At 42.0% G+C, this 72,089-nt stretch overlaps 4 protein-coding genes, 1 long non-coding RNA gene and 1 pseudogene across 7 annotated transcripts; 2 read left to right on the top strand and 4 right to left on the bottom strand.

Annotated features, from left to right (window-relative positions):
• Positions 1 to 9,268: 9,268 nt before the first annotated feature.
• Positions 9,269 to 12,668, bottom strand: LOC133893107 (peptide chain release factor PrfB1, chloroplastic). Its single transcript, XM_062334070.1, has 7 exons — positions 12,418 to 12,668; positions 12,125 to 12,202; positions 11,792 to 12,012; positions 11,311 to 11,514; positions 10,528 to 10,743; positions 10,217 to 10,403; positions 9,269 to 9,831 (listed from the first exon to the last, which is right to left on the bottom strand). Exons 1-7 carry the CDS (start codon positions 12,572 to 12,574, stop codon positions 9,536 to 9,538), a joined length of 1,359 nt encoding a protein of 452 aa, XP_062190054.1. The 5' UTR covers positions 12,575 to 12,668; the 3' UTR covers positions 9,269 to 9,535.
• Positions 12,669 to 13,884: 1,216 nt separating this feature from the next.
• LOC133891874 (large ribosomal subunit protein eL38z/eL38y-like) lies at positions 13,885 to 15,430 on the bottom strand. The gene is made up of 3 exons (XM_062332578.1): positions 15,277 to 15,430; positions 14,998 to 15,184; positions 13,885 to 14,136 (listed from the first exon to the last, which is right to left on the bottom strand). The coding sequence occupies exons 1-3, from the start codon at positions 15,277 to 15,279 to the stop codon at positions 14,114 to 14,116; spliced, it is 213 nt and encodes a 70-aa protein (XP_062188562.1). The 5' UTR covers positions 15,280 to 15,430; the 3' UTR covers positions 13,885 to 14,113.
• Positions 15,431 to 27,612: 12,182 nt separating this feature from the next.
• On the bottom strand, positions 27,613 to 33,476 carry LOC133892099 (uncharacterized; annotated as a pseudogene).
• LOC133892101 (uncharacterized) lies at positions 27,712 to 29,076 on the bottom strand. The gene has a single exon (XM_062332840.1). The coding sequence runs from the start codon at positions 29,074 to 29,076 to the stop codon at positions 27,712 to 27,714; it is 1,365 nt and encodes a 454-aa protein (XP_062188824.1).
• Positions 33,477 to 35,993: 2,517 nt separating the features above from the next.
• On the top strand, positions 35,994 to 43,167 carry LOC133893033 (uncharacterized). Of its 2 annotated transcripts, none has more exons than XR_009904429.1 (4): positions 35,994 to 36,215; positions 38,260 to 38,343; positions 42,765 to 42,818; positions 42,989 to 43,167. It is a non-coding gene; the product is annotated as an uncharacterized LOC133893033 (long non-coding RNA). The 2 variants fall into 2 exon arrangements; XR_009904428.1 differs by having other exon boundaries at positions 38,260 to 38,373.
• An 8,508-nt stretch (positions 43,168 to 51,675) lies between these two features.
• On the top strand, positions 51,676 to 54,514 carry LOC133893576 (uncharacterized). 2 transcript variants are annotated; one of them, XR_009904534.1, is made up of 5 exons: positions 51,676 to 51,785; positions 52,180 to 52,254; positions 52,456 to 52,809; positions 52,893 to 53,556; positions 54,295 to 54,514. XR_009904534.1 is itself a non-coding variant. In XM_062334632.1 (4 exons), exons 3-4 carry the CDS (start codon positions 52,474 to 52,476, stop codon positions 53,424 to 53,426), a joined length of 870 nt encoding a protein of 289 aa, XP_062190616.1. In that variant the 5' UTR covers positions 51,676 to 51,785; positions 52,180 to 52,254; positions 52,456 to 52,473; the 3' UTR covers positions 53,427 to 53,575. The 2 variants fall into 2 exon arrangements, 1 of the variants encoding a protein (XP_062190616.1); XM_062334632.1 differs by lacking the exon at positions 54,295 to 54,514 and having other exon boundaries at positions 52,893 to 53,575.
• Positions 54,515 to 72,089: the final 17,575 nt, after the last annotated feature.

The following is a 72,089-nucleotide window of genomic DNA, read 5'->3' as shown; positions in this document are numbered from 1 at the left end:
ATATAGATAACGACAGGTAATTCTAGGGTGATATGTATTTTGGATGATAATATTCAAGACATGGCATGTGTTTGATAGGACTAACTATTGCAAGTAGTTTTGTAAAAGCGTAATACAGAGCACACGCGATAATAAGTTCGGTTTTAGTTGATCACGTATATTATTTGAAAACATAGGTTCAATATGATCAAAGAAGATAGGACTTGCCTTCTCCGGAATTTTCTTCGAAGCCTTGATTGTAATCGGGATCCTCCTCACTCCTGATGTTTCCTGCGCAGTACTCGCAGAACTTTGGTTGCCTTGAAATCACGACTACGATCAATAACGGTGATACTAAAGAAGAATCAATTAACACTAAATGGAAAGCCAATTGAGCTCTAATGGACACCACAACATAATAGACGAGTAGATCTCGATTTTAGATGAATTTCGGTGAAAGAATAGCCGAAATCGGAGCCAGAACGGAGAATTTATGGCTCCCGAAAGATTTAATCAGAATTTAAATCAAGAAAATAAGAAATGGCACTGTTCATGGGTGGGACCCACGGGTGGGGCCCACTGAACAGTAATCTGGCCCTACATGAACAGTGACCGGTGGGACCCACATGAACAGTACGGGTTTGGGCCGAATGGTCTTAGATGGGTTGGATCCGGGTCTAAATGGGCCCGGATGGGCCGATTTTGGGTTTGGACGGGCTGGGTTGCACAATGCTGGGCCCGCACTGTGCAGGCTTGCTCGGGTTTTGGGCTGGCCGGCTAATGGGCCACGGAGGCAGTCCGGCCTACCAAGGGGCCTGTTTGGCGGCTGGGTCGGCGAGGCCGGCCACAGGCTGAGCCACGACTCGAGGCCGATTTCCATGCGCGTGCGGGTGACGGCCCAGCTGCACGCTCGCACAAGCGCGCGGCGGAGAAGGGGGGGATCGGTCGGCAGCGAGTGATTTCAGCGAGGCGTCGACGAAAGGTCGCCGGGGTTTGGTTTTCGCCGTAGCTTCACGACGACTAGCGGACACCAGCCTTTTACGTGATACAGCGGACTCGGCAGGGAGCATCTCGACGGCGGTCGGCAATGAGAACGATGCCAGATCACCGCCGGAGAAGAGACAGCGGCGCGGCGTAATTGGACAGCACCTCCCTTGCACGGGGAGGGGCCAATCCTACAAAGAAAAGAGGTCGCGATGCCTCTAAGCATCACGGCATGATGGCCGGACCACAATACCAAGTAGAATTATGCCAGCGGTAAGTGCAAGCATGGCGGAGGAAGCTATGCACGGTGTCGCGCGGCAAACAGCTATGGGAGAGCACGGGGAGCCCAAACCATGTTGGGTCCTTTAAGGTTAGTCACAGGAGATTTAAGCACCCAAATGGCCTTTGTACTAGCAAATGATGAACTAATCACTTTAGTAGCATAAGTTCCATTTTTCGCCTTCCTAAGCGATAAATCATTGTCGATTGAAGAGTTAGGCTTAGGAATGTTACCAATAGGACAATTTTTTTACCAATATGTCCCTTGGCCCGGCAAGTATAGTAAATGCGGTGCATATCCTTGTAAGATGCCTTCTCATCTTGCTTCTTGCTTGCTTCCTTGCTGGTGAGCCTCTTCTTTGATGACATAAGGCCTTCATTCTTCATGTAAAGGCATGATGCATTTTATGTCCCTTCTCATTGCATCCATAACACTTCCTCTTGCTTCTTCTTGTTTTCTTCTTTGGAAGTGTGGTCTTGTTATCAACCTTGTTGGAATACATAAAAGGTATAGTATCCCATGCTTGAGCACTTGAAGCACTTGACATGAGACATCTTCTTATCTTGGCTCTTGCTCATATCCTTCTCTTCTTTCTTCAAGGAGCAATCTCTCACATGGTGACTCTCCTTACACTTGAACCAAGTGATGTGAGCCATTTTCTTCTTTTGTTCTTGCCCCTTGATTTTGGCTTGTTAGACTTGTTCTTCTTGTTGGATTTTGCTTCAAGTCCATGATCCTTGTGATTCTCATTTTTACCTACATAATCCAAGTCACATGTAGTGCTCGGGGAAATATTTGCTTGAGAGCAACAAGGGTTAGTAGGCAATTCATCCTTGGATATAGAATTGACATAAAAAGAATTGCTAGAACTAGCACATGTCAAATTTACATTAGACAAAGAAAATGTGCTAATGTTCACATGAGGTTCATATGATTTTACCGTTGTGATAATTACCTCATGAGCTATTTCTAGCATGGCATGTGAGTCCACAAGATTTTCATGAGAGCACACAAACTCATCATGATTTTCTTGCAAAGTCACATGCTTGCTAGTAAGCTTTTCAACTTGAGCCCTTAGCTCAATATTTTGTTTCTCCAAAGATGCTACATAAGAATTAGAGTTAGTAGCATAAGCATCATCAATAGGAGAAATAGTGAATTTTTCCTTGGATAAAATATTGCAATTAGGACATGATATTTCTAAATCCACTAGAGGCATGTCATCTAATTTATCAAGCAAAGAGATATGATTAACTTTAAGATCCCCATAAAGATTGGATAAATAACTATTTTTAAGTTCCTCAATTTTCTCAATGAGGAATTCCTCTTGCCTCTCAAGGCTTTCTTCTAAGCCTTCCATGGTGGTCATGAACTTGATCATTTTAGACATATCCTTTTTGCTAAAAAGATCAAACCCGAGCTTATCACTATCACTAGCACTAGAACTAGCTTTAGCTTTATTAATCTCACTTATCGATTTTCTTTTACCTTTTGCCATAAGACACAATAGAGAATCGATGTGAGGGGATGAGCACCTTGGAGAAGTAGATGCTTCACTTCCAAGTTGAGGACAATACATGCTATAATGTCCGTGTTGGTGACAAATTTAGCAAGCTTGACTTGTCCTTGATCTTCTCCTAGATGAAGCTTTCTTGTTGATTTTTGTTGTAGCTTCCCCACCTAGGTTTTGTCTCTCATAGACTTCTATTTCCTTCAAAATGTTAGTCTCATAAGTACTAGTGGAAATAGATGCATCGCTATGAGGATAAAGAACCATATCATCATGATAAATATGTATTTTTACACTAGATGATATGCAGGAGTTATCAACACTAGTAGATATTGAAGTTTCATCGCAAGTGTTGTTAAAGTCCAAAGGAAGAATTGGACAAATGCTAACCTCACTCACCATTTTATTACCTTGCTCGGAGTAGTATGTTGGTGAGGCGGTTTGCGCAGCAAGACCACTTTGGTCGATGGAGGAAATTATTTGAGGCTCTTCATGATGTGTTGATGAAGTTGAACAATCCTCAAATGATGCCTCCAAAATAAGTTCTTCTTCATCACATTTGGACTTGTCATATCTTTGTTTGAGAGTAGTTCAAATGAGATGAGCGTCCTCAAGCGGCAAGATCGATTCAACAACATCTATGCTCAAATCATCAAATAAGACATTAGTAGCTTGAGCATTGAGATGTATGTATTTCTCTTCCTCTTCGGGTGATATGAGTTTATCATTAGGAGGAGAAATGCTTACATCTACAACTCTTTCTATTTAAGGACCCATGACCCTAAAGATATTAAGCATGCGAGTACTCCACTCAAAGTAATTAGAACCATCTAATAGGAGTGGCTCTATGTGCACTAATCCGCTAGTCAACTTCTTTACTCTCTAGGTGGTAAAGCTCGAAAAGAGAGACTTGGCTCTGATACCAATTGTCGCCTAGAGAGGGGGTGAATAGACGTTTTTGCAAAAATTCATTCCCTTTTACTGTTGGCCTAAACTTGTAGCGAAATATAAACTAATGTATTTTTCACAAGTGAAAAACCTAAATATGCTAGGCTCAACTAGTGCACAATCACCCTAAATAAGTGTAAAAGTTACAATCCTAGGGTGACAAGAATTACTCTAATCTAGCGAGAGATATGCAACAGAACTTAAATTGAAAAATGCTGAAAACACTGTTCACACGCCTGAAAACACTGTTCGTATAGAGTATCCGGGGTAGTCTGGATACTCCGGGTTGTACAAGTTCGGAGTCTTCGGGAAAATCCGGAATCTTCGGATTCTGTACAGAACAGAGGTCAAAACTGAAATAAAAGGATGTTTAAAGAGTTTTAGCTCAAACCAAGTGATGTCGTGTGTTCCAAGAGATGATTCCAAGTAGATCCACGGAGAACCTACACTCAAATACACACAAACAAGTAGATCGAGCAATATGCACAAAGCTCCAACGAGCCGGGTCTCTTTCAACTGCTTTCCTCGATCAACTCTTGATTTCTTCCTTTGCGGAGACGAAATCAAAGTCTTCACAAACTTCTGCGGCACACCACAACCTTGGGTGCTCGCCAGTAACACCTAGCCGGCTAGGAGGCTTCACCTCCAAGAGTAACAAACGCAATCGAACTTCTTGCCGATGAACTCGAGTGCTCAAGATTGGATTTAGCTCACTTGCACTCAATCTTCTAATCTTACAATCCAACTCACTTTTCTTCTCAAATCACACACTACATTGGAGTGGAAGGGAGTTCTTTTGGCTCTAAAATATGTTTCTTTCGTGCCCTTGCAACAGCCCCAAAGGATGGGGTTGAGGGGATATAAATACCCACCTCCAAAAAACTAGCCGTTGGAGACTTTTCTGGCCTGACTCAGAGTATCCGGGTCAACTAAAACAGCTCAACTCGAGACTCTCTGGCGAAGCCTAACCCAGAGACTCCAGACAACCCGAAGTATCTGGCCTACCCCAGAGTATCCGGGTTCAGCACAGCTGACCTCTGAAAAACGGCGATAACTTTTGATCTCGGAGTTCGATTTTAACAATTTTGGACTCTAGGAAAGCTTATTCAGAGGGCTACACATCCCAACTGAATTCATGACCTAAAATATATAGAATAAAATTAAGAACACTCCGAAACCCAATTCAGACACTTCCACACTTTCCACACCAGGATTTCTAAAAAGAAAATCTCACATGGGTTTGGTTAAAAACTCTTGAGCACTGAGACACGACAATTAGCTCACGTTGCATCCCTCTTAATTGTGCGGCATACTTATACTCAAATTCAAATATAAAACTCGTTTGAACCACTTTGAGCATTTGAAAACTTTCAAGTACCGCTTCTTTCTTTCAAACCTTAAGGGTTGCCAACTTCCATATATTCTTCACTCCATCTCTTTTTGATTCTTCATATGATTGATGTGAATCATCATAGCTTTCCATGGTCTCGCACGGTCCATCGGCGCAAAGCCTTCACTCGCTCTTCACCACCGCCTTAGTCCTTCGGCGCCAAGCCATTTGCTTGCCCTTCACCACCGGATGGTCCATCACAGCCGAGTCTTGCTTACCCTTCACCGTCTTGCTATAGAAAATCACTTTGTATTCGACATTTTCGAGGAATTCATTTTATCAAATATGGAGTCCACTCTTGTTTTTCACTCTTAGCATATATGATTTTAATTCAACTTATGCCTTCTTATGAATCCTAATCCCAACTCACTCTTAAGCACAAAGCACATGAGTTAGTCCATAAAACCTAAATGATAACTTTTATACCTTAAATTACTTGATATCCACAAGTAACTTATTAGGCTTCATGCATATTATCAATCTTCATATAGAACCTAACCCCACTCATTCTTAAACACATAGCACACGAGTTAGTCCATAAAACTCTATTAACAAGTCATACCTTTAGTTACTTTATCTCCACAAGTAACTTAACCTTCAAGCTTATTGCTAATCTTATTTAGCTTCTTCTTCTTATGAGCATTACTAAAATCTCAATAACTTTTGATGCAATTCTTTGAACTCATGGCATTTCTCAAAGAATCCATGCTTCATCATTTATGCATCTCATATGAAATAACCTAATAGCAATTCTCAATATGATTGTTAGTCCATAGGTATTATCATCACTTACCCGAGCATCACCTAGAGCTCATTCATCTTGATGCATTTTCATTCTCCCCATTCACCTAGAGCTCATGCATATCTCTCATCCATGCATCACCTATGGAACAACCTACTAACAAACTCAACACCATTGTTAGTCCATAGGTATTGTCATTAATTACCAAAATCACACATAGGAGCTAGATGCACTTTCAAAGGCACCTGCTAGTTTTGGGGTATCCAATGAGCAGTTCAAACATTGGGAGTCAATGTTAGTAAAATTTACTGTGTCTATGTCGTGTTCTATGTTTTTGGTACTTTGTTTTACGTAGATCTTGTAAAATTTAATTTGATCTGTACCATTATTTATGTTGAATGTCGAGTTCATCCTACCCTCCTAATTTTTATGTAAAAAGTTCACCCCCGACAACTAAAATTCCTGGATCTACCATTGTGGATAGGTAAGCTTATGTGTGAAGAAGTTTGCTTTAAAAAAGGACGTTGATGGCACTGGCGACAGTGTTGGTTGATACAGATTAACCATATGGAATTGCACTTCTATGTTTTGATTCCTTTGTTGCAGCTGACAAAGCAACAAGGAATATGATGATGGGTTGTTTGATTTCTTAGCATCGGCCAGGATTGATCAAAAAAAGATAGTACACGTTCTTGGATGATGTTGACTACCTTGTAGAAGAACGCAGTAGATGATGCGAGCTTATCTTCTGAGCTGGATATGGAACCTTTGCAAGCTCACATTTGAGGATAATTTCAAAGAGAGAGATATTAAGAAGGCGGCTCATGGGAAAATGGCACAACAATGAACTCGAGTTGGGAACAAAATGCAAGTGCTGGGGATAATTCTGGTGATTGGGGGAGGCTGGAGTAAAGGAGCTGCAGCAGCTGCAATTGTGGAAAACAATTCCATTGATTGGGGAGAATGGGGCACCGAAAAGTCAAAGACGAGAATATTATATCTGTTGAACAGGCTGAACGATACTTGGTCTGATAAGGGTACTAACATGGAATCAGATAGAGGTGATAGTAATCGAGGAGGAAAACAAATGAATCTTCCGCGAAGCATGGTAAATTAGTTTGTAGTTATTTGTTAATTTTGTGTGCTTCATAGTTTACAATCAGCTTTTAATGTTTCTTTAAACAATGAAAAGTGGTGTGGATGCATGGTGTTTTACATGAAAGAATGCCATGTGCAACGGCTATCTGGTTCTATGCTTAAATCTTATCTGTCTTAAATTTCTCAGTGATGATGTTAGACATCCGCGAGAAGATGAAAAGTTTATCCAAGAGAATGTTCTTAAGCACCACCCTGAAAAGCAATCAAAGGTGTCCAGTGAAATCGACCATAATGGTATGGTTTCTTATGCTATTATTGGGCTCTGTATTTACTATGCGATCATGTAATGTGCCATGAAGGAAATATCAATGTCTTGATTTGGATCATGGTTTATAATTGAATCATTTTGATTAGGTAGGTCAACAAGCACCAAAATTTTCAGGATGCTCGCTGCTATTTTTTTTAGTCTCAGCAAATGGATCCCGCATAGATTTCTCCTACCTAAAGTACATGGAGAACTTTACAGGTATGGATCACACACTTGGTGCTGGAGTCGATAAAATTGAATGACAATAAAAATCAGCACTATGTAATAACTACATTGAGATGGTCTCTACAACATTTGAGTTTTTTTTTGTATTTACTTATAATACTTATATTACCTATTGCTTACCATTAGAATCTTATCATAAGAAATCTTCATGATAATATAAGAGAAAAGTGTTAATGTTTATTATCAAAGTACAATGTATAGTTTTACACCAAAAAAATACGAAGGGATGAATTGAAACATCTCTGCACATCTTGTATTTGTAAATAACAAGTTTGTTTCACTTTAATGCTTACAATTTCCTTTCTCTTTTCTTGCTGCTCTATCTAGTTTAACTCCATGGCTAGGGATAGGGATAAATCCCGTTCCGTTCCGATCCGTTTTCTATATTTTCTTGTCCGTTTTCGATTCCGTTTTCGAAAGAAAATGTGAAAATGAAAACGGTTATGGGGTTTTTCCGACCGTTTTCGGATTTCCCGTTTTTAATCTAGAATTTTCCGTTTTTCTAATTGAGATCAAACTTCACAAATCACAATGTAGCCCACATACCAAGCCTTGTCGGCCAGTCCAAACATAACCTCTATCCCAAAGTTCAACCAGATCCCAGTGGTCCAGTCTCAGTCGGCTGCTGACCTACCGATGTTATTCAAGCTCTTGCACCACCTACAATCCTAGTCTTTGTATGATTGTATGTTATGCCGAGTACTCGAGTTACGACATGATAGTTGTTTTTCAGTTGATACTTATGTCATTATGTGGTTTATCTGTGTATGATATAAATTACTTTTGTTGGTGTGAATTAATTATGTGTCGCGCCGATGCTTGAAATCATTATTCTACGGATCAGTGTTCTCATTTTAAATTATCGGTTCCTGACTGATACCCGTATATTTATGTTCGGATTGGTTCGTTTTTGATATCCCGACATTCCTGAGTTCGTACCCGTTTCCGGCTTTCCCATTTTCGATTCCGTTTTCGAGAGAAAAATGTGAAAATGAAAACGGTTAGGGGGTTTTCCCGACCGTTCCCGTTCGTTTTCATCCCTAGCTAGGGACGTGTACAAAAGTGAGAGTTGAAGCATTTGATGCCCTTGGTAAAATGCAACGAGTTTTTGAGAGTGTTTTGCTTTGCTTCAGTCACTGTCTAAGGTCATAAAAACTGACACTTAGAGTGGTTCTATCGTTGAAGGGAAAAACTTCCTCCGAAACTAAAAATTCCATGTTATACCGGCATTTTTGTGCATGTAATTGGAGACAAGTTTTACCAGGTTCTGTCATTTGTCTAAAAGCTATGATTTCCCCTAACATTGCAGTAGTTTTATTCTATTTTATTGTTGTTTCCACATTATAGGTGCGAGCAGCTGCTTGTAAATCATTGGGAGCACTAGCAAATTTTTCATTTCATTATGCACTCTAGTCCTTGGACTTGTTAATAGACATGATAAACGATGATACACCAGCAGTTAGACTGCAGACTCTGCAAGCACTATTTCATATGACAGCATATAGATATTTGATTGTGCAGAAGAAGCTCATGCACATAGAATTGAAGCAGCAGTAACAGTACTCTCGAAGATCATCAGCGCTACTGTGAAGGGGGGTCATCAGGCACGCCAAGTGATGCACTATATTTCTAGTACATGCTAAATAGCATCCTTGCAAGATGATACTTATGTCATGTTTGGATAGAGAAGATTTGAGTCCAAATCCCTAAGATTCAGTTTAAGTTTGAACAAAATCCTGAGAAATTTAGAACAATCCACTCATCCACATACGGAGTTAGTAGTGTAGGTGAACAGCTATTCATTTCAAAAATTTAGAGAACTGGCACACAGGCTTCACCAAGTCACACGATTCGATTAGACATCTATGGTAAAACTCAAGGCACAACTCATGGCCCCATTTCGATTTTGATCTGTTATGATTCCTAAATCAAGAAATGAGATGCTAGTACTATGAAAGTCCACTAAATCAAGAAAAGAAAAAAAAAGGACTTTGCATAAAAAATTCATACTACTACGGACTTGATGTAAGTATCACTTGTCGCTTTGCTCCTCATGAGCTGGCAGCTGCTGTAGTGAGCTTGTACTTGAGGTACGCTCTGATAAAGGGCTCCAGTTCGCCGTCCATGATGCCGGTGATGTCCGATGTCTCGCACCCTGTCCGGACGTCCTTGACGAGCTTGTAGGGGTGGAAGACATAGTTGCGTATCTGCTGCCCCCATTCTGCCTTCACCATGTCGCCACGGATCTGCTTGATCTCAGACGCACGCTGCTCCACCGCGATGACCAGTAGCTTCGCTTTGAGCCGGCTGAGGGCCTTTATTTTGTTGGCCAGCTGACTCCTCTCCTCTGCAAAATTTTTACAAGGAAAAGATTGCGAAACAAATGTCAGCTTTATCTGGTATAACTTGCACTTAGCTCCAATTCTTGAATGTAAATATATCTCAATGCCATTCTTGGCTACATGTGAAGTCATAAGTATCTTATTCTGTAATAATCTGAACTCAGCACTGGAAAAAACTGACAAAATCTTGCGTAAACTATGGTCACGGTTATGGGGTAGGAAGTTCTGGTAATTTCAAGAGGGCGTCATTTAGTTTTTCACATGACTACAGTTTTTTGCTTTTTCATGACCATATCATGTCAAATTCAAGCTAAGACCTTGTGTTTATGCAAGCAAGACTGATTGTGTATTTGTTCAGTGTATGTGATGCAAGCTGGTCTGAAATTATACCTGAGCAACGAACTGCAATGCCAGTGGGAATATGGACCATGCGAACAGCTGTTTCCACCTTGTTTACATTCTGGCCTCCTTTACCTCCAGCTCTCGTGAAGCTTATATCCAGGTCCTCTTCAGGTATTTCGACATCCATGGATTCCTCCGGCAGAAGAGGCATCACTTCAACACCAGCAAAGCTTGTCTGCATATATAGCATATAAGGCAGAAAACTGAGAAAAGAAAAGGAAAAACAATCTCGTCCCTTCAGCTGAAAGAAAATGTTGATTAAATTCACAGAAGTAGAACTGTGAAATGCAAATATTTACCTGTCGAAGCCCTTTAGCGTTGAACGGAGATTGACGGACAATCCTATGTGTCCCTTTCTCACCAGAGAGGTAGCCATAAGCAAATCTCCCCTCTAGTTCAATGGTTGCTGATTTTATACCAGCCTCTTCACCAGGTGATTTCTCAACCACTCTCGTCTTGTAACGCTGCTTTTCTCCCCACCTTACATACATCCTCAGTAACATGTCAGCCCAATCCTGCAAAGATCAAGCAATGTTTTAACAGAATGTAAGCACACTTTGTTTCAGCAACCAGTGTTACCCGGACACGGGTGCATGTATCCGAGTCCGATTTGGATGCGAGTATCCGATTCGACAAAAAAAATTTGGACACGCCAAATACTACTTAGAACCCGACACGGGTATGCGGGAGTCCGACTTGGCAAAGATCTTTGGACTCGGGTGTCTTGGTAACACTATCGACAGTCAACACACGCTTTCTAATGAAATTTCAGACATTGTTATTCTTACATGAGACCAGTACAAAACTACATGCATGGTATAGATGTAACAAATAACGATGTACATATTGCAAGCCAGTAACAGTGTATGGAGTAGCCATCAAGAATGCCATTGGTATATCATGGTTCATTGTTCATACTTTTGAGAACAGCCAAACTTGCAGGATTCATAGCTGGAGCACTTTTGTTTTGTTACTGTCTCTCGTCCCCCCTAAAGAACGTGAGTACAACTAAGATGTATTCTTATCTCTACAAAGGTCTTAATCAATACAGAGGAAAGATATAAACACAGTGAAATGCTTACCTGAGCGTCGGTGCCACCAGCGCCAGCAGAAATATTAATTACAGCACCTTCCTTGTCATAGGGTCCAGAAAGAAGTTGTGTCATCTCAAAATTATCTAGTGCCTTGTTTAATGCCTTTATAATCTTTGAGGCCTCCTCAAGAAAGCCAGTATCTATGGAATCTAGTTCCTCAGTAAGCTTCACAATGGTCTCAGATTCTTCAACCTACAAGTAGCAAAGGAACACTATGATTAGGAACAAGTGTTCATACCCATTTACTGCAAGATGGCATGCTTCTTCTATCAAAACTGATAGCTTTGGCGATTATGAACCCTTGTATGGACTTTGGATGCATGCAGAAAACTCTCTTTTTTTCATTAGTTATCCTGAGCTGTATGTATATGGCTATATGCAGAAAATATGTATTTCATTAGTAGCTATCTTCATAGGAAATGTGAAATAGTACAGTTCAATATATACAGCTATATCATGGGGGTCACACCTGCGACTTAAAGTCGTTGAGAAGCTTGACTCTATCTTTGACCTCTGTCAGAGAAACAAGTATCTCCTGTGCCTTGGAAGGATCATCCCACAAAGAACTATCTGCAGATTTCTTCTCGAGCGAAGCGATTTCCTCCTCAAGCTGTTCCAAACCGGCAGACTGCCTGACTTCATTGACGCGCTCTATAGCCAACTCAACCTCCTTCCGCAAAGCATAGAAATCTGCTACGTTTTTCAAAGCTTATTGGTTAATCCAGGCGTTCATGTACCGGAACAACCAGTGGCCTTGCTCTTAGCCACTGGAACAGATGAAGATTTTAAGCAGAAAGATTACCCTGCATGGCCCATTCGACAGCCTCCGGTTCATCTGCAACGCTTGACTGACTTCCGGCCCCCGAAGTTGCGGATTGCACTGTGTTGATCCAAGTCTGTCAATGTTTCATCCAGAGCATAAGAAAACTAATGCATAAAACACCAAATCTTTTTCGAGCCAAACTAGCTGAACCGGTTGTAATTCTCTCTCTTAAACTAAAACCTGGCTTAATCTAACCTAAGAGGTTTGGCCACAGAAATTTCAGAAGCCACGGTTGCACATGCTTGCACGAGGGTATGAGGAGACAAACTCACCAGGAACGGAGCTCCAGCGGCGGCGGCGGCGGCGGCGGCTGAAACAAAGGGAGAAGGGGGCGCGTCCCGGGTCGAGCCTACTTCGAGCGGCGCAGCGCGGGTAGGGAGCGGCAGCGGCGCGCGCGGCCGGCAGAAGCAGCCGCGGGCAGTCAACCATGCCGTCGCGAGATGCGTCGAGGTGGGCGCGGGGGAGGAGTCGCGAGCACGAAGGGTCTGTGAGAAGAGGGCGCCGATCAGGCTAGACGAGGGGATTGGAGGAGGAGGTATTAGAGTGATAAGGATCCGACGGTGGATATTTTTTTCCAGAACGGGTTTACCCCTGATTTCATTACACAAATGCAACGAAATTACAACCATCCCCATCAATCAGTTCGCAATATTTACAACAAAAGTGTGCGCAAACAGCAGGATCTATACATCTGACGCCTGAGGAGCAGCACCGAGGGCTGCCGATTAGCCAAAATAGACTGCATGTCCAAGACCAGAAACCACAATCCAAGCATAATGACTCCTAACCTATTAGACCGGTATCTACCACGCCAAGTTTCAGATACAAAAACCATCTCCGGACCGAGTGCCAACAGCACTGAAAACTGCAACCGCACTCCATCGATGATTACTTCAGCTTGGAACACCATCAGCTCCTTGGCCTTTGGCGAGCATCATCGTGCCTTCAGCTTGTTTCTTGGGATGGAAGAGGAGAGCTGTTTCTTGCAGCGTCTGAGCTCCAGCTTCCAGGGAGTCTCTGTGCTGACCGTGGAGGAGACCTGCCCAATACCGAAGAAAAGAGCAAGTAGAACACACAATCTCAGTAGGAGATCTAACCTGCTTTTTGTCAAAAACTACCCTATTTCTCATTGTCCAAATAGCCCATATAACAGCAGCTAAACCCGCCATATAGCAAATTTTATAGGAAATTAAATGAAGAAGATTAAACCTAAGTAAATTTTATAGGATCCTATTTAAAAAACTTTCCTAAAATCTCATCCTATAATCTAATAGATTGACTGAAAAGAAACCGTAATCTAATAGCTAGACTAAAGAGAAGAAATGTCACAGAGTTTTTCTTAGGATATGGTTTTATAGAATTTGCTTATAAATTAAATTGCTCATAGGCTTTACTTTGCCATACTTTATAGGTGACATGAAGAGAGAACAAAATTAAAGGGACTGGAAGTTTCTAAACTAATTTTCTGTATTTTTTTTAAAAAAAATCTCATCTTAAGTCACTAAGCAAGGGCGTAGCAAAATTTCAATTGGACGCGCTATGCAAAGCTTCACTGAACTTTTTTTTTTTTGCGAAACTTTTCACTCAGCTATGTATCTGATCAATAATACAATACTTCCATTCGAATTGGCAGTATAATCTGGCAATATGGCATGGATAACAACCTGCAGGGCCAACCCATTCCACCATCACCACATAAATTTTTTAAACTGTTGCAGCAGCATAAACTCAGAAGAACATAAGGAACGAAGATGATGCACAATTTTAAGTGAACATAGGAACAATATGATCTGTCCACACTACCACAGCCTCATAGGTCCAATACAAACACATCAGTTCCAAACATTACATTTCAAACCAAAACATCATAATTCATTCAAACATGGCACAAGTCACCTACACATTATACTTAAGCAACACTGGAGCAATCATCCCTGATACCGCAAACAGCCTAGTCTGCCTTGATACTTAAACCTCCTGAACGCTCAAACCTGCAAAAAGAAAATCAGAGTCATTAAGTGTATATAGTTGGGCAATTCTGCGGCCACATTGTATGCACAGCAATCATAAAAGCAGTAAAATAGAAACAGAACAATGGACCTGACATGAAATGACTTGATATGATGTAAAGCATATAATATAACTTCAGGATTAACAAATAAACAATATGATCATATCGATAGCATGTATAAATCTAAGCATTTATTCTGACCAATTTGATCAGACAATTGTTACTACGTAATTGCAAGGTTTACACATGCATTATATAGTCCAAACATCTCTGGATATTACAATAAGCAGTGCCAAATAAAACTAGCAAAGGCATTTTATGTCCACCTATTTATGTATTGATGCTGTAGTAAAATGATAGGGAACTCAATAACTGGTGGCAAGTGGCAATGATTGTAATTCATAAGAACAAAAACATGTTTGCGCATCCCTGCGTAGCAAGTTACAGACTTTCTGGAACAATCAATTGCTTGCACAGAATATGATGTCTACGACTATATTCATCATACATAATGTTTCAAACAAACGGCATATAAGATTAAACCACAATTGCACAACACATATATAGACAATAACAATGAATAAACAAAGGATTTCGCACATATGTAGTACAATAATCAAACTGGTAGCATTTTGCATGCAACAGCAACATCCCACTATCACCTAATTACGAATAGGAATTCCAGACTATGCACCATGCTACTTTCACATTTCAAACCTAAATCCGAAACATGCTCCCACTATTTATCCCGCGCACCAGCTACACGGCCGCCAAGATAGGCAAGAACTAGCGGAAAGATCTGTAAGTAAATTTCTGAACAATCGGTGGTGTAGGGATGGACCTGGCGGGAGCGACTGCTTGAGCTTGTTGGCCTTGTCGGCGTCGTTGACGCAGAGAGTGTAGAGGTACCTGGAGCAGCGCACCTTGAACTTGACGGCGCCCCCCTTGGCCCGCTTGATCCGCACCGACCGCGCGTCCTTCCGCCGCGCCGTCAGCAGGAAGTCCTTGATCTCGTGGATCTGTTTCGGCTGTGGAAGGGAGCGCATGAGCAAAGAACCGAGTCAGTGAACCAATCGCGTCGTCCGTCCGCGCGCAGCGTGGGAAGGGGAGGAGGCCTCACCATGGTGATGGCTCGGGTGGAAGACGCTGCCGACACGAACCCGCGGAGAACAGAGGCGGCGGCGGCGGCGGGGAGGAGGAGGTCGGGAGGAGGAAGGGGGACTGTGGAGGTCACCTTATATGGGCTGTACCAGAGGCCACTTTTAGATGGGATAGCTTCACCAGCCCAAAGGTGAAAAAAAGGGTCTTCTTCTCTTCTGCTACGTAGCTGCAGAATTCGCTGTGGCTGACATCTTGGCCCTCCCGTCGATACACAAGTATACTATATTTACTGTCGAATACCTAATTATAGAATATATATAGAGTACATTATATATAGACAGAATATTTGGTTCATATTTTTAACGACTTCGGATATTGCGGATTCAAATTTGCAAGATCTAGTACATTTGGAGGTCGTAAAGGTCCATACTAGGAAAGTCTCGATCAGATTAACCGACTCGAGTACGACTAATATGTAAGCTGGATTCAATTGCTCTGCCTTGGTCGACAAGATGAATGACTCACTACCGATCATAGTTGAAACTAAAGCGGCACCAGGGCTCCTTTATAAAGTGAGGACCATGACCCCCAAAAGGAGGAGGGAGAACTTCTACAACATAGGGCAGATCAACACCTAGACAACTCGGCACAAGTATCTAAGACCCTCGAAGAGACTTGATCACTTTAACTCTAGTTTAGTTTAGATCAAATCTACTCCTTGTAATAGGACTAGCCACCTTGTTTATACTTAAGAGAATATATACACATTCAACCTTCATATATGACGTAGGGTATTACTCTAACCAGGGCTTGAACTTATCTACATCGCGTGTCTTGTTTTGTACTCAATCCCTGATCTCAAAGGTACCCCAGTTCAACTACGGATATATTGTCAGAAACTAATCTTCGACAGTTAGCGCGCCAGGTAGGGGTCTTCTTCTGTTTTTTTAGATCGATCATGTCTCAAGTGCGTATCAGTGTCGGATTCTACGACATCGGTTTCTATGATCACTTCGAGTCAACGGTGGTCATCTTTGAATCACCTCCTGTCGGCTCCGAGATCATTTTCAAAACTATGGCTTATCACTGAGACAATCAAGGTGGGCTGATCCACACTGGTATCTTTGAGTCCAGCCCATTGGACGCGTGCCGTGAGGTGGGACACCTCGAGTGGGATCCCAAGGTGCCTAACATTCTCCAGATCATAGACATCGATAACGACAACGAAAGTTAGGAAAGTGATAACGGCGGCTCCATTGACGGCCAGAGCAATCGAACAGATCGATTCGTGTTTATGGCCGGAGCCAACGAAGCACCCATCGAGCAGAACACTGGAGATTCGGATGCTGTGATGAACGATGATGCGGAAGTCCCTGAAGATCCAGCGGAGGTAGCAGCTGCTGGAAATGCCGACGTCGCGGGTGAGTTACCACCAGTCGCCGCCCTAGACACAACTCTTCATCGACGTGCCGCAGAAGGTCAGATGCCTCTTGGTCTTCAACGATAACTTCTAGTAGGCACGCCTCCACTAGTAGCAGCCCGAGGTCGAGGAACGAACCCTCTCATGATATCAACCGCGGGGTGACATCGGCACGGCCATAGCTAAGTCTGGGTAGCGATGTTTTCGGTACCCCAAAAGCTAATATCTAGGGTGCCCATATAATTTTAAGATCCTTCCTCAAGTTGGATCCAGTGAACCCCTTAACCCCTGTGGTTAATCAACTCAAGACTTTGTTCAATGCAGCTCAGATCCAGATTGCTCAAGCAAACAACCCTAGCGGCTTTAGGCACCTAGTTGGCAAGGTAGCGATTCGAGGAGCAATAGACGCATATATCCCCAAGTCGAGGGATCGCAGATGAAAAGCTTGGGTGGTCGAACTAGAGCACAACCCTGTAGGCCAAACTGTAATGGCCATATCTATAGGCGCGGAAATTAGAAAGACTTAAGGAACCACATTCCTCACGATCGGCATGATATGGAGAGTGATAGACAACCGTCATGAGGAACATTGTGAGGATGATCGTCGATACAATGACCATAGATCTCCGAGACGAGATGGTCGACGTGGCTCCCCTAGTCAAAGGAACAGATGTGACAGTCCTTCGCCATCTCCTCTCGAGGAATTTGACGGAGGCTGCGAAGCTTTTGTGCATGAGCTTCGATCGATACGATGACCTGAGAAGTTTAAAGCTGGTCCGATCCATAAGTACGATGGGAAGCTGAACCTAAACGAGTGGTTACAGATTTATACCACTGTTATTCGAGCAGTCTGTGGTGACAACGGGGTGATGGCCAATTACCTGTTAATTGTCCTCGATGGACCTAAGAGGTCTTGGTTGTTGAACTTACCGCTCAAGTCGATTCGATCATAGGCAGAGCTGAAGGCTCAGTTCATCGCTAACTTCTAAGGTATGTTCGAGCGCCTGGGAACGAAAGACGATCTGCACTAGCTGAACCAAGGTAAGGACGAATCCCTTTGAGATTTCATTCACAGGTTCAGCGACAGGTGTAATATGATCCCGAACATCTCCAACGAGATGGTCATCATCGCCTTCAAGCGAGGCGTCAAGGACACGGACCTGGTCGGGAAGTTGGCTACTCGGAAAATTCATACGGTTAAGGAGCTCTTCTAGTTGGCCGACAAATACACAAAACATGACAAAGCCCAAGTACACGCCAAGAATCCTCAGTCTGGCAAGGGCAAGCACGAGTCCTCAAAGAATGAGGGGAAGAAGAGTAAACCTGGTGATAAGCGCAAGGATCCAGACACGACTGTAGCTGTAGTCGATAGGAGCAAGTCGTGCAACATCTAAGATAACAAAGGCCTAAGCCAAGACGACGGGAAGTGGTGTCCCGTCCATTGGACCAACCAGCATGACTTTGACGAATGCCATGTCATTAAAAAGAAGGTCGATTATAAGCTTAAGGCTACCATTGTTGAGTATCACAGCAAACAGGCTAAGCTAAACGCTAAAGATGACAAGCCTAAATTCCACGAGGCCGATTAGAGCTTGGCACACATCTTTGGAGGATTCACCTCATATGAGTCCAAAAGACAGTGCAAGGTAGTCGGTAGGGAGGTCAATCTAGCATCGACCAGGCCTCCTCGGTACCTCAAGTGGTTGGAAGTCAAGATCACCATTGACCAAGATGACCATCCAGCTGCAGTTCCAGACCCGAGTCGGTATCCAATTGTGGTTCAGCCGACTATCCTCAACATCAAAATCTCTCAGACCTTGGTCGACGGGGGTAATTCGCTTAACCTCATCTTCGTCAAGACACTAGATAAGATGGAGATTGAAAGGTCGGAGCTCAAGAAAGGAGTTGAACCATTCCACGACATAGCTTCAAATTCCTCGACAATACCCCTTGGCCAGATCGAGTTGCCAGTCACATTTGGTGAGCCTGGCAACTTTCGCATAGAGAAATTAGCCTTCGATGTTGTGGACTTCGAGATGGCTTATAATGTGATCCTAGATCATCCAATGCTCGGCAGGTTCATGGCTATAGTACACTACGCATACTAGACGCTCAAGATTCCATGCCCCAAAGGGGTCATAACCATCAAGGGAGATCAATGTGCGGCAGTCAAGTGCAACAAGTAGAACCTAGATATGGTTGAACACTTCTGCCGAGCGGTGATCACTTTGAAAGGTGCGGAGTCCAGGTGCCAGAAGCGTTAAGCCACCACCAAAATCAAATATACCAGTCTCGTGAGCTTCGCTGATGCCTCCAAATCCGTCGACGCCGTCAAGGGTGAAACCACCGATGGTGCCAAGGACAAGAGGGTGAGCAGTGGTGTCAAAGCATTGCCCCTTGACCCGTCTGAGCCAGTTAAGATGGTCAAGATAGAGGTTGACCTTATCCCAAATAGGAACTAGAGCTCATTACTTTCCTTCGAGCAAACCAAGATGTGTTTGTGTGTCAACCGTCCTATATGCCTAGAGTCCCTAGGGAGGTGATCGAGCATCGACTAGTTGTAAAACCTGACGCTAAACCTGTGGTGCAAAAACAGTGAAGATTTGCGAAAGACAAAAAACAAGCCATCCCGAAGGAGGTCAGCAAGTTCCTAAAAGTAGGTTTCATTCGAGAGGTTCGTCATCCTACGTGGCTTGCAAACCTTGTCCTAGTAAAGAAAGCCAACGGCAAGTGGAGAATTTGCGTTGATTTTACCGACCTCAATAAAGCTTTGATAGATGGCAAGCTATACTACAAGGGGAGTAACGAAATCTTTATGAAGTGTATCACTTAGGAAGAGGGCAATAAGATATTGCTCGATATCTGTGGAGGCATGTGTGGTAATCATCGTCTTATCACATCTTGGTCGGAAAGGTTTTTCACTAAGGATTCTTTTGGTCGACTACCCTCCAAGATGCTTCCGAGCTGATCAAAAAGTGCGAAAGCTACTCATTTTTTGGAAGAAGACCACTCGACTAGCACAAGCTCTACAAACAATTCATCTTTATTGGCCTTCCTCCGTCTAGGGCTTGGATATCTTGGGATCGTTCCTAAGGGCCCAAGATGGTTTCAAATTCCTATTTGTGGTTATCGACACGTTCATTAAGTGGATCGAGGCCGAACCTGTGGGAAAGATAAGAGCAGAAGCGGCCAAGAAGTTCATGAGGAGCACAATTACTCGATACGATATTCTACATTGGATAATTACAGACAATTATAACCAATTCAGAAGCGGGACATTTACTGTGTTCTGTGAAGAGTTTGGCATAAAAACTTGTTTCGCTTTAGTAACTCACCCTCAAAGTAACAGTTGGTTGAGCGCGCCAATGGTATAGTCTTCCAGGGCATTAAAACCCGGTTTTTTGACAGGCTCAAGGCTTACTCAAAACGCTGAGTGAAAGAGCTTCCCTCGGTGCTATGGGCCATTCGTACCTCGACTAACAGAGCCACCAGTGAAACTCCTTTCTTTTTACTCTATGGAGTATAGGTAGTGCTTCTGACTGAATTGCAGTTTGGATCACCACGAGTGGAAAGTTACTTGGAAGAAAGGCAAAAGCAATTACAAGCAGATGATATCAATCTACTCAAGGAGTACCGTGATCAAGTATCTATTCGAGCGACCAAGTATCAACAAGCATTGCTTAGACATCATAGTCAGAAAATCCAACCCAAAAAAGTCACTGTTGGGGACCTTGTCTTAATAAAGGTGCAAAAACAGGCTAGTCGCCATAAGTTATCACCTAAGTGGGAAGGATCTTATATCATAGTCGAAGTTACTCAACCTGGATCATTACAGTTATCTACTCCAAACGGTGAGATACTCTAACACTTATGGAACATCGACCAACTCCGACAGTTTCATTCATAATTAAGGTAACTCGAATGTAGGTTAATTACATTTTGATCAGACTGACTATCCTATTACATAATTTTCTCTTTCTAACCTGCTTGCCTAGTGCATAGTTGATAGAAAGGATTTGCCTAACTCTTACAAATAGTGAAGATCCACCACTTCTAAGAGTTCAGATGTATGTGGACCCCTATTTGCCCTCAAACAAGTCGAGGAACCTCTTCCGCTCTTCCTTAGTGCAGTAGCTGATCACACTGGGAACCGACTACTGACCAGCATAAGGGACAGGGAGAGTGAGGCAAAGACCCTGCTGGAGTTGCTGATCGGCGCCGGCAATGCCGAGTGACCCTTAGCGGGACGCGGAGACGATTTTGCGGTTGTCAACGGAGAAGATGATCGTGCTTTCTTTACCACCGGAGGCTCGGGGGCTCCATCACCGAAGACCTCGTCAAGGACCTATTTGATGATCTCATCAAGATCACCACCATCCTCATCTCCTCCTTGTGCAGCTCGCGTCGTTGACTCCTGCACCGTTCGCTCCACGGCGTCGGCATGGAGGAAGCGTCGGAGATGCTGTGTGAAGGGTCGACGACCTCTGGTGGACTTTCTGTCTCCTCTACTCCCATGCCTCTCAATTGTTTCCTCCTCATAGGACGTAACGATGATGACTCCTAGTGGAACAATGGCGTGAGGCCTTGGGGTGAGAGATTCCACTTCTTTGGTTTCTGGACTTGGCTCGGGAGACAACAGTGGAGTCGAGGCCATGCTTTCAGGCTCTACAAGTTTCTACTAGGTAGTGTACATGGAAAAAGGAAGGAAATAGGGTGTGAACAGATGGCCTCGGTTTTTCCTTATTGATGTGGAAATGGGCCATACTGCGGAAACGACACTGTCAAGATCCGATAGCACCGGGTGTGATAACGAGGTCGCCTCAGTCGCGCGGCGTGTCTGACGGAAGTCAAGGCATCGTTGAGGTGTTATGACACGTCAAATCAAATGTTACGGTGAAAACGAGCATAAGCGGAAGTGGTTTTTAATACCCACCTACCCAATTGATGGGATTCATTTGATGATTGCGATAAAATTACAGCCATATGCTTGGGGGTTGACGCCTATGAGCGTGTGGTCAAGAAGGAGTCAATGCTTATGCTCTATTCTCCGCTTGATTCAGTCATCGAGTAGAGAGTCAGGGTCTATGTTGCATATTTTTTTATGCTTAAAATTCACTCTCTATTCAACTATCATGTTAACCAGAGAACAGGGAGTTATGTTGTTTAATGCCAGTGCTTATGCTCTACTTTCTACTCGAACTTAGCTATTGAACGAAGAGTCAGGGGTCACATCGGGTATCTTTTGATGTTATAGCTCTACTCTTTGTCATGATTATCATATCAAACAAAGAGTCAGACACAACATCGTATACTTTTGATGCTATGGTTTTACTCTCCACTTGATCCCGTCATCGAGTAAAGAGTCAAGGGCTATATCATATATTTTTAATATTATAGGTATGTTCTTTCTTACTCCTCGATCGAGCATTTTCCTCCTCGACCAAAGAGTCGGGGGCTACATAGTACTACCATATTATGTAAATACATGTTTATTGTTTTTTGCAAAAGTTTATTTAGCTTTGTGTCGACTGCTTTGGATAGAGACAACGAGGGCATGTGTTGGGTCAATAACAAACAACTATACCTCATAAGGCATAACAACATAAGAGACTGTCAGACATCTCATGCCTAATGGCCCACAAGGTTTTGAAGTTCTAGTTGATCTCATATGTGTTTCCTATCGAGTTCATGTTCGTATGTTGGTCAAATACACAAGTCTCTTCTCTGGTTGCTTCGAGTGTATACTCGAGGACCAATGCATTTAACGATTTGTCTAGTTGAGTTTTCAGGCATCAGTATATACTCAATGAGCCAGATTTGAGGAGGGTCATAGCATGTGCTGGTTAGTTTTTTGCATCTGCTTATGCTAACTCTATTTTATTGATAAGAGACCAGCAGGCAATTGCACAATGGACAAGCGAAATAGTAGTACTGTTACAGACATCCCCAAGACATAGAGTAAGTGTTAAATGTTTTGAGTCAAACGGACCATCAGCTCGAGGGACTTGCCTCACTGTCACTATCAGGCAGACTGAGCCCTAAGGACTCGACAAAGTCAGGGACCAAAGGTTTAATGTTATGGATGATCTCTGTTGCCTCCTCTGCTGAACAATCAAACCCTTCTGTTACTACTGATGTTTTGAGGTTGAGATTGTAGCTCTTGAGGAGACCGAGCATTGTCTCGGTGCTTACAGAGGCCGAATGGTTCATGCGGTTGAGGGTCTCCTCCTTTAGCTTCTAGAGTGTTAAAACTGCATCGTCCCATTCAACAGCAGTAATATCTCATTCAGCAGCAGCAGTGTCCTGCTCGTTAGCCATGGTATCTCGATCAACTTCTGCTTTCTTCAATGCACCTCTGAGTTCTTCTCGTTGGTTAGCGTCCTTCTTGTGGATCTTTATTGACTTAGAGATGGCCTCGAGTTGGATCTTCAAGTCATCGTTGAGACCTATAACAACAAACGAAAAAGCTTATCTAGCGTTCGAATCATATATCAAGTAATCAACAGGGAGACTAACAATTAATCTTCTCTTGGCAAGTTACTAGTAGTAGATCTTTCTCCCCGAGAGTCTTCTAGCAGCTGGAATGATCGACCTCCGAATACCAGACTTGAAGCCCATAGCCTTGAAGAGATCCTCTATCTCCGTCCAAAGGTCATCAATTGGGGCTGATGTGAGGGTCTCAACTTCGATGGGCTCTAGGCTTGGTTTAGGTGCGCCCTTGGGAGGATTTTCCACTTGAGGAGCTGGAGGCAGTGTGACGATAGAGGTTGGAGTCAGCTGGCTAACCGACCCACTTGCAGTTGGCTCTTTTACCTTCTTTGGGGGTGATAGTTTGCGATCGACATAATGAGGAAAGAAAAGAAAGGCCGCTCGGTCAAGATAAGGATTCAAATCAAACCTTTTGGTAATTAGAATGAGCGAAACGATGCTTGACTTTGCTTCTTAATGGCTATTGTCTTCCACTTCACACTCACAATTAGGGATGGCTGTGTTGAAGAGATGGCCTGGGAACCAGATGAAGTCAAGGAAGCCATCACATGCGAGAAGCTAGGTAATAATAACTCATCATCATCATTCGGAGTTTATCGAGTGAACCCTTAAAGAAAAGTGACCAAGGAAAGAATGATAGCTCGATAAAAGTTACCTCTTTTGCCGAGTAATCAGGCGTTGTGGTTTCTCGAGGAAGCGATTGAGGGGGTACACCAGTTGTTCTCTGAAAGCAGGACATCCATACAAACTAGGCGTCAATAAGCATATGCTCGATAATCAGAAAGGTAGATGAACAAGTAGCCATTGAAGGACTTGATTTCCATACCAGTGGACTCTTTCCCCACGTGCGTTTGGGTGATGGTTGGTATGATGGTGAAGACAATCTCTTGGATCAAAGAGACCCTTCGATCTCTTGACCAGTCGATGTCTTCCCCTTGTCGCTGGTGCTTGAGGAAATGTCTTCTTGGTGGAAGTCAGGAATCTAGAATCTGATAGACAAATCAGATCAAATAAGCAATAATCAGTGCTTCTCTCCTAATCCAAGCAAATTCTTACCAGTGGTCAAGGATTCTCGAGGGAGTAGGGCTAGATAGAGCACCGTTGTCCCTTTTTAGCAAATAACCTGTTTAAACAAGCAGAGGTGTCTTGCAAAGACAGGGCTGAAAAAAAGGAAGAAGTCACTCAAAAGAGATCAATTGTGGCTGTAAAGAGCATTAAAGGGCTAACTAAATCTTACATCCGGCAGCATCCCGAGAGCTATCATTATCTCCAGCATAATCCCAAGCGAAATGATCCCGCGCTTTCAAGGGGCTTAGCCTTCGACAGTCTTTGACCACATGCCACCCGGTTAAGCCACTCTACCTAAGTTTGCCAATCTTCTTGACATAATAGGCAGTATGGTCGAGTTTGCGGTGCTTCTTCGTCCAGGACAGATTTGGGTGAGGCTGAAGACCTCTATAAACCAAGGGAGAGGCGACAAGGTCGGGTTTAGAGACATAAAACCAAAGTTTTTTCCAATCTTTTTACCAAGAGGAGATCACAGCGACTGGGATATAGGAGTTCTTCATTCCGTTCCGCAGTTGGAGACCACAACCCCGACTCATTTATTTTTAGCATTCTTTATTCGGATGATAGAAATACTGAAAAAGATTCAAACTCGACTCGATATGGAGGAAGGCTTCGCAAAGATGAACAAAAACACTAAGCATGGTGATTGAGTTTGGGTTTAGGTGGTGAAGATTGATTTGGTACCAATCGAGTACATTGAGAAGAAACTTAGAAGGGGGAACATTGAAACCGCAATGAAAAAAGAACTCAAAAACTACAATCTCATGGTTGCATTGGTAGGATGCGAATTCCCTACCTAATACTGGCTTCCAGTTGGTCAAATCACGAGGAGGAATGATGCTTTTGTCTTCAAGTTCCTTGAGCCTTGATTCTTGCATCGACGAGATCATCGAAGCTTCCGTTAGCAATCTCATCTCGTCTAATTGCTTGGGGGATGCATCGACAACCTTCAAGTTGGAGTCTTTCTTCGGCGAGGAAGGAGAGGTGGCATTCCCAGAAGGGCTGGAGGCCATAGGGTGGATATTTCTATATGGCGACGCACGTTTGGGCATAGAAAGGAGAAGGCTTGAGCGAAAGAGTTGGCAACGCAAGGGTGAAGAATGGCTACAGTTCAGGTTTGTACAGATAAATATTTTAGAGTTCAACGTTTTCTTTGGTAACTGCTCCCATCACTATGGTGCCTCACTCGGCGTGAAAGACAGGATGATGGCGTTGTGCGAATCTCTGCACGTCCATCTGAGTGCATTAAATACTCCTATGCCTAACGTTTCAAATTTTGAAGATGTTCTTTTTAACTCTACTCAGAGACGAATGTTGTGAAGTCGAGTTTTCAAGCCTTTCTCACGTCTAGAATGCGGACAATGGCAGGACACTCGACCAAATAGCGTTTCCACTTGATACTCGGAACAGAGCTTTTCCTTGCTCGATTTTTTCGACTGCATGCTCGATCTACCTTATTCGACCAGGTTTGGACTTGGCAGTATTCGAGTAGATGTTTGTGTGAATTCTCCTTGTTGAGCAGAGTTAGGGGGCTACTGTCGAATATCTAACTATATGGTATATACACATAGGGAGTACATCATAATGGATAGAATATCTTGTTCACATCTTTAACGACTCTGGATATTGTGGATCTGAATCTGCGGGACCTGATACACTTGAAGATCATGAAGGCCCATATTAGGAAGGTCTCAATCGGATTAACCGATTCAAATACGACTAGCATCTAAGCTGGATTTGACTGCTCTGCCTTGACCGACAAGATAAAGGACTCCCTATCGACTACGGCTGAGACTAAGACGGCACCATAACCCCTTTATAAGGTAGGGACTATTGCCCCCGGAGGGAGGAGGGAGAACTTCTACAACTTGGGGTAGATCAACACCTAGGCAACTCAACGCAAGCATCCAAGACCCTCGGAGAGACTCGATGACTTCAACTCTAATTTAGTTTAGATCTGATCTACTCCTTATATAAGATTAGCCATTTTGCTTGTACTCGAGAGAATACATACACATCCGACCTCCATACATGACATAGGGTATTACCCCAACCGGGGGCCCGAACATGTTTACATCGTGTGTCTTGTTTTGTATCCGATTTCTGATCTTGAAGGTACCTAGTACAATTACGGATATATTATCAGGAACTAATCTTCGGCATGTACGTACATCTTAACCTGAAGCTTTCCTAGAACGTGAATTTTCTAAATGTCCTTGCGCACACATGGCTTGTTAGGACTATTTATTTGTGTGGAGATTCGTGTTAAAGAAATTGGTAGAAAAAATGATAGAGTAGGTGAGAGAAGAATCAAATGATGCATGAATATCACGAGAAATGGACGGCTAGGATAAGCTATGTGCACATGAGCATGATGAGGAATGAATGGCTGAGATAAGTCGTGTGCAAATGGGCATGGGAATTGCATCTCTCAGTTTTCCTCTCAGTCAAATGGAGCACAGCTAGCGTCCACTGATCACCATACCAATGTTTCTGGAATCTGGAGAAGATAGGTCACCAAGTGTCCGCTTCAATCTGTCCGTCTCTCGTCTGCTTGCATACCAAGGCAGGCCAAGCGCCAAAAAACCAGCCGAGAAGGGCACACCGAAGAGAGACAATGTTACTGCAACATGAGGATTCCATCCATCACAACTGATGATCTGGGATCTGCACCCTCTCAAGGCCGTTTGCATGGACCAACGTTCCTGCTAGGCGTTAGCAGGAGTGCATACACAAACAATGCTGTTTCAGGGAAGAAGGGCAGAGTCGTCCACAGCGGTGACAGAAAGTTAACACCAAACAAATCTCAGGTAGAAGCGAGAAGAAGAAAGACTCGTAGACAAAAGAATCAGAGGAACCACAACACTGGGTCTGAGTTAATTCTAGTGAGTACCTTAGCACAAACTTGTCGGATAAGACCGTCCCGGAGCTCCAGTTTCGGATGCTTTATATGCACTATAAAATTCACGGCATCGCTAGAGTAGAACTACAATTTCATAAAGAGCATGTGCCAAGAAACATATATGGTCCTCTTCCCCAGACGGAAGCATCAAGGTAGCAACCTATGCTAGCATGCTTTGGTTGACAATGTTTCTCTACAATTCTGAAATGGCCATCATTACTTCAGTGGAAGTAGCAAAGATTTAAATCTAGCTAAAGTTAGAGATGCAGGGTAACTAACAGATCAATCAGCAGCATAAACAATTCGATATGGTTCTTCAAAGCACACCTGGAATTATGATCCGGGATGGAATTAAGATGAGGAATGAAGTTATTTATATTGATCAGTTTCATGATACATTTTTAATAAGTCCCATAATATACTTTTGAATCTAATACTAAAAATTAAACTTGATTCATTATAAATGAAGGCAAAGATAATGAAATTTAAATATTAGATTAATAGGAGAAGAGACATCCCAATGATCCACCAAAGGACATGACAATGTAACTCAACTTACACTAGTAAAACTCATTTCACTTGTCCCCAAATGATCCAAACTGCTGCCAAATATGCTCAATTAAGTCCCTTCTTAGTTGGCTTTGTGCTGGTTGAGCACAAATTGTATCATTTCTCTGGAGTACATCAGTGAAGCAATCGGCAGGCCTATTGTTGAAGTTTGATGGTAGAACAGCCGATATCCCTGAAGCTTCGCTTGGTTCAAAATAGGAACTTGCCATATCTTTCTCGTCCTCAATTGTCATGTTATGGAGTATGACGCAAGCTTGTATAATTTTCCCAAGAGTTACTCTTTGGAAAAAACGTGTTGGACCACAAACAATGGGAAAACGAGATTGCAAGACTCCAAATGCTCGTTGGGCATCCTTCCTTGCCTCTTCTAGATATTGTGCAAACAATTGTTCCTTTTCGGTTTGAGGGTGGGGTATTGTCTTCACAAATGCAGTCCATTCTGGGTAGATTCCATCAGCAAGATAGTAGCCTATATCATATTGTCTCTTATTGATGGAGAATTGCACCTGAGGAGCTTGCCCTTTCAAGACCTCAGTGAACGATGGCGATTGATTGAGCACAATGATGTCATTGTTGGACCCAACTACACCGAAGAAACCATGCCATATCCAGAGGTCTTGTGAAGCAACAACTTCAAGAAAAATTGTGGCTGCACCGTAATCACTATGATTAAGTCGACGCATCCATTTAGGTGGGCAATTTTCGCACTTCCAATGCATACAACCAATGCTTCCCAACATGCCAGGGAAGCCACAGCCCTGGCCAATTTGTAGTAGATGCTGCATATCGACACTAGTAGGGCCTCGCAAATATTCGCTGCCAAGCTTGTCAATCACCCCTTCCGTGAACCGCTCCAAACACTCCATTGCTGTACTCTCACCAATCTGTACATACTCGTCAACAGCATCTGCCAGGGAGCCACGAGATAACATACGAATAGCCGCTGTGCACTTCTGCAGAGGTGAGAGCCCTTGGCGATAAAAACCATCTCTCCTTCTGGTGAAATAGGGAGACCACTCGCCTAGGGCATGGACGATACGTAGAAAGAGGGGTCTTCTCATCCGGTACCTTGTTCGGAAGAGCTGGTCATTACAGACTGGATCTTCAGAAAAGAAATCAGCCACAAGCTGTTGATGGCCCTGTTCATGATTTCTCCCAATGAACCTTCTACTACCACTCCGGTGGCAAGATGTACCAACTTGTTGAGCTTCAATTTTAACCTGAATCTTTGCAGTGATCCGCTCGAGCAAATTGTGCAATACACTTTGCTCAGCAATGAATTCTTCCATAGTGTATATACCGGCAGGGTCGATGGTGTTGCTATCTTCGGAATCACCTGAGCAAGAAGATGTGTCTGATTGATGGGACATACCTACAAAGATAACCAATGGTTCATGCTTCGACATGTATGAACAAGTGACATGCTCCAATGATCCCAACTTCTAATAAAGTTAAGCAGAAAATTAGCTTCCTTAATGTTTATTTGGTTTCTAGAAAGGAAAAAGCTGATCCTTCCAGGTGCATGTGCAATCAATGAAAAGAAATCATCTATACTCTATATAAACTCATATATAGATTCCAGAGCCTGGCTTATTTTCATCTTACCTCTTACTTGCAGTACGTACACTATGCTACTATTGTCCAAGAAATACTCAAACCAAAGGTTAAAAAACAACTGTGCAACAACCAACAATTATCAAAGATCACACTGCCTCTGAATTTCATCCAGAATTCAAATGCCATGCTCATAAAGGGTTCTGCACTCCCCTCTCTTCTTAAGACAAAGCCAGGGGAAGTCTTCTCGCTGTACAGGGGCACCTGTTCCATAGACTATGTCTTCTACTTTCAAGTTGCTTAGAAATGCTATACTTTAAGGATGAATCCATATGCACTATGGGTAACTTGGTATCGTATATTGGCATATTGCACCTTAACATTGTCCAATCATTTCCTAAAAAAACTGAATACTGGGCCTAACGTTCATTGAAAAAAGAACGAGGACAAACTTTAGGGGATAATCAAGGCTTTGCATTCCATGAGCACCCAACAATCCCCCAACTAATGCAGATAGAAAATAATTGGACACTAACCTAACTAATCCAGCCATCTAATTTTAAAGTCTCTCTCAGAAGTCGAATGTAGTCACCACAGACTAAAATTCAAAGCAAAACAGGCGGAATCGGAATCGGGAAGAGGAAAGCATTACCTGCTTCGCCGCTCGTCAGGGGCGATTGGTCGCCGGAAGTAATTTAGGGATACGACGATGGGAGAGGCAAATGCCCGGTCCTAACTGGATCTACTCCTCACTGTTCGAGCACCCGCGCACGGAGAAGCGAGGCGAGCCGCGAGCGACGGTGACTGGCGAGGAAGCGGAGCGGCTGCCGGCGGAGGACGCAGGCGGAAATGGGCTAGGGTTCAGCGCGTTCGGGACAGGGGAGACACAAGCGGCGTTGGCGCAACGCTGTGAAGGGTGGAGACGAGGGACTGGGTGACTGCCACAGGCGGCGATGGAAGCCGACGCAGTCGGCCGGCGGTGAGTCGCGAGCACGAGGCGAGACAAGCCGCGGGGGAGAGAGGCGACTCGGGAGCTTTTTTTATTTTTATATTTCGAAAATTAAAAAATTGTAAAACTAGGACGTCTTTGAAAAAATTGTAAAAATAGGTTCGCTCTCGCACTTCCAACTCGTGATAGCCTTTAAAAAAAATATCGTCTTCCTAACAAGTGATGGGTTAAAAAATAAAAAATATTATATTCTATTACTCTTAAAATTTAAAATATTGTCAAAATAGTTATGAAAAAATTAAAAAAATATGTTATAGAAGATGCTATAATCAATATTTTCAAAAAACTCAACTCAAATAATTACTTTTACAATAAAAAATAAAACAGACAAACTTTATAGCGACCGGTTAAAAATAAAAAATATTGCATTTATTGTTTGTATAGTGAAATTTATCTTTTTTATTTCTTATTGTACATATCATATTTTATCTAATTTTTTTAAGCTAGATTAAAGTATCTCAATAGTGTTTTAAATTTTGAGAACAATGAAACATATATTTTTTTAGTTGATAGGTTTATTTTTAAATCTATCGCCTGTTGGATGGAGGAAAAGTATGGTTGGACAGCTTATTTTATAAAAAAATTCAAACAATTCCTATTTATATAAATTTTTTATTTTCGCCTGCCACCGCGTGCAGGCTGCTCGCGCGCGCGGGGCGCACGGGGTGGTGTGTTAGCCGTGAGGCCTGCGCCGCCCGCGACGATGACCAAGGCGTCAGGCGTTGCCGATCATCGGGCCGGCGCACGGCACGAGCAAAATCACATTAATCCATCAGCGTCGCGGACTAACCTTTGCAAATAAGACGTTCCAAACCAGGAAATGTTGCACTTTTTAGACTTCTAATATTCAGGTTTAGGGCAAAGGTCGCAGCCATTCAGTAGAGAACGTAACCATCGTGTTTTAAGCAAGATCCTGCATGAAAAAATGTACACAGTTAAACGTCACATTTCATCATATCTTACTCAAAAAATCTGCAAGTCCTAACGTGCCGTATCCAAACATTATTGATTTAATGTGTTTATAAAGAAATGACTATCGCGGTGTAAAATCATTTGCTGTTATCATAACATATATTTCAGATATATATCCTATCAAATCTGCAAGGCAGTCCATAGTTCAGTAATCTGTGCAGCTAATATAAGTTCATGACCAAATCTTTCAAAATGTGATTTACACTGCCAATTGTAGCCTCATTAAACAATGATTGCAACGATGACTGCCCAGTAAATAGAAAAAAAGGATTGTAAGCTTAATGATCTCTTCCACACTTGATAATTTTTGAATGCTCAGGTTGACAGCGCATGGAATAGTGGCGAAACGCTAATTTTTTTTTACAAGGGATATTAATGTTACTGAAGAAATGCAGTACGTAAATGCCAAATACAATGGAAGGAACAACAACCCTGCAGGAGACATAATACATAAACATATATCTTCTTCCCCAGTTGGAAGCATCAAAGGTTACATATGCTAGGATGCTTTGGTCGGCTATGTTTCTCTACAACTTGGAAAGGGCCATTATTACTTTAGAGGAATTAGCAAACATATCTAGCTAAAGTTAGAGATGGAGAGTACCTGACAGAACAATTTGCAGCATGAACAATTCATTCTGGTTTGCTTGAAAGCAAACCTTGAATAATGATCGGGAATGAAGGTTTTTTGTGTGTGCCTGTTTCAGGGTACAATTTTATTAAATTCCAGAACATAATTCTTTTGGATATCAAGATGCTAATACTTTAACTATGTTAATTGTATGAAGTCAAAGATAATGAAGTTTAAATAGATTAATAGGAGAAAGATATATCCCAGTGATCCACCAAACGACATGACAACATAAACCTATACTAGGAGAACTTATTTTACTTGTCACCAAATGGCCCAAACTGCTGCCAGATATGCTCAATTAAGTCCCTTCTTAGTTGGCCATGCGTTGGTTGACTACAAAAGGTAGCACTCCTCTGGAGTACTTCGGCTAAGCAATCGGCAGGCCCAGTGTTGACATTTGAAGGTAGAACAGCTGATGTCCCCGAAGCTTCACCCGAGTCAAAGCAAGCACTTGCCATGTCTTTATCATCCTCAACTGCCATGTTATGGAGTATGATGCAAGCTTGAATGATTTTCCCAATAATTGCTTGTTGGAAGTAACGTATTGGACCACGAACGATAGGAAAACAAGATAGCAGGACACTAAATGCTTGCTGGACATCCTTCCTTGCCTTTTCTTGATATCGTGCAAACAATCCTTCCTTTTCTATTTGAGGGAAGGGTATTGTCTTAATGAATACAGTGCATTCTGGGTAGATTTCATTGGCAAGGTAGTAACCCATATTGTATTGTCTGTTATTGATGGAGACTTGCACCTGAGGAGCTTGCCCTTTCAAGACTTCAGTGAACAAAGGTGATTGATTGAGCACACTGATGTCATTGATTGACCCAACAACACCGAACAAGCATGCCATATCCAGAGGTCTTGTGAAGCAACAGCTTCAAGAACGATTGTGGCAACACCGTGATCACTATGATTAAGTCAACACATCCATCTAGGCGGGCAATTTTCCCACTCCCAGTGCATACAACCAATACTTCCCAACATGCCAGGGATGCCACAGTCCCGGCCAGTTTGTAGTAGACGCTGCATATCGACACTAGTAGGGCCTCACAAATATTCTCCGCCAAACTTGTCAATAACCCCTTCCGTGAACCGCTCAAAACACAGCAATCAGTACATATTCATCAACAGCATCTGCCGGGGAGCCACACACTAACATATGAATAGCTTCTGTGCACTTCTGCAAAGGTGAGAGCCCTTGGCGATAACAAATATCTGTCCTTTTGGTGAAATAGGGAGACCACTCGCCTAGGGCATGGACAATACGTAGAAAGAGGGGTCTTCTCATCCGGTACCTTGCTCTGAATAGTTTGTCATTATAGACTGGATCTTCAGAAAAGAAATCAGCTACAAGCCGTTGATGACCCTCTTCATGATTTCTCTCTATGAACCTCCTATTACCACTCTGGCGGCGAGATGTACCAGCTTGTTGTGCTTCGATTTTGTCCCGAATCTTCACACTGATCCGCTCAAGTAAATTGTGCAAGACACTTTGCTCAGCAATGAATTCTTCCATAGTGTATATGCCTGTTGGGTCGATGGTGTTGCTATCTTCAGAATCATCTGAGCAGGAAGATGTGTCTGATTGATGGGGCATACCTACAAAGATAAACAATGAAAAATGCCTCAACATGCATGATTTTTCAAGGCAGGAGACCAGATCAAGATGGAATGGATTCGATTGCTCAGAAATGAGCTCACCCTACACGTGGTTAGGGTGAAGGATGATCTTTTTTCTGGCTTGTCTCTTAGCTTATATGTACCCTATGTGTGGGATGTAATTTCTTTCTTTTGTACATAAACTCTTTTTATCTATCATATTAATATATAGCACCATCAAGGACTCCCCTACAATGACATGATCCAACGATCCCAGATCCTAATACAGGTTAGCACCAAAGTTAGCTATAATAATGTTCATTTGGTTTCTTCAAAGGAAAAAAAATGTTTGCATCTCACTTACAAAATAAGCTCAAGAAATGTAAAGGCACAATAGTAGGACTTCAAGGATTGTTCCAGACCAAACCATTAGTAAAAGAACTTGCAAATGAAGTACAATCAATGAACAAATAAATCATATATACTCCATATAAAATCATATCTAGAGCTTGACTTATTTTTATCTTACTTTTTTACACTCAGTATGAACACTATACTACTGTTTTCCAAGCAACAATTCTTGAGCCACTTGATCATCTATTGCAGAAAGAAGTTCAAAAACAACAGGACAACAACCAGCAGATTACTCAAAAACCACTCTGCCCCTGAATTCCATCCGTCATTTAAAATGCCATGCTATTAAATACAGGGGCCTCTGTTCCATAGACTATGGCTTCTACATTCAAATGCCTAGATATATGATATTCTGCAAGCGTGAATCTCTCTATGCGCTTTATTGGTAGCTTTCTATCGCATATTAGTATATCATCCTTAATAAAGTTCAGTTATTCTCCAAACTAACTTAATTCCGGATCTAATGTTCTAATTCATCAGCTCCTAGCGCTGTGGGCCTGTGGCTCTAAAGTTCAGCAGAAAAAAGAACGAGTGCAAACTTTAGGGGGATAACCAAATCAAGGTTCTGCATTCCATGAGCAGCTAAAAATCCCCCCGATTGATGCAGACAGCAAGTAATTGGACGCTAACCTAACCAATTCTATAATATGAGTAGTTGAATGTAGTTACTACCGCATGTCAATGCGAAACAGACGAAAGAGTAATCAGATGAAGTCCCACGAGATTAAGAGGAAGACAAAAGTAATACCTGCTTCGCGTGGGAGGTAGAGGGGTCGATTGATCGGCGTAAGTAGTTTAAGGAGACGAACAAGGGCGAGGCAAAATGACGGGTACCGACTGGATCACCCCTCACTGTTCAAGCATTGGCTGCGAACGGGTCAGGGAGAAGTGAGGCGCGCGACGGGGACTGGTGAGGAAGAGGAGCGGCTGCCGGCGGCGAGCGCACGGAGCGAGCGGTTAGGGTTTAACGTCGTCCGGACGACACATGCGGCGGTTAGCGCAATGCTATGCCGGGTGGAGAGGAACAACAGTCACCGCCGGCGGTAGAGGCCAGCGCAGGGAACGGCGCAACGGGCCGGGCGGCCGGCGGCGAGTCGCGAGCGCGAGACAGACCCGGCGGTTTCTTCCTGCTAGCCCAAGGTGTCGCGGGCCTCTCTCTTGTATGTGCGGCCCAACGTCGGCGTGCGTGCCCATTGATTCCAGCCCACCTGATACTGCGTGAGGCGCCAAATACGGCCCAGCCTCCGACGCAACGTGAGCTAGCAAGCTGACAACGTCGGGTGGCTCACATCTGTATCTCTATCTACTATTACTACTTAAAATGTTTAAGTTGCATTCTTTCATCTGCCACAGTTGGTCGATCAGACGAAGCATCGCTGTCCGATCGCACACATCACCCTTCATCCGCGTGCGCCGCCATGTGGGACTGAGCCAGCGAGCGTCCGCGTCGTTTGTTCACTCCCCATATTTCGAGTCTCGACTCCTCAACCAGTCACAACACCTCCTCCCTGATCCGCATTGCCGAAGCACCTCCTCCTCACTCCACGTCACCACAGCGCTGGCTCCCTCCCTCCCCTTCGGTCCTCCTCCCTTCTCCCTCTCTCCCTCCCCTCCCCGTGGTCCCCCAGCCTCGTCGGATTGTACATCTCTCGACTCCTCAACTAGGCAAAATACCTCTTCCCCGATCCACGTCATCAGAGTGTCTCCTCCCCGCTCCGTGTTGCCACAACACCGGCTCCCTCCTTCCCCTCGGTTTTCCTTCCCTCTCCCTCTCTCCCTCCCCTCCCCGCGGTCCCCCAGTCTCGCCGGATTGTACAGGATCCACGCGGGATCTAGCGCCTTCGTATGGCAAGATTTCCACGGGATCTGTTGCCGCCTGGCCGTCGATATATATGGCAATGGTGTAATGCACTCGCAGGGAGGACACGCCAAGCAGGAAGCAGGGGAGAGGGAGGTTCCATCTGAGTAGGGGAGATGACACAGGAAGGTGAGGGAAGTTTGTTTGTTTCTCCCAAATGTTGAACATGTGAATTATGATTGAAAGTACAGGAAGGAGGAGATTGACACACCTCTCATTCTTTGATTCCTCTCAGGTTTGAGGTTATGCTGAGAAGCAGGTGGAGGATCAGAGCCACGCTCCTCGCTGTCTCTTCCCCTTTGCCAAGCATTTGTCCTCCGCCAACTCCTAATCCTCGAAGGGGGTTTGATCTGGTGCCGAGGAGGAGGAGGACAGAGGGATCGCTGCTATGCATGTTCTTGCTGATGTGGTCTGTGCGTGTGAAGATGGCTACTGTTTAGAACGATCCCAAATTTTAGCTCTCAGGTACGTTCTACTGTGCGTGTGTTCTTGACTCTTCCTGGAGATCTTAATTCCATGCATATTGAGTTTAGGGGGATTGGTCATGTTCTTCCTGTTCTTGCTTATATTGGCTTTTAATGCATCGGTAGAGAGCAAATTTTAAATTTAATTGGAGCTTTTCTTCCTTGCAATTAATTCTGAATTTCTTTAACTTCATATCCTCAACTTAGATAGGTTCAGATTGCAGTCCGATATATTGATCTCCTTGATACTCTATTTCTTTATTACGAGTGAAAATAGTTACCCAAGTTCATTAAAAAAAACTACCCACGAATACAAGTAAATTTAAGGTTGCGTATCAGTTTGCAGTGTGCTTCGGCATTGCAGTTGTACTTATATCATTCCGAGTTGTCTAATCTGTTGTGCTTAAGATTGAATACAAGTGAATTTGTATTGCCTTTCTTGGCCTTTTACATTGAAAGTTTGTTGTAATGCACCATATTAAAGGGATTCATTTTATCTCACAGTAATGTGAGGCAGATATTATGTTAGTAGAACACCAAGAAGATATCTTCTCTTTAGCTTTCCAACACTGGAAAGATGGAAACGATGAGTGATTAGTGGGCAAGCCGGTTTGTCCTTTCATTATTTGTTTTAGGACATATGACTAGAATGTTTCTTTTATTGAATTATTTCCGACTTATTTTATCAATTTTAGTTTTATAGTGTCATTCACTTCACAGTAATATATCTCTCTATTTCTTTATTACGAGTGAAAATAGTTACCCAAGTTCATTAAAAAACTACCCATGAATACAAGTAAATTTAAGGTTACGTATCAGTTTGCAGTGTGCTTCGGCATTAGAAAACGTTCGAGTGCTTCTACTGCTGAGCAACTCATGTAGCTTTTCTTGTTTTACTTTCTCAATATATTTTTCTAAGGTGTATCCCTGCTGACTGCAGTTCAGTACTCAAAACGGCATATTTTTTTAATCTTGATTTTGCAGCAGTCATTTCAACACTATGTTCTATTTGTTATAAATTTTGAAAAAAATCAACATATCGTGCTTTTTACCTAAATTTTCTATTCGTTATAAATTTTGGCTCCTAGTGTATCATAAGATATCTGCTTGTGATAGGAAAAAAAGGACAAGTGCTTGTAGAGACTCACTTCAAGTATTCCATGATAAATAAGACCAGAACCTATTGCAAGTACTGCTCGTACTAGCTTCTCCATATGTCATCCATTTGTACCTGCAACGTTATTTGACACGAATTAAACAAGGCTAGGTAAAAATCTACAGAAGGCAATACTATAGGATGCATCCAATAGACAATCCTTCGCTCCTTACTCTCCAACTGTTCCATCTGCGCAGATTCTTGTACCCAGGTATCTACAATCTCTAAAAGTCTCAACTGCATACCTGTGCAATCTGGAATACCATAGAACATTGTGCTTGAGAAATGATTACTGTACTAAAATTTGAATATTGGTAATTTTGTATCAGTCATGTAGTATGCAAGAAAAATAATATAATTTCACCAGCTTTCACAATGCCATAAGCTAAAAACTTCTGCATTCAAGGTTTTTTTTTCCAGCTTTTAATTTACCACTAGATTAAAATGAACTCACTTCGGGAAGCTCAGCCCCCATATTGGACCTAGATACTTTTCTTTTTCAGCCCCAAGGCTTCCGTAAATAAACAAGTAATAGAGTATACATTCCAAATTACTTCTTGCAGTTAGGTTTTGACGAGAATCACTGCTGACCACAATTCCAAAAGCAAAAAAATAATCAGAACATCCTAAGGAAGCGAAGAGCTAGCATTGGTTTAGCTTTTGTAAGATATTGTATGGGCAATTGGTCATATATGTATAGTATTTTCTTATCTCACAACCATTTAAAACAAATATCATTACACCTGTATTTTTTGTTGTTGTTGTTTTCCTTTATATTTGTTTAGTATCTTCTTATTTTTTACGGGTTGCTTGCACCACTGATTGACATAATTTGACTGTATTGTAATTTAGTAGTTGCTCTGATTTAGGATCATCGTCTTTGTGGCAGATGACTGTTTCCCAAGTCAGGTCAGGTTGCTCTTATTCTTAGCATCTTTCTGACGGGAGAAGTGACTGGCTCATCCTGATCAAGGTTTTTCCTCTTAGCATTTTTCTTACTAGGGTTAGTGCTTGTCTTATTCGGATTAACACTCTTCATTTCAGCATTTTTTTTTTACTGATGTTAGTGATTGGCTTATCCTGGTTAAGGGCCCCAAACAAATGGTCCTTTAGCTTGGGCGCATCAATTTTACCCTTAAAGAACTCACTCAAATTAGAAACAGTAACCCTTAGGCATTCATATATTTTCTGCATCTCCTCCTTCCCGACGATCTGGCAAAATTCTGAGACCGGTCCAAGAAGTCCCCAACCTGCATGAATTGTTGGGGTAGATAAACAATGTTTTGTGTCATCCAATGTAAAGTTAAAGTCCAAATTCATAGGACACTTATACTCGAGTTACCAACACCTCTTTCCGAGGTCTTTGAGATCCATAATCCTTCAAAATTGCTGGCACAGAGCCCTTGCTCCCATAAACCCTCCACTGAAACTAGCTGCACAACTAGAGATCCATAATCTATCCTTGTCCATATTAATTCCAACAGAATTATATATGGAAAGTAATTTATCAGAATTTACGCATTTCTGTTTAGATTTTCTTACCTTTATCAGGAGCATAATATTTCTCCAAATCCTTCTGCCTTTTTATAGCTGTCTCCATAACAGTCTTCCCACCATTAACAGTTCTTCAACTCCTCCGATCCTTTCCACCAGCACAGGACACCATTTTTGCTGCTTCTTTGCCCCTTTAGTCATATCAACAGTATCATCCTTATTCTTGTCACTTGGTAGCATAGCATTTGTCTGATATGTGGTTCATTTCTCTATATTACTACTGTCTGCCCCCATCATTCCTTCAGTCTGGTTATCCTGCTCCTCATAATATCATCCATTTTACTAACCCTTGATCTTGAATATTTATTTCTTCCAAAGATGGCATAATACCTCACTACAGCAAAAACAGCCTCTGGAGACGATTTTCCATTTCTCACCTATCTTTATATGCCCTCGAGACTGGTTTAGAACCCGTGTCAAATATAGAGACAGTTTTGATAACCGTGTCTACATCCAGAGATGGTCTACAAACACGGCTGAGAAATGAAATTCCAAATTAAATTACTAGGCATTTAAAAGACCATATTTAATTTGAATTATTACCATCTCAAATTTGAATTATTACCATCTCAAATTTGAATTAGAAGAATGAGATTAAACACGTAGAGACGGTTTGTGTGCTGCTATAAACGGTATTGCCCGTCACTGCAGCCTACTTCTAGAAGGATTACAAACCTGTAGCATGTACGCATAAATGCACTAGTTTGTAATGTGTATCCATAAAGGGATCAAAGCATCTCCACGCTCCTGAATTAACATGTAAAAGCCAGTAGCCTTCAACCAATGAGTCAACATTGTCATTTCTTAAAAAAAAAAAATCAGCATTTACACATGAGTAGTACTGAAACAGGAATTATGCACTTCATGGCACTAATAATCAAATAAACATAAAGAAAACTGCAATGTCCAACGCAAATTTTAAAATTATAAGTTTTATATATCATTTATACCTCTCATCCTAATAAGTATATGAGTTTTACTATTTTGAAAATGGCGTTTGTAGATGAACTTGAATTGTCTTGTACCTCTTCTCCTCAACAAGAAGAGGTCACAGATAAAGAGGTCATTTCTCAGGAGAAAAAAGAAGAAACTCAGGTGTAGAAGCGAAAGCGATGTGGCTGAGGCAAAAAATCAAATGTCCATGGGTCACTACACCATAACTCACGTCAATAAGGAAGGTGTGCCAACACAGTCTCAGCAAGCTCAGACGGCATATGTCTCAGCAACTCCGTAGAGCATATGTCTCACTTGGGACAAGGATCAGGAGAACCTACCTAAACTGGAAAGCCATGCCGCAGAGTGATAAAAACTTTTTGTGAGAAACAATTAAAACACAATTTGATGCTTCTTGGAGGTCGTGGAAAGACAATCAATAGCCAAGATGGGCACGGCAGGGAAGACCTTTAAGAAGGAGTTGTATAATACATATATGGAGTAGGATCTTATCTCCAATAATATTATTTATGGGTACTTAGTGGATTAATAGACAGAGTTTGTGGTAAGGTGCCAGTCTGAGGAATTTCAGCAGGAAAGTCAGGCTAACAATGTGTGCCAATCATGCAACACGCACCCCCACATACTCGACACTGGTGGGTACACACGCAAAGAGTTGGATCGGGATAAGGAGGATGAGTAGGCAGCTCGGGAGAACCACTCCACACCATTTTCCTAGATCCCAGAGTGGTGGGCTCGAAACTAGTTTTGAGAAAGGGCCATATGCTCGTCTGATGATTCTGTCGCCTTTAGGAAGCCAGAAACCGAGCAGGTGGCTCAAATGATCCTGCAACTTTTGGAAGAATCCACTCAAGGATCATTTTAGCCATCTCAAGAAAAAGACATACTAACATCAGCTCTGGGAAACAAAGAGCATATGGGTCGCACATGTGGCATAGGTGTTTTTGTTCCATGGAAGTTAGGATTCTCTGACGATGCTGATTCATAGGAGCCGAAGGAGAAACAAAGCTGAGCGTGAAACAATCGAGCGCGAATGGCTGAGAATGGAGATTGACGTTGAGGTCGAAGCAAGGATGAAAGAAAAGACAGATATGCTTGAAGAAAGGATATAACAACGGGTCGAGGAGCGAGAACGGGCTATGAGGCAGTAGGATGTAGCCACGACACTTGAATCTCCACCGGCTCAGCACTGGATTACCTGTGCATTTGCACCAGATAACGCTCCAGATAACATGCTCGGTCAACATGACTTCCCTATCGAGGGATTTCAAGGTGACCCCCCCCCCCCTGGTCGACGACATCCCAAAAGAGATCCCTAGTGAGAGATACCCCATCGTTGACATAGAGGTGACCACCAAGTGCAAGCTTGTACTGCCTACCACTGTTGACTCCGATAACATCATTGAGGTTGGCATGAGCTTGGCATTCCCATGTGGTGGAGAATAAACTATTCATGGAGTCCCGCTATAGCCTGGTTATGTTAGGGTGTCAGTGGACATGGTATATGGGAATTGCATGTCCCTCCCACTTCATATTCCCCCAAAGGACGACATCAGTACACTTGGGGAGGCCGTCCACTCCTTCATCCAGCGGTCAAAAAAGTTCATAATACTGGTTGTCCCTCCACCGCCTCCACAGCCTTGACGGTCACCATCTCCAATATGCGATGGCAGCGACTTCTCTTTTCATCGTGCTCCGCCAAAGGTCAAATCTCATTTGCACCACATAAGCAACAACAATTATCCAGCAAATCTGGCCAACAGTCCACCAAAACAGCACCTCCCGAAAAGCGCAGAACCAGCAAACAAGTGGACAAAAGCAATGAGGTAGAAGAAGAACATCTGTCAAACACCTATGTGGTAGGCCAGCTGTTATTGAGCAAGAAAGCGTTAGAGCAATTGGGCTGGACAAGTATGATTCTGCATGAGCTATACATGAAGAGGATCCATGAGGAAAAAACATCTTTCTTCTCATGGTTTTAGCATCAAGTACCAGCGGCGCATTTCCTGAAACCAGCTAGAACCTTCCTCGTGACCTTCGAGGATTTATTCCTCCTCTACCATCGTGACATGATGGACGTCGGCCTAATAAGATGCTGGACACTGTAAGTGTTATTAATCATGGTCTATGCTTAATGAGTCGCCTAACTTATTGATACGCTCATTCATCTACATTACTCTTATGTGTAGACATATGATTCAAGAAGCTAGGAGAGAGAATCTGAGAATTGGACTCCTCAACCCACATGTCGTATGTGGATCAATAATCACTTTATCTCCAGGGTGGATCAAGATATACGTCGCGGAGGCCATGCTCGCTCTCTGTGGAATGAATGACCTTATTCTTCTACAGTACAACTACAAAGACCATGAGATGCAAGTTTGTATGTATACACAAAATCAACACTGTATATACTTGGACCCTAGGAACTATGACACAGAGAGGTATTCAGATCTGATAACTTGCTGACAAGGGTGTTCACGAAGTATGTTTGGATATGATGGCTTGTACGGAGAGATAAACCCTCACCGAGCCACCAACATAAGTTCTCGGTAATAATTTCTCCGATGCACATCAATTTACTGATATAATATGCATTCTATAGAACCAAATTTACCGTGCATAAATTTCTGCAGTGTCCCAAGCAGGCACATGGTATCAACCTCTATGGGTACTATGTTGCCCAGTATATGATGCAAATCGTTGGCTCTAGTTCACCAGTATATCTATCGGTTAGTGTAATTATAGTATATTAAAATGCAGTTTTCATCGTTGTGCCTAACTATTTTAATTTTCTTCTTTAGATACATAAATTTCCTGCAAATACTCTCGAGAAGGACAATCTCATGTATATTCAAAACCGGCTCATCTATTTCATACATGCAGAGATCATAAAGGAGATGGGCGAATTTCATGATCACGACAACTTTAGGAGCCAAGGTTTGTAATCTCAACAGAAACTGGTTAGTTTAATATATTGAAAATGCTTGTATCTTACAGTCTATTGATGTATTATCATTTTATGACTAATGATATAGAAAATGAAGCAAATTAACTCATTACTTCTCTTCAGTGTAGTAAAGCTAATTTGTTGGTTTATATATTGTTAGGCACAGGGTTGACTCAAGAATGAAGAATGAAGAATAATTTGTAAATGTTGTGAGGCTTCGTAATATTGACATTTTACTTCTGTTTATATATATGATTTTGTATGATATGTGTGACTTTGTGATATTGAATGAAGATATTCGATCTATTGTGTCTATGATATATTGTGTATGGATTTTGAATGCAAATGATAAATCTGTTGTTGTTTGAATGCAAATGATCTACTATGTGTGGTACTTTACTGTTGTATGTATAATGTTAGTTTATATTCAGTAATATATAAATTCAGTACTGTACATATGAATGTACAAATGGTTCTAAGCCTACAACCGTCTGTACAAATGCACAACAGATGACTCCTGTTTCTAGTTTACAGACGGCTCGCAACTGAAGTCGTATGTACTGTCTCATAATATAAATGACTCATTATTGGATTCATCTGTAATATTACTATATCACAGATGGTTTGAATCTTCTGTGATATTCTATAGTACAGATGACTAGTTATTAGAGTCGTCTGTATAAATTTTTTTTATAGACGGTTTAAAATCTGTCTGTACGAATCTGATTTATACATATTTTTTTTATAGATGGTTTGAAAAAAACATTTTGCATGGTTCCAAACCATCCGTATAAATAATTTCTCTCCTATACCTAAGGCAGTTGTACTTACCAAATGTGTCGTCTATCATGACACTGTAGAAATAACGGTCTGGCCACATCCCACTCATATGCATCTCCCTGAGCACTGCAAATGCCCTCTGCTAATGCCCCCCTATCACAGAAACATTCGATATTGGCTTAACTCCATCAGCCTCCATCTCCTTCAATAGTATCTTCGCATTCTCCCCCTCCATCTCCTTCAATAGTATCTTCGCATTCTCCCACTTCCCATCCCATGTGTAGGCGTCCACAAGCAGTCAGTACGATGCCTCGTCCGTTGCAACACTACACTGTGACATTTCATCGAGAGCACCAGTTCGGCATCCTTGAGCGATCCAATCCTCATATATCCTCGGCCTCGACGACGATCCCTGCCGCGCCGAGCACGGAGATAAGCGCGCTGATGGTGTTGGACCGTGGTGCTCTTTCTCGAGCTTGTTTGTTTTAACTTTGGAACATGAAAAAAATAGTTTTTAGATTATAATTCATGAAAAGTTAGATTGTTAAAAGCTGAAGGATAAAAAACTGATGACTGTTTGGTTACCTGGATTGTGAGAGGATTGGATAACGGCTTATATTTTGTAATGTCTGTAATGCCCTTAGTTTTTTATACATATTTCTCCTATTTATTCATTTGTAGCTATTTTAGAAATACGAATTTGCAGGATAAAATAGTAAATAAAACATATTTATATTGTATTATTTTTTTAATCATCAAATAGCAACTGATACATCAATTATATAAATTGTTTAGTCCATAAATTAGGAAATGATACATCATTCATATTCTCGCATGAACAATCTAGTTTTTTATAGCAAACAAAGTATCAACAATGTTATCACGAAAGGTATTCATATGTCCATCTTCATCTCCTAATCAATGGCCACCACTTCAATGAGAGGGAGATCCTTCGACTGTTGGAATGTAGTTTTTATTTTAATCACACATATCAAAGTCTTGATCACTAATGGTATTATCTCGAATAAAGTTTTGAAGAGCCATGCATATAATTATTATTTTTTGTTTGCTTAACCATAGGATAACTTGTCAAATCCAATAATATCCTCCATTTCATCTTCAAAACACCAAATAATCGCTCGATCACATTGCAGAGAGATGAATACAAATGATTATAATTTTCTTTTTTACCACTAGGCGATAGGCCTTGTTGAAACTCCTGTAGATGGTACTTCTCCCTTTTGTATAGAGCTAAATAGCCCTATTGATTAAGATAGTCCGAGTCAACAAGATAATATTTTTCTAACAAATAATATTCAACATGAAGCATATAGTTTTTACTATGTTGTAAATGAGATGATAATGAGACGATATACAACAATACCTTGTGGAGGATGTAAAAACTTGTTGCCATATTTATGTAAAGCATCATTGAACACCCTCATATCATATACTAAGCCAGGCCATCTAGTAACAATGAAAGTGAACCTCATGTCAAAGTCATATACGACTAACACATTTTGAGTCAAAAATCTATGGCATTCCACATGCACAACCAAATTTATCAAAGGCACAACAACATGTATATGTATACCATCTATTGTGCCTATGAAGTTATTGAAATATGGTGAAAAACGAGGATCTTAAAGCCTACCATGCACCATCCTAAACTTTGGGTCCCTAGTTTTGATAATATCTACTACAAGTAGATTGACACTATCCAACACATGTAGGAATTTCCTACTAATTATTTCAGTTAACCTCTCAAACTGGTTTGTAACTTGGATAAATGATTGTGGGGCTCTAATAGTTCATAAAACATGCAAAAACATTCAATAGAACTCATACGTCTCGTTGACTTAAAGCCATAATTTGACACTAACAAGTCATGAAACCTATCAAAAAGTGGCATACTCATCCTAAACATGTTATAGCAATCTCTAAGATCATTCAAGTTTTTCATAACCCATTGTATATTTGAGAGAACAGATTCCCTCTTCTCAGTTTTGTTTAAGAATGTGTCACCATAGTACATACCAAAAGTACTTGCTATTCCTCCGTACTATTTAAGCACATCCAGCTGACTATATGCTAGTTCTAATATTTCATCATATCCATCACTTTCAATAAAACTCATCTACAAACAAACAGGTAGGTCGCACACTGATATGTAGGTTCATAAAGCAATAATTTAGCAAACAAAAAGGGTTCAAGCAAATACTACATAACAGTAGCTAGGTTCATTGAACAAACAAGGTCCAAACAGATACTCATATTTTTTATTCTCCTCGCACCACCTCTTCAACCAATTGAGCTTAGTTTTATTTGAGGACAAAGTGTTGAATACATCACGACGTTCAGCTTTGACAAAAAGCTTGCAAGCCATAAAATGCTCCTCACTTCCTTTAATTGCCCCCCAGACTATACTGCCAAACTCCTCACTTGCTTAATGGATTCAAACCTTATTTCACCCTGCAACACCTTGTTGACAACAATAGTATAGAATTACATATTATCCCATATACCTTTCATTATCTTAACCATGGGGTTCTTTCTTTTCTTCGAGCTACTAGCACTACTATTAGTACCACCTTGCTTGAATGGATTAGCAACATTTCTAGGGCTTGTAGCTGTCATGAGGGCTTGCAGCTGCCAATTCTTCGACATCAACCGCATTGTTTATGTTCCATCCTACTCCTTCACTGGGAAAAGAAGAGGAAGAACCATCCACTGCACTATACTTAAATATCCTCTCAAGCTCTAAGAGACACTCAGAAGGTTCATTTTGAAGCTTTCTCCATTGCCCATGATTATGAAAACGAAAGAAGATAATATCAGATAACTTATTATACAATAGAATTAATTGTAGTAATAGATATATAAAAGTGAGTACCTTTGTGTTCTCTTTCCACCAACTGTCACTTGAGACCACCGTTCTTTCGATACTATCACATCCAAGTCCAATAACTTTATTAATGGTAAGCTAGAAAGTATACAAACCCTTCAAAGACTTCTATCGATTTTTAAATTGTGCTTTTGAGTGATGCTTCATGTCCTAACGAAGAAATTATCATGTAAGTTCTTGTATACTTTATTAAACGGTACACCAAGAGACATATTCCTATCATCTATTTCTTGCACACAAATTAAAGGCCTTGGTGTGATAGGAATCCCAATTTGCCTTATCCCAAATAAAGTCCTCCATCTATTTATCATAAACAATTATGTAACTAGTAAGCATGCAAAAATTGACATGTATTATGTGACTAGTAAACAATTGTAACTGTTTAATGACAGCTCACATCAAAGTACAAACAATTGTTTTACACTGCTAGCATATGAAGAACATGATGCCTAACTGTTGAAAGGAACCAAAACCCTGTCAATTGCTATATAACCAAAAAAATAAACATAATCAACCAATCCCATTTTCAGCCTCCTAAACCCCCTTAACCACACTCTCGGATATATACCAAGATACAGCAGTTAAAACACACATACACATGTAACCTTCAGAAGGATATACGTTGAGACTTGAGAGTATCAGGCAAGCACTTCACCCAAATGTAAGCCCTTGAGACCTAAAAGAACAGAGCTTCCTTAACATAAAGCTCGCATCAAGCCCTTGAGATTATCAGGCAAGCAATTCACGACTCCCATGCCACATTAGTGCTTAGCCTAAACAATCAAATATGATCACACAAACACGAGCAAATTGACAAGCCCCAATCGGATCAGCTCACGACGAGCTAGAATCGAACGCTACACAGCCCCCAAGGGAATTAGCGAGGCAAGATGGAGAGAGCAGCAGATCTAGCAGAGAACAGGAGATAACAAAGCATGCTCGGCAAACGGCGGTGGCAGATGGGAACGAAGCGGGAGTGCTTGGCTCCTAGTTCCAGACGAGGAGGCACGTCGGGCGGCGGGGAGCGCTCCAGGCCGAATTCGATGGAGAGTGGTCGGATTTGATGGAGACCGATGGCTGTGCAAACTCGTGGTCATTGCAGAGGTGGCTGACAACAAGGCGCGGACGGAGTGTTGCAGCAGCTCAATGAGGATTGTGCGGGGGAGGCCCAGCGGTCTCCGACGGCCAGATTTGTCAAAGCTCGGCTCCTTCCGACGGCTGTAGTTGAGCAGCGGCGACCTAGGGTTGCAAAGGGCGAGACATGGCAGGAGCTGGTTTCGGGAGGGAGGGGGTGACTGATGCGAAGGGGTATTGGCAGAGTGGCAAACACAGGTAAATATAAGGTGCGGTATTGAGTTGTGGATTGTGGTATAATACAGTCTTAGACTATGGATTGTAAAATCGAGCTATTTATTTTGACTTTTAGCTTTTACAACTAAAAGCTAAAAACAAAAACTGAAACAAATACTTATCAACTGAACTCGAAAACCAGAAATCTTACCCCTCTTATATCTCAAAACCCTTCAAACTACCCCTCCATTATTTCAAAGTGGTCTCTATTGTGGTTTTAGCTTATGCGGTAGTAGGCCCCCACATGTCAGAATCAAACTCTTTTTTTAGAGTTGGGACTCACCAAAAGCTCACCGTCATCCTAGCAGGGTAGGCTCCAGTACCTCCTCCCACGACCACCCTGGTCGTCGAGGATGGTGGTGTAGAGGAGTTAGCCATGCCATGGCACTCTGGTTGCTGAGAAGCAAAGATGAGGCCACGACACAGGCGGATCCAGCGGGTAGTCCATGTGGACCTAGGACTATCCGGGGATCCGACCCATTTTTGTGCAAGTATGTGTATGTGCAGGAGTTAGGGAACGTAAGATTGTGAGCGCATAGCATAGCCACTTAGCCAACACAGTATTTGAGGTTCAATATTGCAATGTCGTGAGCTACAATTGATCTTGTAATTTTGTATGTTCAATGTTGTTGCAATTTCCAAATTTGTAATGTCGTGAGCTTCAATTTATGGGATATATATAATTGATTATCATTATAGAAGAGAATGTATCTTGATGTCATTGATAAAATTTAGAGCTTAACAACAAGTAAGTTACTAATTGTTTTATCCTTATCTAAAAAATCAAGTACTAACTTTGATCCTTGTCTAGAATAAGGGGAAAGAGAGAGGAAATCAGCATGAGCTAGCAGCTAAAACAGATTCATTGCATGATAGAGTACTAGTTGTTGTTATTGTGATTGTCGATTTTGTTAGTTGTTTCAATATTTGTCTGACAGATATCGATGTTATTGTTTTTTATTATTCAGGTTACTTACATGATACTTAATTAGCAGAATTTTAGAAATTAGATTGTATGGTTTGTGCCAAACTTTGAACCATTATATGGTTTAATCATGTTTATTGAGCTGGATATTTTCTTTAAAGTAAGCGAAGATGATATAGTTGAGACTTTTATGGTTATAAGAAAACGCAAAGTGAAGAATCTAGAGTAGTATTGTAATCTCCTATTTATGTAAGATCTTATTTTATATTTGAATAATTTATATTGTTATTTTAGCAAAATTTGAATTTATTTGTTGAATTTACGATATTATGATATATTTATAATACATTTGTATTGTGATTTTAGAAATTTTTTACTTATATATTGGTTTCGTAGTCTTATTAGTGCCTACCCAATATAAAAATACTAGCTCCGTCACTGAACCACGGACGTCTTTCTCACAACCCGATGATGCCGTGGACGTGAAGACTCAGACTAAGGCCCACCGTAGGCAGCGTGCGGCTAAGCAGTGCTCATCGCCGGAGTTGTGGAAGAAGAGCTCCTCGCTGGAGCTCCACGTTCTACGGCGATCCCGCAGCTTCTCCCAAAGCTCAAGCAGCTTGTGGTCAGCCAAGCTTGTGGCCAGCTTTGCTTCTTCACTATTTGTTAGTTGGTGCTATCTGATTGATCGAATATAGTGCTGCAGCTGCTCTTAATTGGTGGCAGTATGTGGTCGTGGCCACCGATTGCAAGAGGGAGCAAAGCCAACACGTGATTTATGTGGCGCACAGGGATAAAAAGAATTTGGCGGAGCGGGCGTGAATGGACCAGCACGATGGCAAAGCCGCAGAGTACGATCGAGCCTGTTGGAGTTCAATCCTCTGGTGTTGCACTCTCTTGTATTGATCTCCAATGAACACTCAAGGGACCCAATATTATTAAAAAAAATTGGCAGAGAGAGACGAATGAGAGGAGGAAGAAGATGAGAGAGTAGCGAGGTGCTGACTTGTAGATCTTTCATTACATTTTTATGGGATAGGAGGAAGATGATGGTGTGGATGCCACCATATCATAAAACTCCGACACTTAGCATTAAAACCGGCTTTGAACGGCTAAGAGGGTAGGATTCGTATCAGCTACAGTAAAGAGAAGTTTGTATTTTTCCCGTCCGTCACATCGTGAGTGAACAGTTAGGATTTTAGTGCTACAGTATTGCTACAGTACCATTTTTAACAGTATTTTCGCAAAGTTAGAGGATACGAATCCAAGAGGGTAAGTAATCCTTATTGAGAGTTGAGGTTTAAGATTTCTAGTTTTCGAGTTCAAAGGGTAAACCAAACTCAGCGACAAGTTTAGGCTTAGTTCAACTTCATTTATTGTTTCAGTGATACTTTCCCCTCCATTTACTGTTAACCGTAAGGAACTGTTACATTTAGCAGCGTTGGCTGGAGGACTGTTGCCGAATCCATACAAACATCCACCTCGTGAATAGAATATATAGAGAATTTGAATCCTAATTTACTTGTGTTCTTGCTATACTTTTACTCTCACCGCTCCCTCTTATCTTATTCCTTGGATTAGCTCCTAATCTAGTAAAAGAATACCAAAAAGCCCCGAAAATCATGATTGTCTTGCTGCAAGGCCTGAGAAGCAGGAGGCTAGAGACGGAGAGCGAGTGGAGTGAGGAGAGGACAATGCCATGCTTTCGTGGTTCATACAATATACGTGTCCTTGGAGAACGAGCTCATATCTCAGTGGTTAGGAGCAATGATGCTCGCTACACCCAGCCGGGAATCGTAGACCTGGAACGGTGCAGTGATATTGGATTTTTTTAACCGTTAGATTCAGAATAGATGCATCAGATTAACTGCTACGGTGACTCTGTAAACAGTAGAACTACTACAGTAGAATAATGTTAAGGTACTATTTATCTAGACTTATTTTAGTGTGCATTCCGGTGATTTCGTGAAGCAATGTTAGAGGATGCGTGTCCACCCAGCCGAGTTCGATCCGTGAGATCCACTTGAGTGTCTCACTGGAAATTTACTTCCAAAAATGAATTATTAGACTCATGCGTCGAGCCACAATAAGATTACGTAGTTCATGTAACTTCATCGATCTCTATAGGAACATTTGGTGTATATGTTATAGGTCTGGCATATATCTTATGGTATATGTTGATGTGTGTTTAGCCCTACGTTTAGATACTATAATTTTTACCTTAGTAAATATGTCCTTGCGGATACGCTCAATTGCTCGTTGAGACATCAGACATGTACTCTCAACATTGGTTCAGGGTTAGACTGCAAAGACAATTGTGGCTATGATAATGTGATTATTTGTAATTAGCTGGAAACATTGCTTAAAAAAAGGTCAATGTATTGGATCATCTTTCCGGCAAGTAAATATGCAATCACTATGTAAATTGAGAAAGAATTCCAGTATGCAAGGTTAACTTGTCAAAAATCTTATTATAATGGAATTCACGTAAATTTGTTTAATTTTTTTTGGTACAAGTTGTATATTTAAGATCAATAAGAAGTGCACGGACACGGTAGTGTTTGGTTTGTGAGATGGGATGAGATGGAGCGGATTTATTCTATTTTTGAGTTGTTTGGATGGAGAACAATAGGATGGAATAGTTCGGAATCAGGGAATGTTCTTCAAATCAGGATGAAACTGTTTAAAAAATAGTGGAACGTAGCAGTCCCACTTTGAACGTAATACTGATAGTAGATTTGAGATACTAAAATAAATTCAATCTATCCAATCCACTAAACAAGCATCTATATATAAATAAAATCATATAATTCTTAAATATATTAGTAATTCTTAAATATATTAGTAGAATCGTTTCATCTCAATTTACCCTTCAATTAAACACTACCTACAACTAACAAAACGAAAGCCATACAATTCCGAAGCCCCAACCACGGAATCCTATGGAATTGGGCCCTCCGCGGCGCCGCTCCTTGTCTCCCCCACTGGCGGCTGCAGGTACGACTGCAATCTCTACCCTCCCTTCTCCTTCCTCTCCGACAGCTCCTATCGTCGCCGGCGCTATTCTAACCTACTCCGCTCCTCCGGCAAATCCTCTTTCTCCTGTCCAAACCCTACCCGAGGGTTGGGCCCACCTTCATCCTCCCGTCCGTCACTACCCCAGGCACCCGCTCCGGCAGCGCTGCGCTCCCCCTCCCGCCGGCTCTGGCTGCCGGTTTCTGCATCCAACTTCCAGACCCCGCATCCGTAGATGGATACACGCCCTTCCGCGTGCCTGATGCGAGTCTGACTTGACTGCCTTGCTGGATGCTTGCTCCTTCGCTGTGCTGTTCGATCATGGAATTCCTAATTCTTCAAAATCTTGGGATTACTGAGACGTGCGTACGTGCAGGGTGCAGTCCTCAAGTTGCGCAGGTGTCTGAGTGTCTCGTAGCCAGGCAACACAAGCAAGGTGTAAAACCATCAGGTATATTGCACGATCTACTCCGCTTGTTGCAAGTGTCAAATGGTCATAGTAGAAGGGGCAAATGAACAGTAATTTTGTGAATTAGTTAACTGGATTATAGTGTCTCAAATGCCATTTCATGATTCATCTCTAGCATCCAAATCTTATAAGCCAGGCGTTATCATAATCAACTAGTCTAATGTGTTGCTTGCTTGATTTTAGCGCAATAGATCCAGTACCATGAACGCGAGTAATGGGAAGAAGAAGTATAGGGGCTATCTTACTTGGACAGACGATATGGATCAGGCGCTCCTGGATGTTCTTGTTGAGCATCACAACAATGGTGATCACACACAGACCGGATGGAAGCCACATGTGTACACTGCAGCAGTGAGAAATGTGCGAGAGAAGTGCAACGTGGACATCACAAAGGATCATGTGATGTCAAGATGCAAGACTTTTGACAAGCACTGCAATATCGTTGGCAGGATACTCGCCCACGATGGATTTGAGTGGGATCGAGACAGGGACAAGCTCGTGATTCAGAATGAGGATGCTTGGAGCAGATACATAGAGGTGGGGTAAATGCATGCATTTTTTTCGAGTCCTATACTAGAATATGTTCTAGCATATGATTCAGTTTGATGGCTATTTTACAGAAAAACAAATTAGCGGCTTGCTATCAACATAAAGTTATCAAGAACTGGGACTCAATAAGCCTAATTTTCTCCAGAGATCATACTGCCACAAGTGAAGATGTTAGCACAGGTGCTGAGAATGGCCAAGAGATGGCAATGAAGGGTGATGAATATGTTCACGAGATTACTCCAAGTTCACCTTCAACATCTGAACCTATCAGTCAAGATTGTCGTGGACCACCCACATTGACTCAACCGAACCAACGAGGCAGGAGGAAGAGGCTTAGAACAAATGATGCACTCTTTTGTATGTCTGGTGAAATCAAGAATTCATTCAAAATATCTATCAAGTCAAATGAGCCTCCGGAGGAGCCAAAGAATGCGTCTCCTAAGGAAATCTTTGCAGCACTTCAAGAGATTCCTAACTTAGTACGTGATGATTTGCTGAGAGCCTACTGTATCCTCACAAGCAATGATCGCAAGTTTGAATCTCTTCTGGCACTTCCAATGGACATGAGGAAGGATTGGTTGTTGATGGAGATTGGAGAGAAGTGAAGCTCAGCCGATTTCCATCGTTATGCCAGATTTATCATTAGGCTCGTTAGTGTTGTTTAAACATGGAATTTTGTTCCTCAACTGCCAGCTTTTTAATTGGAACGAACACATTGTGTACATTTTGTTCAAGGTATGTGCTACTGCCTTAATGTTTTGTTGTTCTGTTCAATACTACCAATTTAGTATGCATGTGGATCTGCAGCAGTCTTTGAAAAGGGAATTGATCGTGATTTGGAGCCTGTTCTTTTCATGATCACTCTTAACCAAGATTTTCTTATTTATATCTGTTCTACTGTTTTATTTCTGTTCTTGCTTGGTTATTCCATCTAGCCGAGCCATTCATTCTTTTTTTTATGAAAGAATGATGTAAGAGGGCAGAACAAAGAAAAGCATATAAAGAAACAAATGTATTCAATAAACAAAAGGAGAGAGGGATTCGAACCAAATTCCCATGTTCCTGTTATATATGGCACTGTCACTTTGCGTTGCTATTTACCATTCATACTGGAAAAACATCGATACTCTTTTGTTTAGTTTACAGTAATTTTCAAGTCATTTCTATGAAACTTGTGCACATATTCACTAATGATAAGAAATGCCAATAGAATGCAAGTTTTGAGGCAAAAATCAGAATACATTTCTTTTGTGCACCTCCACGAAAAAACTACATCTAAATACAATTTCGAAATGACTGGAGTTGCAATTCCATGTTACAATTCATTGTCTTGGCAAAATACTGGAATTGGAATTATAGGCCAATATCAATTCCAAGTTTCCAACTCAAATTTTGAGGTCCCAACTTGTATCCTATATCAGTGGATGAAAATAATTCGATAGTATCTCATAAATCATATATGTTACGTGGCAGCGGAGGTCAGGAGCGGATTGATGGTTCATATATACTGTGAGGCTTTACATGAAGCATTTGGAGAAAACAAAATATTGCAGAAGTTGAACATCCTTAAAAGGTTTAGGTTAAAGTAAGTGAAAGTTAAGGAAAACTTCTTTCTTCTACATATATATGTGAACGATGGTGAATGATTTCCTATTAGAAACGGATAGTTATCTTCCGAGAACATTATGTTACAAAAAGGTGGATCTTTGGCTACATTTTACATATGAGAAGAGGGTGGTAATTTCCTCATTGGGATACCTTAAATCTAGGAAAAATGTTTTATACTTCATCTTCATAGAATTGTATGGCATGCACACAGCAGCACTGTAGACAATTGTCACAACCGCGTGACACTACTCGAAACATGCACGGTGTTGTTCGGGTGGTGCAGCTCTTGACATAGCAACACAAATTCTTACAGCTGATCTTAAAATGTGTTGAGTTAAATGGTGATTTTGTAATATTAAACTTTTATAACTTTTGTTAATACATGCAAGTGGCATCTTATTGTCTTTAGGGAAGAAAAAAAACACTTCCTTTTTGCTAGAGGAAGTGGATAATTATGAAATCAACACAAATGGCGCAATGGCAATATGTGATGACGAGAAGAAATACGATACATACATGCGTACCTTGGGCTTGGACCATGGCATTTTAGCAAGGTTAACTGGCCAGAGTGTAGGAATCCTTCCGTCCTTGATGTTAACGCTCTCGTGTTGACTGTAGGTCTCGGGTCAAAGGCATCTCGAAGGAAGCGGGTGGAATTTTTCTATTCCCTATATATTCTTTTTTGGATTTTTCCAAATGACTAAAATGACAGAGAGAGATGATGTGCTTGAGGACCGTCTATGGTTCTATTTGTTTTTCTTAATTCTGAATTGTAGATTGTAAAAGCTCACCTTAAGTGGATGGTTGGTTATACTATAATCCAGGTATATATTTGCAAAATTTAATTTCAGAATTTGGCTATTTGTTTGCAGAATCTAGAATGCAGAATTCACGATCCAGTGACAAACAAATAGGGCCTATGTATTTGGACGAGAGGGACCATATTTGCGAGATAAAGAATGCATTTGATTCACCAATTAATTGAGAAATTAATGGCGTCAAAATTGAGCTTCTCGACTGTAGGAGGTGAGAGGCCATATCGTGAGGGACGGATTGTATTTGATCAAAACTTACAAGGTACTAATTTGTCGCAAAAAAATGTTTGAGTGTTAATCCAAGAATCAATTTCATCTAAATTGAGGACTCTCTCCTCTAGAAGATTTTTTCATCGATTGGCTGAATTCGATATATGGAGTATACCCAGACGTATAGCTGTATCCCTATCACTACGTTGAGCAATTAATAAGAATTGCTAAATCGCACTCACGTGTTTTAAGCCCCTAACACACTAATATATAGCATTTAAACTGAGCCACTAACCTATTGTTTAAGTGAATATCTTGGCTGTTAGGGCTAGAACCAGAGGGGGAAGATAGAGAAGGTGGCGGCTAGGGCTGGAGATGGTGACGACATGAAGCCGCAGGCGGCGACACGCATGAGGAAGAGGAAGAGCCAAAGGGGAATATCCCTAAAACTCTTTTGATCTTTATTGACAGAGCCAAAGAAGGCTAAGTTGACTCAAGAAACTAACATATAATATTTTTTAAATAGAACCAAATCTGATTACATCTAGACTTCTTAATTTAAATGATCTGTCTAACTTAATGACGATGTGTTGCTTCATGTACCTGGACTCAGATCTTGGTCGTGTCGTCAGTCTAGCTACTTTCACTATTTTATAAATTAATAATTACTTATTGGCATTTGAATAGGGTCTACAAGTAGTACGTAATGAAAGGTATGATACACGATACGGTCAAGCTGGATGCGATGACGATCCGTACACACTTTCCGGTAATAATACATTTCTAATGCTTGCATCTCACTATTTATGACGAAGAGTCTTATTGAACTAACGAATATATTACATTTTTATTTAAAGTGCCACAGATAAGATTTCGATAGCGTTCTTTGTGGATACTATGTTTGCCAATTTCTTAGGGTAAACGGGAGGTACACAACAAACCCCGAGGATGTAAGTCATCTTTGTGCCTGCACATTCTTATTTGGTTATATTTCCATTGTCAGTAGTGTTTAAACTCTTTTAGTTGTGTTTTCATTCCAGGCACAGATGATCCAACGTACCAACCTCTCTCTTATAGACAAAGATATCCAAAACGTCTAACATGACATGTGCCGGTTTATTATGCACGAAGTCATCCACAGAAGTTGCAAATTCTTTGATCTCGGAGGCGAATTAGCTAGCCATCTGAGGTTTTGTGAGTGGGAGAAAAAAGACTCTTAGCAATATAGGCTTGTGATGTAAAAATACTTGTGAATATTATTGTACTTGTGTTAAATATTGAAATCTGTGATGTTGAAATCTGTATTGAAACTGTGTGAAATCTAGATGGAATAAAATATATGCTCATTATTTTTTTGAAAGAAATATATACCACAGGCGGGTCCTTATGTAACCCGTCTATAAAAATCTTTATATCTATAGGCGAAAGCTAAAGTGGACCACCTATGAAAAATAATTTCCACAGGCGATTCACTTAAGAAACCGCCTGTGGAATTTCCACAGGCGGTTCCGTAAGAGGTCCACCTGTGGAAAACTATTTTCACTATGTGGCAATGATTTTCCACAGACGGACTGTTTTGTGCATGTGGAAATCGTTCATTTCCACAGGCCTCGATCCCAGGCGGGTTGGCTAAACGCCTGTGAAAATGGGTTACGATCCGCCTCTAACAATTGCTTTAGTAGTAGTGTTACTTTTGTAGGTTCTGTTAGTAACTTAGTTTTGTGAAAACCAATTCACCGCTAGTTGCTAGGAATTACTTAGGGCTTAGTTTGTTTTAGCTAAGGATTATGAATGACAGTTTTTAAAAGTTGAAGCTAAAATAAACAAGCTGCTTTTTAAAATCTTATCCTTTTTCTATCACAATCTACAAGCTATCTCTTACCCGCTTTTTACATATTATGACTGTAAATAAAATAGAGATATCCATACAAACCTCATGTGATTACCACTAATACCATTAGTGTTCTCGAATTCCATTGTATTGTATTCCGTCTCTAGCAGTCACCAACTTCCTCTCCCCGCCGCCCCCTCCCAGCATCGGCCCCTCCCCGCTGCTCCTTGATTCCACCTACCACCAAATCCCCACCGTGATTTCTGACCACCAGACGAAGCGGCCGTCCAACATTGTAGCCTCCCCGGTCACGCCTAGGACCCATCGGCCCCGACGTTCCCCACCTACAAGGATGCGTCCGACCTGCCCTCCAAGATCCACCTCCTCTATGAGATCCTAGGCTCCACCACCCCTAACGTAGACACTGCGCTCGACGACACCGACGTCCGCATCACTACCACTGACGTCAAGCAGGTCCTCCACTTCTCTTACGAGCACCCACGTGTGGCCGTAGGAGAGTGGGAACATGCTTGTATCTAAGCTGAAGGATGATAGGCTACCTGAGGTGTGTAAGTTTGTAGAAGATATGATCGATCAATGTATCAAGTTGAGCTCGTCAACGTTGTCAAAGCTAAAGCAGTGCCTGCATAAGATTAAGAAAGGAGAGATCCATTATCACCTACTTAAAAAATGGAAGGCACACTAGTCTGTTGAGCAGGCTACATGATTATTTTTCCTACGATACCCAGTGCCCCCACATCGCTTCCAGGGGCGGCTTCATGCCCCTGGCACCACCACCCCCTCTCACCCCTCCCTCCTACCTCGCCGCCGCCTGAGCCGGTTAACGGAAGCCCGCGTAGTGGCGAGGATGGCAGCGGCAAGGCTTCCCCCGATGGGGTTACGCCTCCTGCAGCGGTGACTCGCGGTGGCGGGGCTTGAGGTCACCAGCCCGATATCCAATGGGGCACATTGTGGCGGGTAGATCCGGGTGGCCTGCGATCGAATCCAAGGCCAGTGGGAGGAGGGGCGCCGATGCTCGTCACCACAATCAGATCGACGATGGGGGCATCTTGGTGATGGGCCGCGGTGGTGTGTGATGGTTGGGGTGGCTAGAGGTCTTCGGCAGCTGTCGCGGTGGTGATGCGGCTTGCGGCGCGCTCGACGTGTCTGTGGGGCTGCGGCGCCTGACACGGATGAAGCAGCTCGACCTATCCGAGTACGCCGATGAAGGGGAGGTGGACTTTGTCGCCGCTCGGTGGGGTCACGGTGGAGGTTTGGCGGCTAGGACAGCAATGTGGTGGCGCCCCACGAGCAGTCGTGGGGCGATATGTTCCTGGCATCCTGGGCCAGGTTGAGGTCACCGAGTCCGTCAACGGTGACAACGATGGCGGAGGCCGCATCTATGCGTAGTGACGATGATGACGAGGCCATAGGCAGATGGTGACTACGGTGGCGAGGCTACGTGTGAGGCATTGGCGATGGTGGTGGCCAAATGCAATAGTGGTGGAGGCCATTGTGGGCAACGGGCCAGCGATGGTAGGCCACATATCTTTGCAGTAGTGGGGGTGGGAAGGCTCCGGACGAAAGTCTAGCCTAGCATTTTGCTGGTGCCGACAATGGCGACGCTCTCAGGTGTCGCTCTCCCCCAAGGGGGCGTTGTCGCGGTGCCTCCCCCACTCATCCTACGGTATTCTCCGGCTGAAAACCCTGTCCAATTTCCGGACGGGCGATGGCGACGTCTTCAATGTCGCTCTCACATTGCTTATGGTGGCTGGTCAATCGCAGGGTTGGGATGTTCGACGAGGCCTCTACCCCTTCAAAACTGTCTCATGATTCGTAGTGGACGACTGGCATGTGTGGGAGGAGTATACTGAGTGAAGTCAGAGCTGCTACGCTGTGAGGTGCGACGAAGCTCGACAACGATGACATGCGGTAGGCTCTTTCTCGTGAGTGTCTTGGTAGTAACTGTGTGTCTGGGTGCGACGACAAGGAGATAGAGGCTGAGGTGCATCATGGGAAGTCGGAACTATTTGTCGCTATAGCGACAAACCTGGCAACGATGACTTATGTCAGGATCCATCGTTTGTAGATTGGAGGTGTGCGGTAGTGAGTCACCATATGTGGTCATCCATCCTTTTCTTGTCGTTGTCATGATTTTTACCAGTTTTTTTTTCCTTCTAATAAATCATGCGATCGTAAGATTTTCACTCCCGATTTTTCTCATAAACTATGTCAACTCTATTTTCTTTAGTAAATTGCAGAAACTCTCTGTCCTTTTCGAAAGTTCTTCGAAATAAAAACTAGTCTGTTGAGCTCTCTTATATGGGTTAGCAGGATTGGAGACAAGTGAGATCGTTTGTTCACAGCTTCCATGGTGACTTTGTTGCGGCTTCCATGGTGGCTGCTCGGAAGGTGTTTGATAGTATGACCGTGGACTGTATCTCATGGAATGCGATGATTGCTGGCCATTTTGAGAAGGATGAGTGCAGCGCCGGATTGGAGTTGTTTTTTACCATGCTGGAGGGTGAGGTGCAGCCTAACCTTACGACGATAACCAGTTTGACTGTCACATCAGGGTTGCTGTCTGACATAGGTTTTGCAAAGGAAATGCATGGGCTGCAGGAAAGAGGGTTTTTGCCACTGAGGTTGCATTCTGCAACTCTTTGATTCAAATGTATGCCATTCTCGGAATGACGGGGCAGGCTCGAATAGTATTCTCCATGTTTACATGTTTCGTGCGAATCCTAGAGGTTGGAAGCATACAGTTGAAAAACAATAAAAGAAAAGATTAATAGATATAAATATGCACTAAAAAACTATAGGTATTACCGATATTATGTAACCAAAGTAAACATATAATCTACCCTGTAATTCAGGATACCAAATAACTCTTAGTTTTTTATAATCTAGCTTTTTAAAATCTACCATCTAGATACTGCTTTTTAAATCTCAAGCTAAAATAAACGTACCCTTATATAGGCTAATTGGCAATAGTGAATTGCTTTTCTTTGGATAACTGACAAAAATAAGCCTGGTAGCTAGCTATATATGCCAGAAGGTTTGTGTTTTAATTCCATTCTCTCAGGTAGTCATTCCATGATCGTTAAGTACCTACATCTTTGTTTTCAAGTAGATTAGCCTTTGGATAATGTGAATTACTTGACATATGGGAATTGGGAAAAGAGACTGGTAGTATGCCAATCCACAGCATTCTTCCAAGCAACTTGATCCATGGAAAAAAGACCATGTAGATGCTCGCAAGTAAAAATGTTTGCACTGTATCTGCGATGGAGGTTTCTAGGGATTAAAATTTCACCAAAATTTTGCATTCAGCGATTTCGGAGAGAAACAAAATATCTAATTTCGAAAAAAAGTTCACTAAAATGTGAGACCTACGGAGTAGAGGACGAAAAATAACCAAAATTTCATAAATTTCTATCTTTTCACCGGTGAAAAAAAATTTATAAAACGAAATTGAAATCGCTATTTCTAAGTTCTAATTGCATCCAACACTCCAGCTGCAGGACTAAATACAGGTTCGTAGGAATGATATTGTCGACTAAAGGGGGTTTATAGACACCTGAACAAATTTCTTACGAAATCGATAGTCTTCTCCTATTTAGATCACCTAACGTATCTCAAAACTTAAGCGGATGCAAAAATCGAGAGAAATTTTAACAAGAGAAAATCGAGACAACACGACTCCACGGATAGTATATGAACCATAGGTTCCATTTAAAATCAATTCATGTGCCTTAGCACTCGAAAGATCATAACTAGCAAAGAAACAAGAAAAGATAAATACCGAACAACGAAACTCTCCAAGTTGATTATCTATAGGCAAGAGAATTTAAGACCTAATCACATAAGTGTGTGTATATCTTATAGAAAGAAGAAGAATGACCTCACAAGGTGCTTAAATTTCAGCCCAAAAACAAAAATGAAAATCAAAACCGGAAAGGAAAAACTTGCACACAAGTCAAAAGAACCAAGAGAGATAAACTAGAAGGAGGGAAATTCAAGTATATGAAACAAAATAAACTTCATTACTCAAAAAGATCATCCTAATTTTAGACGGATTACAAAAAAATTTCTCTCAAAACTCTCATCTATTATAAAGACTAATCACCCATCATCTTCTCCTCTAAAACCCTAGAACAATGCTCTCATATGGGTGGCATAGGGGGCTCAAATGGCTGGTTCATCCTCTCCTATAGCCCTACCCCTTTATTTATAGGCCTAGAAAATTTGACCTCAACTTTCTTAGCTTTTTCCAAAATACTCCTCTCTTATAGTACACTTTTACCTACCACCAAGGTTATTTTAGTCTATTTTCCTCTCCATTCATCGGATGACCATGGCGCATATACGACTTAGCTTTGCCTCGACGCAAGCTTCGCCATGGTGCCACATACTCCTCTGATCTTCCTATGGTTTTGAGGCCAAACTATGAAACCCTAGCACACTTCTCAAAGTGTGACTAGCCGCGCACTTGCTTCCACCTGAAGCAAGCGCTTTGATGATGACTCATCCTCTGTCTTGTGATCTTGAACGCCGGCAAGTCTCTCCTGCTCCCGATCCCTCGTGCCGCCTTGCCACTTGTACCAGTATCCCTTTCGCTTGACTTTTTTCAACACGCTATCTTCATCCTCCATTTCATATTTTGCTTGACCTTCATGTGTACAGCTAGGATCATTCTTAACTCCGTTCGGCCCTCTTTGATCATTCGACACCAAGCACCTGCTTAGCCCCAATCACACGCTGTTGATCGTCAAGTTGCATCCGTCACCTGCACACCTTAAAAATAGAAAACATATTTCTCCACACTCATCTCTATGTTAGCTCAAAATCAAAAACTTTAACTCAAAGCACATGCTGCAAAAAACATGAATACCGGATGCTCTTGTGTGTTCTGCTCCTGAACACCAGACCGTCCGGTGAGTGTAACACTACCTGTTCCAGGAAAATTTTGTTCTCTGTAAGAAAAGGTCCGGTGAAAGCTTCCGGTGATCTGATGTCCATCATCGGATAATCCAGTATGTGCCAATCCACCAAACCATCCTTCTGCAACCTCTCTGCAACAAAAGGTCCTGTGCATTCTCCGGTGTTCACAATCTCAGCACCAGACTATCCGGTGTACATAATCATACTTGGAACATAAAAATCTCCTCTCTGCAGAAAATACTCCAACGCTCTCAAAGTCCATCACAAGATAATCCGGTATTTGCTTTCATTTTTGCTTCAGCAATAAAAGTGCTCCGGTGCTCACTTCACTGTAACATCGGACTATTCGGTGTGGTAAAAAAACCGCACACCGGATGTTCCGGTGAGGCATAATATCCTGGACTCTGAAACAATCTGCTTCAATTCAAACTTTGGTTAGCCATAAATAAGATCTCACACACACATACTCATTCCAACTTAAATCATTTCAAATCTAATGTTGTCAATGAGTCATCATATGCAAACAAAGGCACATTTTAACTTGGTTTCTCAATCTTTCTCTTGATGAGTACATTAACAATCCTCAAAACACAAATATTTGGATTTGAAGAATTGAAGCGCATCCAAGTGACCAAAACTTGAGAAATAGCAAGAATCATGTCACTTGGCATAAGAAAGATTGCAAAAGTTTAAAAAGAGGCAAAAGACCAACCAAAACCTCAAAAGAGCAAAAACAAAACTCAAAAACAAATGCTCCCCCTTGATGAATGCATATTTTTCATTTTTCTTTAAGGTTTGTTGCAACAATTCTCATTTCTCTTCCTTTGAAGCATATTTATACATATTCTCATTTTTGTGCATATGCTCTCCCCATTTGACAATGCAAATATCAATGACAAAACATTATGCAATGCATAAACATACAATCCTAGTGAGCTTTTACAAGTATACCACAAAGCATTTTCAAGTGTTAGAAATGTCAAAAGGGCTCTGAAAAGGAGAGGATGGAGCTCACAATTGCACAGAGGCTCAAAAGGAGACTGACATAAGAACCTAAATCTTGATAAGCTAAACCCGCAGAGTTGATTGACGCATTTAATTTCACATAGCTGAATCATGTGCAAGGTGACCACTAAATAAACATCCACTCGTGCTGAGGCAATATAAGCATTAAGAAGTACCCAACTTCAATCTCAAACTAGGCAAACAAGCATTCATAATAGTAAGCTTTACAAACACTCTCATATGAAATCAAGACTTAGTTAGATCAAGCGATTAAAATAAAATTGATCATTTAGGTACATTTCTTTCATTTTTTTATCCTCAAGTTGATTCGTATCCAAACAAAGTGTCGCGCGACTGGATACGGTAAACATCTTGAGGATTCAAGACAACCGTATTGGATTACATTTGAGCACAAGGTACTTGAATTCACCAGAATATTCATATTTTCACAGCGAAACAAGTTCTCACGTGATCAATTCAAGTAGTATCTTTGCGACATAAGGAACACATGTTCCCCTAAGGTTCTATCATGAGCCAAACATTTGATAAAGATAGAAAACATAGTGCAATATTCCCCAATTCACAATCTTGAATCAAGAAGCCTAAAGGAAGATATCCATCAAGCTAGCCTTAACACAAGTATTGAGTAAGCCAAAACAATTACGAACATGATGATCAACAATGTAGCATTTCATAATCTACATGATTCATAAAATTGTCAAATTTCATTTTAAGCAAATCATTTGTAATCTCTTTGCAAAAAATGGCCTTATGTGTTCATTTTGTGAACGTCAGAACATTCAGTGTGTATTTGTAAATTTTTTGTGTATTTTCTTTGTGAACACTGGAATATCCGATGCGCATATTTTCAGCCGACTAGTAATTCGTATTTCGGGTATAACTTTCCACTCAGAACTCCGATTTTGCTTTATGGAAAGCTTGTGAAGAGCTCTACAAGATTGTATAGAAATACATCCCATTTGATCATATCAAAATTTATGGAATAAGTTAAATCTGTTCTTCACTTTGTCCTGACTTCGGTGACTTCTCTTTTATTACATCTATAAGACCTACTAAAACACATATTTGATAAACATATTAGCCTCATTAACTATATTATCATTAATCACTAAAATCATATATATATATATACATATATATATATACATATATACATATACATATACATATATACATATACATACATATATATACCTTAAGAAAACTATGTTCGCTACGAGTACGTAGCGAGCGCCGGTTGTTATTGGCTTTGTATGTGTTCAACTCTGGTGTGTGCTGATGTTTTGGAGAATTAGGTGTCTTGGATAGTACTGCATGCTGGGTGTGGCCAACGGCCGAGCACACGGCGCTCCAAGCCATAGTGAAGCATTCAGGATTTGTTACACAATCACAAAGGTTAGCACACATCAATCGATCCACCTTTTATTTTTCACCTCTTTAAGGACGCATAATTGTCCTTTGTCATGCATCGTCTCATTTCGTCCCAGCAGGAGGCCAATCGCAGGTGTTGCATCCACACGACACCGATCGCGACGAGCAGACGGCCCCAGCACAGGTCTTCTGGAAGCAGCACGTCGTCAGGCAGACCACCAGGTTCGTGTTCTTGAGGCAATACTTGCAGCTCCCGCACACGCGCGGTCCCGTTCGGCGCGTGCCACGCCGACGGCGCCGGGACCGCAACCAGCCGCTCCGCCTTGGGCTCTAGCAGCACGTACTCCGCCGCGCCGGTGTGACCAGCGCCAGCTTCTTCCCTCGCACCTACGCGTCACAGGTATACATACAGTGTAAACACAATTTGGAAGAGAGACCTTAACAATCACGATGCACACATACCTTGCGTTTCACTATTACAGAACTAGTTATAGGTATCGCTTCATCAGTACCGGTTCAGTCAAAACCGGTATTGATAGAGTATCACTGCTGGTTGGTAGCAAAATCAAATATTCATCCGTCCATTCAGGAAAAAAATCGGCACTTAGGAACTGACACTGATAAATCGATCGGACCCAAATTTTGTATTCAATCAGTTTTACTCTTGCCACCTCACGTCCGTCGGCTCGAGTGTGCTCAATCTTATCCTCTCGTACCTCCACAGTCTCTTCTCTTCTCTCTCTCTCATCCGTCTCTCTCCCGTCTCTCAGTCTCCTCTCTCAGTATTCTCTCTCCATCTCTCGGTCTCCTACCTCCACCCACCACTTCACTGGCCGGTTCACATGGCACGAGCGACCGGGGGAGCGGCGTCAACACAATGCAGCGTGGAGGAGGCGGCAGATCTGGGCTTGGCGGGGGCGACAGCACCGACGTCGAGTGTGGAGGAGGTGGCCGGTGTGGAGGGCTTAGCGCGGAGCATTGCGGCGGCTGCCCGTTGGCCCGCTCCCCATCTACGACCATGCCACCCGATTCCCGTTGAGCAACCCGCCGCTCGTCGAGTTCCTGCACCACAGCACAGATATGATATGTTCTTATATGGATTTGGTTTGTTCTTGTATGGATTTAATTGTGAGTTCGTATGGATGAGATACTTAGATCTGTTCTTGTATGGATTTGATTTTGAGTTCGTATGGATTTGACTGTGAGTTCATATGGATGAGATGCAGCGGCGGCTAAGCGGTGCTTGTGCTTGTGCTTGTGCTTTGTGTTGTGGCGGTGGCCTTTGAGTTGCCGTGTTTGTAGGTGTGCCCGGTAGTGCGGTGTTTGCAGGTGTGCCCGACAGCGTAGCGTTTGCGGTGGCTGAGCGGCGGCGGGAGCGGCATCCGAGCCAGCTCGGAAACGAGCTGGCTCGGATGCCACTCCCATCGCCGCCAATTTTCCTTTTTTATTGTCTAGAAATAGCAATTGTATCGGATGGGTAACCGGCACTGATAGTATCAGTGCTGAGTGAATAGTGTACTAAAGCCGTTTTTCAATCGGCACTAGCCCTTTTTTAGTAGTGCTTGGTGGTGGAGGGTGGTTGAGAGGAGGGCTAGGATAGCCATGGTGAGAGGGATGGTTGCTGGTTTTGCCATGGCTTTCTTGGTCGTTGATGCTTTGCACTGGAAAAACATATAGAGCAGGTGGCCGAGCTCACGGGCTCTGTGTTACCGTCTACATATATAAGAGGGAGAACGATGAGAGTGAGAAACAGCTTGTGTTCATCAATTCTGCCCTGGAATTCACAGGCAACGGTCGTGCTAAGAGTTTTCATTTCTTTCCTCTAAACGCCTCTCTTTAGGAGGTATTTATGTCCATTTATGTGTATTCATTTTGCAGTTTCCATTGCTTAATTTGTATTCTTCACATACAGCTAGCTCATCGCTTGTTCAACATAGTGTCTTTTATTTTTAATATCGTAGTATATCTATACTTTTATACTCCTATAAAATGCACAAATTGTGAAAGATCCGATCGATCTCCACTGTCCACTCGAGTTGATGAAGCGGTCACTGTATAAAGTTAGACCCGGTTTCTCCTTCAAAAAATACATTTAATCTCTTGTTTGAGGATGGTCTCACATGCCCCTTCAGATACAGGGTCGAAGGCCTCTGTGGCACTATTTACTGAGAAGAATATGGCTGTTATGGATTGTGATGTTGTAGGAACCCTTCGAACTCTGCCGGTACCTTACGGATGCTCGGTGCCACCAGAGCATGTACGGGTGCCAGGGTCGACAAAGCATGTGTCGAGCCTTCGGAAGGTGATCGAAGGTCTTCATTGAGCTTCACGTGGGGGAATGACCGAAGGGGCGCTGAAGGTGTCGTCGCAAGTGAAGCATTCGACGGGCTTTCGGAAGCCAATCGAGGACCATGCAAGGTGCCACAAGGAAGTCGATCTGCCATCTCGGCAATAGACCTTCAGGAGCCCAGACAAAGGGTGGACTGTCAATGGCAACTGAAGACTGAGAAGGGTATGATTGTAAATAGGACAGACATGCTTAGGATAGTACCAAAATACCTACGAATATGTTAGGAATGTGACAGTTAGAGGGGTATTATTGTACATAGTGACAGAGAACGATCAGGGATGGTCTATAAATAGCGTCGCTGTTATAAAAAAGGAGGACATTAATTACAGTGCACAATTCCCTAGCTTGTGTGTGTTTTCCACTAAGCCTTCGAATTTCATCCAGGTTCAGAAGGCACGCCACTTTGTTCGGTCACAAAAGTTTCCAACAGTTGATGCCGTCCATGGGAATCGAACTCACGACCACGTCCGTGAAAGTTGGCACCCCGTGATAGTTGGTGCCATCCGTGGAGATCGAGCCCACGACCACGTGGTCATGGGTTCGATCCCTACGGACGACGCTAACTGTTGGAAACTTTCGTAACTGAACAAAGTGGGCCTTTGGAACCCGGATAAGATCTGAAGGCTTAGTAGAAAACACACACAAAGTAGGGAACTGTGCACTATAATTAATGTCCTCCTTTTTTATTACAGCGCCAACCTATTTATAAGTCGTACCTGACCGTTCTCCGTCACTATATACAATAATACCCCTTTAACTGCCACATTCCTACATATTCGTGGGTATTTTGGTACTATCCTAAGCACATCTATCCTATTTACAATCATGCCCTTCTCAATTTTCAGTTGCTAGCAATGGTCCTCCCTTCGCCTAGGCTTCCGAAGATCTATAGCCGATGGCACCTTCGGCACACATTCGTTCGACTTCCTTGTGGCACCTTACGACGGTCCTCGACCGGCTCCGAAAGCCCGCCAAATACTTCGCCTGCGATGATACCTTTGATGCCCCTTCATTCATTCCCCCACGCGAAGCTCAACGAAGACCTTTGATCACCTTCCAAAGGCTCGACACAGGCTTCGCCGACCCTGGCACTCGTACATGCTCCGGTGGCGCCGAGCGTCCGCAAGGTACCCGCAGAGTCCGAAGAGTTCCTGCAACATCACAAATCCACAACAGTCGTACTCTTGTTAGTAAACAATGCCACAGAAGCCTTCGACCCTACATCCGAAGGGGCCTGTGCGACCATACTCCAACATCTCTCATTATTTGCATTCTATACTTAGACGTCTAATATTTGCATTCTATACATTCCAAAAATGCATTTAATCTCCCATTATTTGTATTTTATACCTAGATGCCCAATATTTGTCTTCCATACATTTACTATCAGGATTCTCCAGATGGTGCGTCGCCTCCCGCACTTCACCTACAACACTGGCTTTCGAAAGAGGGTGCAACACCACCCACACATCACCTCCACTGCCTTCTACTAGGGAGGTCGTCTTCGTCATGCTTTCTTTACACCAAAGTACCATATGAGAATTACTTTTATCCCTCACAAATCGGTCACTATCTTGATCCTCTTCAGAACATTGCTACAGATGTTTAGCTTTAGACAATACGGTCTCATCCACCCTCCTGTCCAGGTACTCGTCATTCTCCTTCCTCATAAAATTACATGATTATGTTGCGAATTTTATGTATGTACATCTCTCTTTTGTTATGCTATTTTTTTATTTTTTCGAATTGCTATATCCTAAATTGATTTTACGTATGTGAAAAATATGTACAGTTGCAAGTATGGATTAATAGAGGACCTTTACAGTACACCCAAAGCAATATGAGCCATCTAATCCCTCCAGCCACACGTAATACTAACTAGAATAAGCATTGTGCCTTGGTTTATATGGGAGAATAGCTGGCGATGCATGTTGGATTCAAGGAAAATTGCATTTGCTTTCTAAAATGTATTCAAATCTTATGGTACAGGAATTCTGTGGGTTTTTCAAGGAGCTAGTCTGTAAAGCAGAGTTATCTAATGTTTGTAGCTTATTGTGGGCTTTTAATTTATGGTCACCTATTTGAAAGATTTTTAACGGGCAACTCGATGGTGGCCGCCACCATCAATATAAGGGGTTTCTATGTTCGACTTTGAAATTTAAACTCAAGAACCACAGATTTTCACTTGAACCCGCAAACTTTGAACTCAGATATTTGTGGTTTCTATTCAAACTCAATAATTTTTAACGCGAACATAAAACGAACTCTATACTTGCATCTAAGAATTCTGAATTTGAAACCAAGATTTTTTAATTCTAATTTAAACACCTTTTAGCTCAAAGTAAAGAACTTTCAAGTCAAAATCAAGAGGTTCTAACTTGAGGCTGTAGCTTTTTAACAATAGAAAAGAAACCAAGAGCACAGGAGTTGGCAAAACCAAGACCCCTTGCTGTCCATGGGTTCTTTCTTCTTTGCCTCCCATGACAACAACAGTGTCAAGTAACTTGATCTCCTGGGGACCTTTAATCTTCCGTGCCGACCATGGCGGCTGTGGAACAACTGAAGCTCTGTTGGGGAGGAGGGCCGCTGTGGAGTTCTCCATGGCGGTACCAAGGCAAAGTATTGGACGGCGGTGAGGATTCTATCATTTTGAGGGGAAAGTGTGGTCGGATGGTTATGATGCATGAAACATAGAGCGGATTGGATGTCCGTTGTTGATATCAGGGTTAAGGATTTTGGTTAAAAAATAATCAAGACCAGCCTGTATGATTGAAATTCAGCAAATTTCAGGAAATTTTGGTCCGAAATTTTTTATTTTTTGGAAATTTAAAATTTGAGTGAATTTTGACTTAAATTTTCAATTTTCAAAATTGACCAATTGCCGATATGTCCATTTTCAGAAAGGGGGGGTGTACGGTAAAACCAAATTTCGGCAAATTTTGGCCAAATTTTTGAACCCTGGTTGACATTAACAATAGCCACCCGTAAGCTAGTAAGGTAGCATTTGTGAGGTTGTGGGGGGCCGTTTTATTATACTCCAAACTGTAAAGATGCATTTTGGTTCGTTGGACGTTCATTGGACAGTATAGAGAATTTATATATTTATATACAAGATAAAAATGCGGCGGCACTTTCTTAGTGCTCCATTTATTCTCAGCTTTAGAACAAACATATGGATTCGACAATTCCTACTCATGCCCTGTTCAGGCAGATAGGAAAAATTATTACAATTTAAAATAAGTCCTATAAACGTCTCATATGAATCTCATGCATTCTTAGGGCTGGCCGACTATCTCGTTTGTGCCGCCGCAACCGCTGCAGCCGCATTTCTGCTGCACGAGGTTGCACTTGCCGGCGGCGTTGCAGTTGAAGGTGGAGCAGCAGCTGGTGATCTCGCACCTGGCAGGGCTCGACCTGGTGCAGCACCGGCACTGCATGCACACGGGCGCCGCCTGCGTGCCCACGCCGCCGCCGGGCATCGCCACCAGCACGCGCTCCGCCGGCGACACTGGCACCATGCCCGACGTTGCCTGATCGTCCTCCGTTGTCCAACCTAGTATATATGTTCCATGCCTTGCATTAGTATGGTATTATTACGATTGAAACGACGACGAGCAAGAATCGTCGACATGCGCTCACCTCGAGTTTGTGGGGTGGCGAAGAGGAGGAAGGCGGCGACGACAGCGGAGGCGAGAGGAGGCATCTTGAGGCTAGGAGCCATGGGTGATCTGTTGCGAAGATCGAATTTTTCAGAAAGATTCTCACTTTCTAGTGATTTTGCTATGTTGTTGGTGATCTCAATGCTTGGGTCTCGTATATCAATACTTCTATAAAATGGATGATCCCAACAATGTCCACCGTATATATTATAGGATCAAACGGTCTATGGTCAAAATTGGTCAATTGTCCTCTCCTCTCTTAATTATTTGGAAACTTCCAATTAATTTGAAAACTTACAATTAATTTAAAAATCTGTAATTAATAGACGCTATCAGCATAAACAAGTATATATTAATACACCAAATTTCCTTTCATCTATTAGGATGCATCCTTAACTTTTGTTTTTCAATTATTCTTTTCTCGTAAAATTTTTTGGTCCATCAAAATATTATTGGTTTCATGTATATAAAATGTGTGTCGTGTATATATGCAGAGACACGAGAAGACGTTGTATACATGGAAATGGAGGTTTTCTTTTTCCTTTTCGTCCAGGTAGTCACTTTTAAGGTTTACATTGAGTTTGCTCTTCTGTTATTCATTCCTACTAAAACGGCAGCCCGTCAAATCATTCCTATTGTTGAATGCAGTGCGGCCGCCAATTCTTTGCCATAACGTTTTCTTTGCCATATGTCAAGAATACATGATTAAATCAATTGAGATATTCACATTGGTGCTTAATGGTGTACTTCTTTTGCTTAGGTGGATATGAACTTATGATATAAAGTTGTAGAAGTAACCATTAATTTTCTTGAGTTGATTTGTAATAGATCCATTTTCTTCTGAGATTGAAGAAAGAGTTGTCGTGGGAAGGAAATATTCTATTTGAGGAGTGTATGATCCAATGAATGTTTTTTATCTGGACCAACGAGTGCATATCACTGGTGCATTTTCATGAAATTATGTTTTATCGTTTTTGAATTACCCTAATTTGCATTCCTTCCTCTCATCCCTCTAAATATTCACTACGATTTTGATTGTTTAGCGCACCACCAAACATGATCTATACTTCAGATATTCGCAAATAACATCATTGCAGGTTATAATTCAGTTACATTCCTATTGGTGTTACCGTGTTTTTTTTTTTTTTTACTTTACATATGCCTACAATACACTCTTATATGTAAGGCATCAATTTTCCGATTGATTTTGATTAGCGATCACATATTTGTGCCATGATGCAGCTACATATGTATTTAACTAACCTATTTTAATTAACCTATTCTGCTATTTTGCAGATGGTAAACCATTTTGATGAATTTGTATACTGATAGACGCTCATCAACATTTTTTATATTGGCTCACCAATGAGGCATCAGTGTAATACTTGAACATGTTAGCTGATCTTCATGTCTGCTCCATGGCTTCATTGGCTCATCAATTTCATATGGTGTGT

This window comes from Phragmites australis, chromosome 15, assembly GCF_958298935.1.
Source record: "Phragmites australis chromosome 15, lpPhrAust1.1, whole genome shotgun sequence".
Classification (NCBI taxonomy): Eukaryota; Viridiplantae; Streptophyta; class Magnoliopsida; order Poales; family Poaceae; genus Phragmites; species Phragmites australis.
The sequence above is the reverse complement of the archived record's forward strand: the minus strand, read 5'-3'. Positions and strand labels throughout refer to the sequence as shown.

Coding starts and splice junctions, on each gene's coding strand:
- LOC133893107 (XM_062334070.1), bottom strand. CDS start 12,574: ATGGTTGACTGCCCGCGGCTGCTTCTGCCGGCCGCGCGCGCCGCTGCC. Junction 12,013..12,124: donor TGTCGAATGGGCCATGCAGG/GTAATCTTTCTG, acceptor AAAACGTAGCAG/ATTTCTATGCTTTGCGGAAG. Junction 10,404..10,527: donor ACGCTAAAGGGCTTCGACAG/GTAAATATTTGC, acceptor CTATATATGCAG/ACAAGCTTTGCTGGTGTTGA.
- LOC133891874 (XM_062332578.1), bottom strand. Junction 14,137..14,997: donor CAAGCAGTCGCTCCCGCCAG/GTCCATCCCTAC, acceptor TTCTTTTTGCAG/GTTTGAGCGTTCAGGAGGTT.
- LOC133892101 (XM_062332840.1), bottom strand. CDS start 29,076: ATGTCCCATCAATCAGACACATCTTCTTGCTCAGGTGATTCCGAAGAT.
- LOC133893576 (XM_062334632.1), top strand. CDS start 52,474: ATGAACGCGAGTAATGGGAAGAAGAAGTATAGGGGCTATCTTACTTGG. Junction 52,810..52,892: donor CTTGGAGCAGATACATAGAG/GTGGGGTAAATG, acceptor GCTATTTTACAG/AAAAACAAATTAGCGGCTTG.